This window comes from Beta vulgaris, chromosome 2 (assembly GCF_026745355.1).
Source record: "Beta vulgaris subsp. vulgaris cultivar EL10 chromosome 2, EL10.2, whole genome shotgun sequence".
Classification (NCBI taxonomy): Eukaryota; Viridiplantae; Streptophyta; class Magnoliopsida; order Caryophyllales; family Amaranthaceae; genus Beta; species Beta vulgaris.
The window spans coordinates 28,214,208-28,286,296 of record NC_079203.1 but is presented as its reverse complement, the minus strand read 5'-3'; the positions used below and the strand labels follow the sequence as shown (position 1 = coordinate 28,286,296).

Here is a 72,089-nt window from a genome sequence, read left to right as displayed (position 1 = left end):
CCAGCTCCAATTCATTTAACGTTGAAAGAACAGTCACTATAGATATGCAAAAAGATAAGAGCATTTCAGAGAAAATTGTGACCGTCAACACGGTAAATCAGCAGGGGGAATGGTTCAGTGAATTGGTAGCGTACAAGCTGACAGGGACACTCCCAAATAACCCCTTCGCCGCAAAGAAACTGAGACGACAAGCCAACTGGTACATCATATATCGGGATGAGCTGTACAAAAAGTCATTCAGTCTGCCTTTACTAAAATGCGCAACGGCATGGGAGTCGAAGAAAATACTGGAAGAAATACATGAGGGCATATGCGGAAATCATATTGGCGAAAAAGCTCTAGCATTGAAGGCGCTAAGGGCTGGGTTTTATTGGCCAACTATGCTAGCGGATGCTCAGAGTTATGTGAAAGAATGTGATAAATGCCAAAGGTATGCTCCCGTCATCAATAGGCCAGCTAATGATTTACAGCCCATATTGTGTCCCATCCCGTTTGCGCAGTGGGGGATGGATATCCTAGGGCCGTTCACAAAGGCAACTGGAGGGAGGAAATTCTTAATAGTGGGCATAGACTACTTCACAAAGTGGATAGAAGCGGAGCCGACAACTCAAATTAAAGCCCACCAAGTCAAGAGGTTCATTTGGCAGAATATAATGACAAGGAAACACAAGCACAAACAATAAACCCTAGTTTTGATAATGACAAAGAAACAAAGGAACAAACTAAGTAGTGAACTAATGAATTATTTAAGTGTATGGTGTCTAAGGTATCAATGCAAGGAACTGGGAGAATACAAAGTCAATGAAGAAGTCAAGAGAGGATTTCAAAGGCTAAGTAAAGAAGTTTCTATGTTGATACTGGAGCAAGCATTGGATCAAGAATAATAGAAGCTAGGCGTTTTATTTTCTAGTTCCAATGTAAAGGAACAAAGAAAGAATGGTAAGGAACTGTGGCAGAATATTTGAGAATGAAGCGTTTGTTCCTCTGTAAGGAACAAACTCAGTGGCACTTAGTAAATATGTTAAAGGAACTGAACTAATATAAGGAACTAGACTTAGGCGTGTACTTAGTGTAACGTTAAAAGATAATGGAGTAAGTCATGCCTAGATTATAGGAAATTAGTTATTTCTAATTTCAAATGATAAAATCAGTTTTAAAAAGAAAATCTGTTTTGGAAAAGATATTTATTTTTCGGAAAATAAGAAAATAAATATCCGGTTGTTAGAAAGATTTTATTTCAAAGATATTATTTTCTTAAAGATTAGAAATTCAGATTTAAAGATAAAAAGAGTTTATAAAAACTGATTTTCGGATAATGTTGAAGGAACTCCTATTATTTAGGAGTAATGGCTGCATTTTATCCACGTTCATTTATAGTTCATGGGATCATGGGACATGATGTAAAACGTGTTCCTTAGGGGAAGGAACATCATGGGTAAATGGATTAAAACGTGTACTCTAACATTAATCCCACGTTCTTCATGATTACACTATAAATATAGAAGTCTAGATAAGTTCCAAATGTGTCTGACTAAGTAATTAAGTGAGTTTAACTTATTAAGTGTCAGTGCCTTCATTCTCTCATAATAGCCATTTGTTCTTTGCCTTCTTACTCTAATTCCACTAAGCTTATTTCGATCAATTGTATTTTGGTTTTTGGGGTAAGGGAACTTTGAGTGAAGTTCTGTAAGAGAAAGGCTTTGAGTGAAGCTTGTATGTGTGAGAAAACTTCGAGTGAAGTTGAGAGGAACTGCTGTTAAGGGAACAGTGGTTCAGGAACTTGAGTTTAGGAACTCAAGGTAGGGCTCGAGTTAGAATTAGGTTGTAACAGAGTTGTTTGGCCTAATTAGTGAAAGTGTTGAGTTTAAAATCCCTAGTGGTCGAGGTTGTTTCTTCTTGTTGGGCCCAAGAAGTTTTTCCTCGTAAAAATCCCTTGTGTTCCTTTAGCTTGTTTATTCGTTTAAGTTTTAATTTCCGCAAAAATTTACGTTTATTTCTACACCTACAATTCACCCCCCTCTTGTAGTGTTCCTAGGGAAATAACAATTGGTATCAGAGCTAGAACTCACGTAAGATAGGAAACCCTATTGAGGAAAAGATCCAAGGAACAATGAATACCACCGAGAAACTTGAAGAAGGTTATTCCACTCAAAGGCCTCCTATGTTCAATGGGAAGTACTACAACTATTGGAAGAACCGCATGGAGATATTCATCAAGGCTGAAAACTATCAGGTATGGAGAGTCATTGAAGTTGGTGATTTCGAAGTCACAACTACAAATGACAAAAATGAGGTAACTCTTAAACCCCTCTCTGATTATGAAAAATCTGATTTTGAAAAAATGGAAGTAAATGCCATGGCTATTAAACTTTGCATTGTGGACTTGGACCCCATGAACATAATAGGATCATGGGATGCAAATCCGCAAAGCAAATATGGGATTTACTAGAAGTAACCCACGAAGGAACTAATGAAGTTAAAAGATCGAAAATTGATTTACTTATGAATCAATATGAACTGTTCTGCATGAAATCCAAAGAAAGCATCCGAGACATGTTTACTCGTTTTACTAACATTATAAATGAGTTGGCTTCTCTTGGAAAGTTTATTTCATCTGAGGAACAGGTTCGAAAGTTCTTAGGAGTCTTCCTAAGGACAGATGGATGGCTAAAGTCACGGCTCTTCAAGAAACAAAAGACTTCACTAAGTTCAACTTAGAACAGCTGGCAGGGTCACTTATGACTCATGAGCTTCACCTTGATACTGAATATGGTGAAAGCTCCAAATCAAAATCAATTGCTCTCAAAGCAGATGATGAAGATGATTCGGACTCTGAAGAAGAAGAAGCAGCCCTCATGGTTCGAAAATTTCGAAAGATGTACAGGAACATGAAGAATGGAAACTTCAAAGGTAAAACTAAGAAATTTTCTAACAAAGCTGCTTGTCATAAATGTGGAAGTACAGATCACTTCATCAAAGAATGTCCTCTTTGGGAAAACGACAAAACCAAAGAAAGGAACAAGGAACGCTTTGCTGAAAGGAACAAAGAATCAAAAGCACCTTTCTCTAAGGCAAATGTGCGCAAAGCTATGATAGCTGCTTGGGGAGATTCAGAGACGGAAGAGGAAGAGGAACAACCAACTGAAGAAACAGCAAACCTTTGCCTATGGCAAACATCGACGAAAAAGAAGATGAAGAAAAATTGAGGTAAGTCAACATGGACTTGAGTCAGAACTAGATGGTAAAACTAGGACTGAAATATATGATCTTCTTTATGATGCAATTCTTGAATGTAGAGATGAACGTGAAAAACGTGAACAAACGGAACAAGCCTTAAAGGTTTGCAAGGAACACATAGAATGGCTTAAGAAAATGAGAACTGATGTCGAAACTAGATTTTTTGATTTGTTTGATAAAAACTTAAAAATCAAAGAATGTTATGAGAGTTTGAAAAATGAAAATTATCTAATTAATTTAGAGATTTCACACTTGAAGGAATTTGTCCCTGTTCTGAGTTCCTTTGATATAAGATCAACCCCTTTGAAAGGATACAGATCTGAGATTGAAAAAATAAATAAAGAGAAAAATTTTTAAAGGAACAGATCTGTAATCTTAAAAAGGAACTGGTTGTCGCAAGGAACAGAGGCAAAATCATGAAAGTTCCTAAGTGGATTGAGAAACCACAGACCAAAAGGAAGGAAGGTCTTGGTTTTGAAAACTACAAGAAAAGGAACAAGACAAAGAAATATGTTGATCTACCTAGTGATAAGTTCTGTATGTATTGTGGCAAGGTAGGTCATTACATAAATCAATGTCAATAAAATCTGAGATGATTGGGAAAAATGTGACAATAAGTAAGAAAAAATGGGTTGTCAAAACAAATCCTAGTCAAGAACAGGAACCCACGAAAGATGGGGTTCCTTCAACTAACAACTAGTTGATTTTTGCAGGTTGGAGTGAGGGGGAACAACACTTGGTATCTCGATAGTGGTTGTTCCAAGCACATGACAGGAGACAAAACGAAGTTTCTCTCACTCACAACCTATGAAGGTGGCAGTGTAACATTTGGTGATAATAAGAAAGGTAACATTGTTGCTATGGGTAAGGTCGGTAAGTCACCATTACACTCCATTGAAAATGTATTTTTAGTTGAAGGTCTAAAACATAATCTATTAAGCATTTCTCAATTCTGTGACAAAGGAAATACTGTAAAATTTGATAAGAAAAATGCTTAATCATCAACATTAAAACTAAGAAGGTTATGTTGGAAGGAACAAGGAAAGGGAACACATACATTGTGGATCTAGACCTTGTTCCTCAAATCAATTTAACTTGTCTTAGTGTTATTGAAGATGATTCACTTCTATGGCACAAGCGTCTAGGACATGCTAGCTTTTCATTACTTGAGAAACTTAGATCAAAAGACCTTGTTTTAGGATTACCATCCATAAAATTTCATATTGATCAAGTTTGTGATGCATGTGCACGAGGTAAACAAGTAAGATCCTCTTTCAAATCTAAAACGATTGTAAGTACCACTAAACCATTAGAGTTAATTCATATGGACTTATGTGGACCCATGAGAATTCAAAGCAGAAGTGGAAAGAGGTATGTACTTGTGATTGTAGATGACTACTCTAGGTACACTTGGGTTATTTTTCTCTCTAGTAAAGATGAAACTTATGATGAGTTCCTTGTCTTTGCTAAAAGAGTTCAAAACCTAAGTGGACATAAAATAATGCACATTAGATCAGATCATGGCAAGGAATTCGAAAATTATAAATTTGATGACCTAAGCAGAGATAATGGCCTAGATCATAATTTTTCTGCCCCTAGAACACCACAACAAAATGGTGTTGTAGAAAGGAAAAATAGAACTTTGGAGGAAATGTCTAGAACCATGTTAATTGCTAGTGAACTTCCAAGGAACTTTTGGGCTGAAGCTGTTAATACTGCTTGTCACATAATTAATCGTGCCATGATGAGACCTATCATTAATAAAACTCCTTATGAACTTTACTTTGGAAAGAAACCAAACATCACCTATTTAGAACATTTGGATGCAAATGTTATGTGCATAATAATGGAAAAGATAATCTTGGAAAATTTGATGCAAGGAGTGATGAAGCAACATTTTTAGGATACTCCTCACATAGTAAAGCTTATAGAGTATATAACAAGAGAACTATGTGTGTTGAAGAAAGTATTCATGTAATCTTTGATGAATCTGACAAACATAATCCAAGCATACAGGTTGATGACTATGAGATAGGGTTAGCGCAACCTAGTTCAAGGAACACAGATTCACAAGAAGAAGAAGAAGTGAAAGAGGAAAGGAACGAGGAATTCGAAAATAATGAGATCAATGATATTCCTGTTCCTCAAGGAGGAGAAGATCTCCTGTTCCTCTAAATGAGGAACTGAGTCCACCGAGGCTAACAGAGGAACAACTGAGCAGAGTTCCTCATCCACTCAAGGAACTCATGAGGAACAACATGTTCCATAAGAGAGTTTCAACCAAAACCTTGGAGATTACAAAAGTCACATCCTGTGGAACTCATAATCAGACATATCCAAAGGTACGCAAACTAGATCTCAGTTAAGGAACTTTTGTGCATTTCATGCGTTCCTATCAATGATGGAACCAAGAAATCATGAAGAAGCCTTAACTGACTCTGATTGGATTATTGCAATGCAAGCTGAATTAAATGAGTTTGAAAGAAACAAGGTATGGCATCTAGTTCCTTCATCTAAACAACAAAAAGTAATTGGCTTAAAATGGGTGTTTAGAAACAAACTAGATGAATATGGAACCATTGTAAGAAACAAAGCTAGACTTGTAGTAAAAGGTTATAACCAACAAGAAGGAATTGATTATGAAGAAACCTTTGCTCCTGTAGCTAGATTAGAAGCCATTAGAATCTTAATTGCATTTGCTGCTTACATGGGATTTAAATTATATCAAATGGATGTTAAGTGTGCATTTTTAAATGGCTATCTAAACGAAGATGTATATGTTGAACAACCCCCTGGTTTCGAAAATAACAATCTCCCAAATCATGTCTACAAGCTTGATAAAGCTCTTTATGGGTTAAAACAAGCACCTAGATCATGGTATGAGAGATTATCTAAGTTCCTTTTAGAAAATAACTTTAAAAGAGGAAAGGTTGATAAAACCTTGTTCCTAAAATCTAAAGGAACTGATATTTTGCTTGTTCAAATATATGTTGATGACATCATATTCGGAGCTACTAATGAAACATTGTGCAAAGAATTCTCAAATCTCATGAGCAATGAATTTGAAATGAGTATGATGGGAGAGTTAAATTTCTTTCTTGGACTACAAATCAAACAAACTGAAAAAGGTATAATTGTTCACCAACAAAAATACATAAAGGAACTATTAAAGAAATATGGCCTCGAAAATTCAAAGATAAATCACACTCCTATGGGAACTTCAACTAGATTAGATGAAGACTCCATAGGAACAAGTGTTGATCAAACAAAATTGAGGAATGATTGGTTCACTTTTATCTAACTGCTAGTCGTCCAGACATAGCTTTCAGTGTTGGTTTGTGTGCTAGATTTCAAGCAAATCCAAAGGAGTCTCACCTCACTGCTGTGAAGAGAATTCTTAGATACCTTAAAGGAACAGATGATCTTGGACTCTACTATCCAAGAAGTGATACATTCGAACTAAAAGGATATGCAGATGCAGATTATGCTGGAGATCTTGTTAAAGGAAAAGCACCTCAGGTATGGCACAATTCCTTGGTCATAGTTTAGTTTCTTGGAGTACCAAGAAACAAAACACAGTTGCTTTATCCACTGCTGAAGCAGAATATGTAGCTGCTGCTGCATGTTGCTCTCAAATGCTTTGGATAAAACAACAACTTAGTGACTATGGAATAAACTTTGAATGTGTTCCTATTTATTGTGACAATACAAGTGCTATAAGTATATCTAAAGATCCAGTGCATCATTCTAGAGTAAAGCATATACATATTAGACATCACTTTTTAAGAGAAAATGTCGAAAAAGGTTTGATCAAACTTGAGTTTTGTCAAACTGATTATCAGATTGCTGATATCCTAACTAAGCCTTTGCAAAGAGATAGATATGAAAAATTAAGGCTTGAGTTAGGCTTAATAAAAATTAAGTGATTGTTCCTATGTCAATTCCCCCATGTTTGAATCAATTTGAGTGACTTTGTGTGCTAAAAATAATTGTGTTTAATTGCCTAAGACCATTGCAAATTGGAATGTTGCAAAACATAACCATGAAGTCAAAGAAACTAAACAACTCACAAATGTCACATAATACTCCCCTTACTGTTCCTAAGGTCAAGAAACATGCATAGTATGAAGGATATTGATGTGTAGCATTAGTTGTTCCTATAGCACAAGTTCCTTAGCATTTATTTTCTTTCAAAAATTAAAATTCATAAAAATCCGAAAAATCCGATAAAATCCAAAAAAATTAAGGGGAACCAGTTTAATCAAATCTTGGTTCTTTTTATCTTTTCGTTTTCTTTCTTTTATTTTTATTTTTCTTTTTTCTTTCCCGCGTGTCATAATTACTATTACATGCAAAATTCTCTTCTCAATTCATCTAAGAAACCGTGTTCCTCTCAAACGCTTCATCTTCACCAAATCCGAAACCTCATCACACCCTTTGATACTCCATAAAAACCTCCAAACCTTCATAAATCATGGCAAAAACTTCAAGAAACTCACCTTTTCCAACACCAAAAACAACCGACACTTCAAAAATGGAAATTTCTTCATCTCCAACTAAAACCCTTGAAACCGACATAATTCAAGAAAACCCCATAGAGGAACAGCAATTAGAATCTCCTAGAAGGAGCATGAGAAGAAAATTGATTGGGGAAGATGATGAAGAAGAAACCCCGGAACAATCTCAGGGGGAAGAAGAAGAAACTGCACCTGTTCCTTCCAAAGGAACTGTTTCTTCGTCTTCCAAGAAAAGGGTCGAACGAAGTGAATCTAGGTATGTCTTGGGTTTTGCGTCGATTTAGAATGGGCAAATAAAATTGAATTTCTAGAATTAACCCATTCTAAAGGAACAAGGCATGGAATTCTTGTTTGAATTCGCCTTTAATAATGCTCTTGTTCCTCTAGCTATGGACGAGTTTTGTGCAAATTTTGTTAATACTAATGGAACTTGCACAACTGAAGTTAGAGGCAAGAAAATAAGGTTTAATCAAGCAACTTTAAGCAAAGTATGGGAAGTTCCTTGCAAAGGAACTGATTTGTATTTTAAAAGGAAAGGAACTGTTTCCTTTCCGAATTTTCCTCAAGACAAAATCTTAGAATATTTTGGAGGAACAGCTGGCCAAAACAAATTAACCATAACCTACTCTCTCCCCTTCACAAAGTATTGTTTAACTTGGTTTGGAGAGCACTCATTCCTCGAACTGAAAAGAGGAATGAAGTGGGTCTCTTGGATATGTGTTACATGTTTTGCTTGACCACCACATACAAATCAATTCCCTTCCCTCTTCATTCAACATTTAACTCACTGTATTGAGAAACATTGTGTATTGGTACGGTGCCTTATAACTTCTTTACTTCATCATTTGAAGTAAGACTTTCGGGTTGGACCACCATAGGATCAAAAAGGGAACATCTTGAATGAGAAGACCCTAAATGGACTTGGCTTGTCTGTCCAAGAAGGTGTTCTCATTCAAGGAAAATGGTTCCAGTTCCTCAGGAAAAAGAAAACTGCCCAACTGATTAGAAGAGGAAATGATGTAATTTGGATAACCCTGTTCCTAACCGAGGAACAAAACCTAAGAGGCGCAAACACATTGCCACTAAGCCTAAACCCTCTGTTCCTTTGAGAGTGAGAAAGAGCACTCGTCGAAAAATTGCTCCTGTTCCTGTTCCTTCCAAGAGGACTCTCCTTTAGTCCTTTCGGATAATGAGGAACAGGTACCCTTCACTCTCAAGGAACCACTACCTCCACCATCTCCCAAACTCTCTGTTCCTTCACAAAAATACCCTCCATTTCACCTTCGTCCTTCTCTGTTCCTTCAGTTTTGAGCAGTTGAAGGATGAAATAAAAGGACCAAATCCTTTTGCTTCCACCTCCACAACTCTTCCACCCACACCACCATTTCTTCCTCCCATTTATCACCCTTCACCTTCTGTTTCCATTCCTGGAACAGATGAGCCTTCCACTCAAACCTCCCCAGTTCCTTCACAACATCCCCCATCTGCCTCTAGTTCCAAGGAAGGAACAGGAAAATCCGGATGACACTACCTGGGTTAATGAAGTCTGCCTTCCTGCACAACATATGATAAAATTTTACAATCATCTTCATTGGACTTTGGATGCCAAAACTGATACTATGATAAGTCTTATGGAAATTGAGTGATATTGTGGTTGCGCAGCAAAAGAAGATGGACCTATGGCTCGTACTTGGAGGAGCTGAAGGAACAGGTTGAACTACATCATGGGGTGGTGATGAAAAAGTTGGAGGATGTGGTTGAAGAAGAAGTTGTAGAGGAACACCATTCCCCTTCCCTTTCTTAGTTTCTTTATTGTTGTTTTGTTGTTCCTGTTTCTTTCATCAAGGAACACAACTTTTGTTTCTTCTTTTTCTTTTCTTTCTTTGTTTGTTATGGAACAAGTGCTATATAATCAATGACTTTTGCTATATTGTCTATGTTTCTAAATGCTTTGCATAATTTCTTCCTTGGAATGGCTAGTATTATGTGATTGATGTTTGAGCAAGTTTACTCTTTGATTTTCTAACTTAACCACTAATGGTGCTTGCATATTGGTCTTAAGGTGTTAAATCAATTCATCAATTCATGCAGAGTCTATTCTTTTTGAGGATGACAAAGGGGGAAAAGGATTTAAGGAACAAACTGTACATTAAAAAATAAATTGAAAAAATTAAAAAATTAAAAAATTAAGGTAAATGAAAAATCAAAAATAGGTTAAGGTAAATGAAAAATCAAAAACTTCAGTTACTCATATAATTGTGTTTTATTTTTCATTTTCTTCTTTAGTTTTTATTTTCATTCACTTATATTATTTGTTATTTTCCTTAGTTTGTACCTTTGTTGTCATCATCAAAAAGGGGGAAATTGTTGAACCCTAGTTTTGATAATGACAAAGAAACAAAGGAACAAACTAAGTAGTGAACTAATGAATTATTTAAGTGTATGGTGTCTAAGGTATCAATGCAAGGAACTGGGAGAATACAAGTCAATGAAGAAGTCAAGAGAGGATTTCAAAGGCTAAGTAAAGAAGTTTCTATGTTGATACTGGAGCAAGCATTGGATCAAGAATAATAGAAGCTAGGCGTTTTATTTTCTAGTTCCAATGTAAAGGAACAAAGAAAGAATGGTAAGGAACTGTGGCAGAATATTTGAGAATGAAGCGTTTGTTCCCTGTAAGGAACAAACTCAGTGGCACTTAGTAAATATGTTAAAGGAACTGAACTAATATAAGGAACTAGACTTAGGCGTGTACTTAGTGTAACGGTTAAAAGATAATGGAGTAAGTCATGCCTAGATTATAGGAAATTAGTTATTTCTAATTTCAAATGATAAAATCAGTTTTAAAAAGAAAATCTGTTTTGGAAAAGATATTATTTTTCGGAAAATAAGAAAATAAATATCCGGTTGTTAGAAAGATTTTATTTCAAAGATATTATTTTCTTAAAGATTAGAAATTCAGATTTAAAGATAAAAAGAGTTTATAAAAACTGATTTTCGGATAATGTTGAAGGAACTCCTATTATTTAGGAGTAATGGCTGCATTTTATCCACGTTCATTTATAGTTCATGGGATCATGGGACATGATGTAAAACGTGTTCCTTAGGGGAAGGAACATCATGGGTAAATGGATTAAAACGTGTACTCTAACATTAATCCCACGTTCTTCATGATTAAAACTATAAATATAGAAGTCTAGATAAGTTCCAAATTGTGTCTGACTAAGTAATTAAGTGAGTTTAACTTATTAAGTGTCAGTGCCTTCATTCTCTCATAATAGCCATTTGTTCTTTGCCTTCTTACTCTAATTCCACTAAGCTAAGCTTATTTCGATCAATTGTATTTTGGTTTTTGGGGTAAGGGAACTTTGAGTGAATTCTGTAAGAGAAAGGCTTTGAGTGAAGCTTGTATGTGTGAGAAAACTTCGAGTGAAGTTGAGAGGAACTGCTGTTAAGGAACAGTGGTTCAGGAACTTGAGTTTAGGAACTCAAGGTAGGGCTCGAGTTAGAATTAGGTTGTAACAGAGTTGTTTGGCCTAATTAGTGAAAGTGTTGAGTTTAAAATCCCTAGTGGTCGAGGTTGTTTCTTCTTGTTGGGCCCAAGAAGTTTTTCCTCGTAAAAATCCCTTGTGTTCCTTTTGCTTGTTTATTCGTTTAAGTTTTAATTTCCGCAAAAAGTTACGTTTATTTCTACACCTACAATTCACCCCCCCTCTTGTAGTGTTCCTAGGGAAATAACAAAGCTTTCCTGGCAGAATATAAGGTCAAGTTCGCATATTCAGCTGTGTGTCACCCCCAAAGCAACGGCCAAGCAGAGGCCGCGAACAAGCAAATTCTGAACGCCCTCAAAAAGAAGCTGGATGAGTTCAAAGGAAAATCGGCAGATATGGTGCCAGCCGTTCTTTGGTCAAACAGAACAACAGAAAAAGAGGCGACAAGAGAAAATCCTTTTAAACTGGCTTTTGGAGCAGAAGCAGTGTTGCCGGTCGAGGTGGGTCTGTCCTCGTACCGAGTGAAGTATCAGAATCTGGACGCAAACGAGCAAGCTCTCAGGGAAAGTCTGGATTTCTTGCCAGAGATAAGGCTCATGGCAGAATTGAAGGCGGCTGCTTACAAAGACAGAATCAGTAAAGCCTACAACAAGAAAGTCTGGGAAAGGCCACTGGATGTCAATGATCTCGTCCTCAGAAGAACTGCTGCCACAGGGAAAGCACATGCTGAAGGGAAGCTAACTGCAAACTGGGAAGGCCCGTATGTCATCACTCAGAAGATAGGCTCCGGTTCTTTTATCCTTAAAGATATGGACGAGAAAGAGCTTAAGAATTGCTGGAATACTGATGTTCTCAAAAAATATTATGTGTAGGCAATGATTGTAATGGGCCAAGAGCCTTTGATTGAATTACATAAATAATATGACCTATGCTAGCGTTCTGATAAATTCTTTTGTCTACTATTGAACCATACTTTTGTTAACGTCCGTATATATATGTAAAAAAAAAGGGGGTATTCGCGTTATCCTGACAGGTTAAGTGCATTAACGGTCATATGACAGACCTAGCACATAAATCAAAAGTCATATAACAGGCTAAGTGCATTAACGGTCATATTACAGACCTAGCACATAGATCAAAAGCCATATAACAGGCTAAGTGCGTTAATGGTCATATGACAGACCTAACACATAGATCAAAAGCCATATAACAGGCTAAGTGCATTAACGGTCATATGACAGACCTAGCACATAGATCAAAAGCCATATAACAGGTTAAGTGCGTTAACGATCATATGACAAACCTAGCACATAAATCAAAAGCCATATAACAGGCTAAGTGCATTAACGGTCATATGACAGACCTAGCACATAAATCAAAAGCCATATAACAGGCTAAGTATATTAACGGTCATATGACAGACCTTGCACATAAATTGAAGACATATAGTTGGTTGAGTATGTGCCTCATAACGGACATCATAAACGCGAATAAAAGGGAAGAATAAAAGCAGAAAATACGATAAATCGTACAAGCATACAAACGATAGCAAGGCACATAATCAAAAATGAACAAAGAGTACTTTCCATAGAATAAAAGCTACTGGCTTGGCGGCCAACTACAAAAAAATATATCGTGGCGGCCAATGTGAAAAAGGCTTTTAGTCAAGATAAAAAGTACTTAACAAAAATTAAATGTAACAAATGTCAAAGAACGCCAACAAAGGGCAAATTACAATGTCATAAATCCAAAAAGTTTTTACAAGACAAGATGTAATAAATTAAAGGCTTTTTGAAGAACATGAGGAGCTAATAGATGGCCGCCAAAAGCTTCAAGAAGGGGGGGGCTTCAGAATCGCGAGGGTCGACGTCGGCAATGGCGTCCTCGTCCGCAAAGTTCGGATCCCCCTCAAAGGGTGAAAGATGCTGACCGGCAGCATGAGCGTGTTCAATCACGTTCCAGTCGAAACCAGGAACGGTTTTGCAGACACATCTCATGGCAGCTGCCCAGCCACCATCGTACCTTTTGTGGAGCTACGCAACGTAGTCGTCAGAGCCTTTGAACTCAGCGACCGCCTTCGCGGCGCCCTGCGCTTCAGCAGCGGAAGCGTCCAAGACCGCATTTCCTTCTCAGAATTGGCAGTTTCCACCGCCTTGGTTAAGGCCTTGACGTTCTCCTCCGCTTCCTCCAGCAAGGCCGCCCTATCCCTTAGAGTCAGCACCTCATCCTCTAAGGGCGCCACCTTGCCCTCTGCCTCCTTCAGAAGCCCCTGGCAAGTCTCCAGGGAAGCCTTGTAGGTGTCCATCAGCCTCTGGTACTCCAAATATTGCTCTATCAGCTCGATAGCAGCATTGTTGGCCTACAAAAGCAAACAAGAGGCGTCAGTAAAAAAACAAGAGACGTCAACAAAAAAAAAAATGGGGGAAAAGAAAAGAAAGATATAGTTAAGCCATACCACTAGTTGGTCATGCGCCAACCTCGCAGCTGGAGTCTTCAAGGAGCCAGAGGGACGGTCCAGGGGCAATTGCATACCCTTTAGAATACGATAGGCAAGGATGCCATCGTTTTCAGGGATGTCAGAGTACAGCGACTCGTCCTCCCGGACGTCCCAGTTGGGCTGATAAACCTTGCCAGGAGTGACGACCTGGGGAGCAAAAGCAGCGGCCACCGCGTCACTTAGCGACACCTCTTTCTTCTCGATCCACTCCCGAAATCGATAAAAGATGTCAGGAGAGAGATTCGAAAGGAAGCTGGGAGTAGCGATCAGCTCCCTCAGCTTCTCTCGAAGAGAAGAGGTAGACCGGGAAAGCAAAGAAGTGCCGCCAGTATTACCAAGGCCGGCATCAAGGCCATCTTCTCCCTGAACGCCCTCAGAGACGTTTGGGTCCAGATCCTCCACCTGCACCACCTCATTAGCAACATAGGTGCCAGGCTCTTCAACTGCTTGCCTTTTGTTGGCGGCAGAGTCGTTAATAGTTTGCTCTCTGGTGCGCCTTCTGTTTATGGCACCTATGTTGACGGTCCGAGTAGCAGAGGACCGCAAGGGAGCAGCAGGGGATGGAGGGGCATTAGAAGTAGCCGCAACAATTGGGACGCGAACGCTGGTAGATGCGCCGCGACCCCTCCTCCGAATGTTCTGGGGGCCATGACGGTTCCCTCCTCTGCGGCCGTTGGTGGAGCTGTGCATGGTTAAATATTCGTTGGAAGGAGGAGCAGGCAAATGTGTTAACGGCCTGTGTTTGCTGTCAACACCGAGAGCGTCAAGGTCAAGGTGATCAAGGCCTGCAAAGCGAATGAACCAAGAGGATTAAAAAAAAAAAAAACAAAGAAGAAAAGAGGAGAATACATATATATTAAGCAAATAACACAGTCGTCAGACGGACCAATCCGACAACACCACTTACCATTTTCATAAGCTGGGGATAGAAGGAGAGCCGACAAAGGCCTATCTCCCAAGATGTACTTCGTGTGGGGAAGCCAGGTTGAAGGCTCTTTAGACCTAATAACTTTCCCGTCATCATAGGTGGTGTCATAGTTAGCTGATGCAAAATAATCATATGCCGCTAACTCTTCCTTAGTTAGCGGCTTCAGAGGCAGAAGCTCCATATGAGGGGCAGGCTGAGTAAAATGATGGCGTACAAGGAAGTCATCGGGCACCCGTACCCAGAAGAAGGCATCTTGCCAGCCCTTCAAACTGGTCATTTTGGGCTGGACCGTCATCTTCTTGTCGGCCGTCATGATGGACCACCATCCAGCCAAACGGGAAGACCTGTTCTTCTTCAGCCAATGAAGATGGCGAAACAAATTCAGAGTCTGGGGGAAGTCGAGAAACCGTACCACCCAGATGTACGCGATGATGTTGCGGATGGCCAAAGGAGTCAGCTGAGCCAAGCAGACGTTAAACGCCTTTAAAATATCCACCAGAAAAGAGTCCAGGGGGAAGCGAAGGCCAAACTTGAAGTGGTGAGTGTAGACAGCCACATGGCCAGGAGGACAGTCAGTAATGACGGACCCTTCGGACGGCACGACCAACCTATAGGGAACCGGCATGTGAAACAAATCCCGGGCTACTCGGGGATAATGTAATTCTAAGGCATCCCGGCGCCACGGCTCGTCTATCTCTACTGAGAGAGGGCCGTTACAATCATCCTAAGGGAGCCAAAGAGCGCCCGTCCCAGGCCCCGTCTCACTTTCTTCTTCAGTCCGAGAATTTTCTTCAACCATTGGGGCTTTTGAAGCCGCCACCCCAGTCCGACGCTGGTAAACGACCTTAGTATTGTCCTCTTGGGCCATAGCAGGTGAATCACTGTCGTCACCTAAATCAATAATAGGGGGGTTAGGAGTTGCACACTCCTGCAAACGGTCGTAAAAGTCGGACGACACTCTGACCCCCGCATCCGCCAAACTATCCAACCAAGCATGTTCCCTAAGAGGAAGAACATCAAGACCAGGGACGGCATCTGCTGGCGGATGCCTACGGGTACGCCTATCCAAAATTTGGTGCCTAAGTTCCCTAAGCGTCTGCTTATCGCCGCTCTGGCTAGCGGTCAAATACCTTAGAGTCAAATTTTGCTCCTCAGGAGTAGATGGGTCGTTAAGAAACTTAGACCTTAATTCTCTCTCTCTATCAATTGTGGGAGGTATGTCCGCTAATAGCCTAGTTCTCCCAACAGGGCAAATGTCAGGCTCAGAGGTTTGGTAAACAGAAGGAGAAGAGGGATCACTTTCGGTTAAAAAAGCTTCACCATAAGCATTTTGGCTATCAGCTAGGTCCGACATGACGACGAAAACGCGAAAAAAGACTTAAGAAAATCAGGAGAGAAATTGTAGAGTTACCTGGAAATGTAAGGTCGCCGGAAAAAGCGAGGAAACAAAGTGCGGAACTTGCCGAAAAAGACAGGTAAAACTCCGAAAACAACAAAGCCAACACCAAAAGCTGAAACCTTGAACCGGAAAACCGCCGGAAAGTTACGAAAACCAGAACAAGGAAAAACCCAGAAAATGCAGGTCGAGAAAAGACGAAATCCTCAGTACCACCGGAACCGGAAGAAGGAAACTAAGAAAATGGTGAACTTTTTAGTAACAATGGGGAACTAAAAAACGAGCTCTGGAGCAATGCAAGTATCGGCTATGGAGGTTTTTAATTTGTCAGAAAGCAAAGAGCAAGGAAAAAGGAAGTTCTTTGAAATGAGATAAAAAATTCAGAAAAGAAACCGCCTTTTACCTTTATACCAAAACGGATGGCCACGATCGCACGGACTCTCCAACTCCCTCTGAGATAAGCGCCAAGTGTCAAGACTACACTAAAACCTAACAAAGCATTTGGGCGGGATTTTCGGAAAAGGTAATCATTAACTTTTCGAAATTCTTCAACTCCCTACGACGACACGTGGCACTTAATAAACCTACTCCATTAAAAAACGAAAAGTTGAAATAAAAATAAAAAATCATCACAAAAACACCTACGTCCATCTGACAACATCTTTAGCGGTCGCGACCTCAAAAAATGCTGGGGGGCTAGTTGTATGGGTATAACCCAAGTCTACTAGCGGCCATATGGAGCAAGGCCGTGAACAAGATAATGGACGCGAATATCATACCACCATCAGAAAGACCTTCCAAGTCAGTTTGTCCCTAGAGGCCGACAGTGTTGGCGGACGCCTAACAAGACAAAAGAAAAGGAATCTTCCCACCTGTCAAGTGCGTCACAGCCCTACACGTGTCGAAGGATTATACGCCCTGTCAGAGGAATAGTACTTCTATAAATACCCCAATGGTACTATTCTGCAGGTACATTCTCCCTCATACTGAAAATAGCTTATCTCTCTCTCTCTAGATTCTCTCTCTATAATCTTAGTGGGACCAATTACTGACTTGAGCGTCGGAGGGGGTTTCCTCAAAACCACCCCGAGGGTAGTTTACGTTTGTATCTTGTGCAGTTTCCAGCACGGACGTGACCACTCTACATTTAGCGGACTCAAGCGATGACGCTAACCGTTTCCAACCGAAACACTTATAAAAAAAAGGGTTCGAATTTTTTGCTAGAACTTCTTCTTTAATGGAGGAATACAAGCAGAAAGGTGTTAAAAGAATAAGGGTCAGAGATGAAGAGCCAAAGTACCATATGATGGAAAGAATACGATTTTGTTGTAAGAAGGGGGTGATTGAAACAAACTTAGTGATCAAATGTTACAGGATATAAAAGTGTATGTTGATGCACGCATGAAAGATGGTAGAATGAAGATATGCACTTGTACCTATATCACAATCATGATCTTTAATCCGTCGTGTAGCAGATTTATGGTTCTTTATAGGTTTATTGATGAGGCAAGTTTCAAGAAAATGGTCAGCAATGACGTCGCGGGTATACGTTTATCAAAGAACTTCAATGCGATGTTGGTCGAAAACGAAGGGCATGAGAACCTAAATTACAATCGGAGGGACTTGCGGAATGCAATGAACATCCATCGTCGTAAATCTAGAATTGAAGGAGATGCAGCTGCTCTTGAGAAATACTTCGAGAAGATGAGTAAAATGAGTAAATTTAAATACAACATCGAGAAGGATGACGAAGGGAGACTGATGAAAGCATTTTGGTCTGATGCAAGGAGCAGGGCTGCATGTAAAGAATTTGGAGATATAATCACCTTCAACATGATCTTTTTGTGCAATAGGTAAGTACATGTAGTTCATAAATAATCTAGTATCATAAATTATAACTTAGTATATGTTAACACCTGTCATATATATAGTCTATATTTAAGAATATGTAGCTGAACAATAATTTAGTATCACATACGATAAACTTGGTATCTATTTTCACACCTGCTACATGATATGTTGTATATGTCAGTTGATAAGAGTATTATTCATTTTTATCTCACTTTGTTGAAAAGGTATCGAATGTCATTTGCTCCTTTTCTTGGCGTAAACCATCACGGGAAATCAATCGTGTTCGCAGTAGCATTAATCTCACATGAAGATGTCGAGACATTTATGTGGGTTTTTTAAGCAATGACTATCATGTATGAGTAAATCCCCAAGGGGTTTCCTCACTAATCAATGCAAGGCCATTAGAAAGGCTATTGCTAATTTATTTCCAGACATCCCTCACATATTATGTTTGTGGCCTATACTTCAAAATGCTTGGAAGAGCTTAGGATCTTCTCGAAAAAACTTCAAAGATATAGAAAAGTGCATGCTTACTGTTGTCCATGATTCTCTATCTACAACCGAGTTTGATGAAGCATGGAGGGCGATAGTTGAAAATTTTAAACTCGAAATCATACTTGGATGAAGGATGCATTTGAAATGAGGGAAAGATGGGTCCCTGGTTGTTGGAGAACCACATTTTTGGCTGGCATGTCATCCACACAGAGAAGTGAAGGTATGAATAGATTATTCAAGACTTATATGCCCCGCATATCGGGCTATGTTAATTTATTGAACAATACAAAATGTCAATGAGAGGAAAAGCAGAAGAATAGTGGCGGATACAGGATTTACATATAGGGTGGGCCGAATCAAATGCATTAATCTTATTATTATAAAACCTATTAAATCTTTTTTTTCATCATAATATTAATAAAACCTAACTTATTATGTCCTAAAGGTATATAATTGGGGACTGTGGGGGCATATTATATAGATGAATAAGTAGATATAATAGGAAAGAATGGGATACATTTATGTCGTTATAGTAGTGGGAAAAAGATGTATTATAATTAATAAGAGAAAAAAATGAAGAATCATTTCGAAAATTAAAGTATAAATAGTAGTGTAAGATAGATGAAAAAGAATAGTGTATAGAGTAATATATAATAGATGAAAAGTATATAATTTAAATTTTTATTCAATGTTTTGAAATTTTCAACTAGCCATAAAGACGTAAGAATAAACAAGACTTGCACTATAAGTATCATATATATATAGTGTTATATATATTGATTAAATTTTAATTTAACAATGTTCCCCATTTTCTAATTATAAAAATATTGGTGTTTGAAAATTTTATCATAAGCATATTAAGTGCTAAAAAGTAGATAATGAAAAAAAGTTAGAAATTGAAAATTAAATATGAGAACATGGTAAAAAATTACAAATAGCCTATGTCAAAGGAAAATAATATAAAATAGAAGTACAATATTAATAACACATGCCAAAGGGTGAAAAAAGGAAAGCAAAAAAGCACCAAGTTGACTATGCCGAAGTCGAACTCGCGACCTCAGCGTTAGTAACCTAGCGCTTAGACCATCCATCCATCCACTCCTACCAAAGTTTTTTGTATTAAAGTTGCAAATATTGCTTATCATTATCTTTTATTATGGGGTGGGCCGTGGCCCGGGTAGGCCACCCCCTAGGTCCGCCCCTGCACAAGAAGATAACATTTTAAACTTTCAATATGTGAATGAGCCCCATGTATATGACCGGACCATACAAGTGGAGGAGGTGTTCTATAAGGCATATTCTAATGCCAAATTTGAAGAGGTGAAAGAGGAAGTCATTGGTTTAAAGTACACAAACATTTTCCAAATGGGGGGTGACGAGACTATGACTTTTTACAATGCCGATGAAAAGGTTCCATATCCGATATGGAAATCTAAGTGGAAGCATTATACTCTCTCGATTAGCAAGATAAAAGGTGATTATTCTTGCTCATGTAAGCTATTTGAATTTAAAGGTATTTTGTGTAAACACATAATACGTGTGATGGAGGTGGAAGAAGTTGAAGCCATTCTTGAAAAATATATGTTAGGTCATTGGAGGAAGGATGTTGTTCGATCTTATAAGGATATATATGTGTCATACTACAACCTGGATGATTCATCAATACGTGCGCAAAAAATGAGAGAAATTTCAAAAAGACACAAATACCTTCTTTCTTTGGCAATGCATAGTGAGATGACTTTCTTGATGTACAAGGAAGCGACGGATAGTGTTCATTGCACCTTAGAGGTCGTTATTGTTATAGATAGCAACACTACAAATGAACAAGTCTGGTGGGATCCCTCGGTTCAAAAGGTTTATGGAAGAAGAATAAAGTTGCATCCGAAAAACTGCAACCTAAGGCACCTTGATAGGCTCAAGCTGACAAGTTTGAGATTTATGGGGCGCTGGTGTGAAGAATGTTGTGTGGGTGATTGTGGATCGATTATCCAATTACAATGAAGAATATTTGGTCAATGGAGGGGTTGGGTGAAGCCCATACTAATGAAATTATTCGTCTTCATGGAGACCCTAAGGACATTGTCTCTGATCTGCCGAGATTCTTGGCTTATTTTTGGACTACCTTGCTAGAGGCTTTCGGTTTGAAGTTGAAGTTCAGCTTTTCATGCTGCGACCAATGGTTAGACTGAAACGACTATTCAAACTTTGGTTGATATCCTTTGTGCTTTCGACCGAACGAGAGACTGAGAAGACCAACAGTGTTGGGTCAAGTCACTTAGTTTGATAGAGTTCTCTTATAACAATAGCCATCAAACTAGTATCCAAAATGGCTTCATATGAGGCTCTTTATGGGAGAAAGTGACATAGTCCTACTTGTTGCACTGACATTAGTAATTCATTAATTTTTTGGACATAATTGGTTCAGGATACCATGGAAAGGTTAAAGTGATTAAGGCTTTGATAGAGGTTCATTAAGATTAAATCATATGTGGACTCACATTGGAAGCCTATTTTCTATATGAAGTTACGGACAAGGTTCTTCTAAAAGTGCCTCCTATGAAAGACGTGATGCGATTCGGTCATAGGCAAGATAAGTCCAAGATATGTGGGTCCCTATGAGATTCTTGAGAGAATTAGGGAAGTTATGTATGGATTAGCTTTGTCACATGGGTTGTAGAAGGTTCATGACATTTTTCATGTGTAGTAGTTGCGCAGGTACCGCAACGATCCTTCTCACGTGATTCCAGTTGAGTCAATTTCAGTGGAGCCGAATCCAACATTTGAGGAGTGATCCATTTGTAATCAGTACTTTTAGAACCACGCTTTGAGGAGAACGATGATTACTTTAGTTAAGCTACATTGTAGGAGTCAAAAGTGTTATTTCACTAGGAGCAATAGAAGACAAGGGGTGAATTGTATGTGTAGAAATAAACGTAACTTTTTGCGGAATTTTAAACTTAAACATATAAACAAGCTAAAGGAACACAAGGGACTTTTACGAGGAAAAACTTCTTGGGCCCAACAAGAAGAAACAACTTCGACCACTAAGGATTTTAAACTTAATTCTTTCACTAATTAGGCCAAACAACTTTGTTACAACCTAATTTTTTACTCACGAGCGACACCTTGAGTTCCTTAACTCATGTTCCTGAACCATTGTTTCCTTAACAGTCGTTCCTCTCAACTTCACTTGAAGTTTTCTCACTTTTAATTGATTTACTCAAAGCTTCTCTCTTACAGAACTTCACTCAAAGTCCCCTTACCCCAAAAACTAAAATACAATTGATCGAATAAACTTAGTGGAATTAGAGTAAGAAGACAAAGAACAAATGGATTTTATGAGAGAATGAAGGCACTGACACTTTACTTAGTTAAACTCACTAAATCACTTAGTTAGACACACTTTGGAACTTAATTAGACATTAGTATTTATAGTGGTAATGACTTAGAACGTGGGATTAAAACATGTAGTAGTGGTAAAATCATTATTCCATGATGTTCCTTGCTAGGAGGAACATGTTCCTTAATCATCTCATGATCTCCATGATCACTGTTAAACGTAGGAGTGTTTTTAGTTACTGCTACTTAATTTTAGCAACCACTTTAAGCATTACTCGAAAATCTGATTTAATTAAAAACATATTAATTAATAAAACCGAAATAAAATCCTTTTAATAGAAATATTATCTTTAAATTGATTCCGTAAAAACCGAAAAGTATTTTTATTAGCTTTGGAAAAATAAAATTTTTTCCTCAAAAAGCTTTTTCAGAAAATCAGATTTTTCCTTAAATAAAACGGTTATCTAGATTCTAGGCATAATTTACTCAACTGCCATAAATGTACCGTTGTAATGCTTCATCCTAAGTCTAGTTCATTTTCATTGTTAGTTCCTTTAAATTATAAGTTTAGTGTCAATTCGTCTGTTCCTTTCAAAGGAACAAACGATCATTCTCATTCTAAATTGTCATAGTTCCTTACCATTTTCACTCGTTCCTTTACTGTGGAACTAGAAACAAAAAGCCTCGCTTTAGTCTTCTTGCTCCAATGCTACTCCAGTACCAAATATAGAAACATCTTCGCTTAGTATTCAAAATCCAAACTTGATTTCTTCCTTGACTTAGTATTCTCTTTGTTCATTCCATTGATACCTTGAAATTCACTCACTTAAACAACTTGTTAGTCCAGTACTTAGTTTGCATCTTTGTTCCTTTGTCATCATCAAAACTAGGGTTCAACAAAAAGTATGAGGAAGCAACTTTGGAGACGGAATAGTGTATCAAACTTAAATATCAAGAGTTGTTCGTTTCGGGTATTTTCAATTGTTTTCAAGTTTCGAGGATGAAACATTCTTGAGGTGGGGAGGTGGTTGTAACACCCTGTGTTTTTACTCCTAATTTTTTCGCACTTAATTATCTTAAATTTGTATTTTGGATCATAACTAAATATTTTTTGTTATTAAAAATATTTGTTGGCATTTTTGAAATTTATGTTAGTATAATATATTAGGAAAAAGCTATATGCAGCCCTAAGGGCTGTATATAAGAAGCTAAAAATGGAAATAAGTTGCATTAATTGATCATTTATTACATCGGTTGATGCAAAAATTTTCCATAAATTCATAACTTATTTCCATTTTAAGTTGTGTATTTATGTCTTATATGCAACCCTAAGGGCTACATATAGCATAACCCAATATATTATGATGTCTTATATTTATAGGGGGTTGAATATATATTTAAAGATTCTAATAGTTATACTTTCTCCGTCCCAAAATATAGTTCCCATTTCTATTTTAGGAGTCAAATTTTAAAAACTTTGACCAAATATTCTTACTAATGTATAAAAAAAAAATATATTCATGAGGGATCTTGTTAGATTCGTCTCAATGTGTAAATTCGTAATATCAACTTTTTATATTTTTTACTAACAAGAAATAGAAGAAATTGTAGGTCAAAGATACATCTTGAAGACTGTGCAAAATAAAATGGGAACTATAATTTGGGACGGAGGGAGTATTATTTATTTAAGCGCGAAGAATGTGGTTTTGTTATATATCAACTAGCCTTCATATGCACGCGATGCGTGCGTTAATTTCAAAATTTGTTATTCTATTAGATACTCCATTCATACTTTATTTATGATTAAACTTAAATGTGAAAAATTCAACAGGTAGATGAATTTAGATATATTAATTCGCTAATGTAAAAAAATTAAAAAGGTTGTGAGTGATTGTTAACATTAATTTTTTGTGAATGAATATTGAACAGAAAGAACAAAAATAATGAGTTGGTTTAACTGAATTAAAGAGTATCAAAGGTAGTGAATGTTCAGACTTTTCATGTGCACGTTATGTATGCCATCTTTTTTTATAAGGTATAAATATTTTGTCCATTTAATTTTTGATTGAAGTATTTGATGCATATACCATTTTAAACTTGTTTTAAATGGCAAGTTGGAATGAGAATTTTTAAATGATTTGCTTTTGTAATTTTTTTTCATTCCATTAATTAGATCATTAAGAGTATTTTAGTCCCTTCAAAAGAGGACACCACCTCGTTCGTTGGCTTAGAGCAACTCCAATAGTGAACATTAGGGACTTGCTAGCAAATAAATAAAAAGTTAAGCAATTAGCCCAACCATTGGAGTGAGTAGCTAGAATTTCATTTGCTAGTCAATGTAGCTTAACTAAGCCAATTGGCTTGAGCTAAAATTGTGGGCCCATGTGGGAATTTTGTGAATAATTTCTATACTTTTCTCTAAAAAAAAATTATCTTACTTCAAGTGGGACCTAGTTATATTGGCATACCATTGGAGGAGTTTTGGCTTAAAGTGAAATTTGCTAGAAAAATCTATGTGGCACTCTAAGCCAATTTTCATTTTGCTCTACCATTGGAGTTGCTCTTATATAATAGAGATATAGTAGCCTTTTTTGTACCGTTGCCAGCGTGAATTAAATCATTCACCTAGTATTAAATGCCGCCTGAAAATCAGCATGTTTCCATAATGAAGAGTTTGGAGCTCCTAAAGCTACCGTTTTTGCTAGCTTGTAACCGACAACATTAATTTTATCGGTAACCCCTTAAACCTCCTTGCTTTTCCTTGCAAAATTTGATTATAAATAGAATTTCCAACCTTGTTTCTTCACATATCACACGCCATTTCCAATCAAAGAATGACGGAAATTTCATCTATATTCATCAATCAAAAAACTTTTAAACTTGTTCCTTGTTATTAGCTCATCTCAATCCTCTGTTAATCTTTATTTCTTAGTGTGTTAGGAAGCGAAGTTGAGGACGAACTTCACACACAAGAGGAGCACATGTAGTACTTTGTAGTTATGCACTTCACCCGACGACGATCCAGGTAACTAACTCCTAACCAAAACAGTTAGAATACGCATTAGAATTTCATGGGTTAAAGTGGCCGGTTAAGTAGGTTAGTTCTTGTAGGATTTGAGGTATAATGTGTTGTTTGTTGTTGATTATATTATTGGGTAAAATTATGAGTATTAGCTACTGTTTATTACATGAGTTCACTGTATATAATATTCTGATTGTTATGATCATATATGAAGCTGATGTTTTCTTGAAGGAGATATATGTTTTAGTTACTTTCTTGTCGAATTTGTCATAATTGTAATTTATTTCATTGTTTGAGCAAAATAATTTATATTATGTAAAATCACGAGTATAGTTGATTTTATGAGATGTTAGTACTGCTACTTTAGTCGTTTTGAGTCGTTAACAATGCATGTTATCGTGGAAACAAGAAAGGAAAGTAAAAGAAGTTGAACTGTGGGCTGGTACTGGATGTACAGAGCGCATGCTCTTGCATTAAGCACACACTCTTGTGACAATCTAGCCTGGAGTGCACGCTCAATTTTGGCAGAATGTTCGTTAGTTGTTGTGAGTTGTGCTATGCTGGTATAATATTTTTTTTTCTTTTTTTTTTGACAACGAGAAATCGTACAAACCAAACTATAAGAAAGGAAAACCAAAAATCAAGTAGAAAATAACAACAACAACGGAAGAAGTGGTAAGAATCAGTGTCCGTCACCCGTAATCCATCGTATGTTGTCGGCACCAAAACGCTACTTGTTGAGCTTCTGTAATCTGTGTGCTGCCAACACGGAGTACCTTGCAAGATATGAAAGATTGCCCCGCAGACCTTAGTGCTTCAATAGTCCATTTGATGGTAATATCGTGATAGTCGCGAGATTGAAGGATTTGAAGAAGATGAGTAGATGACGTCATAATTATGATGTTCGAGCAACCTGTCGATTTAGCCCAAGTAACGGCTTTAAGACACGCCGTTGCCATAGCAGCTATGGCCGAAGAACCATAAGAAAAGCACCCATACCCCTGTGATTGATGACCACAGAAGAAACGACCCAGCCTATTCCCGTCGAGAGACTTAGCTTATCCCAATCTGCATGAATTTGTAGCGTTGTCGACCGATCCTCCGAGTTATGATGCCCAAGTTGACCTTGATAAAACCCTGGCGGAGTAGTCGGCTCCGTCATCCGCGGGATTGACTGAATTCGCTCGTCAGTAAAGGTGGCATGTTGATCGTCACTCTTTTGAAGGCTGCGGACTATTGCTTCCGTTGTCAGTCTCACTTGGCGAAACACCTGCTCATTCCGTAATAACCATATCGACCACAGAGTGGCGACAAATTGTGGCAACCGATCCCCATGGTAGTCGTCTGTTTTGTAGAAAAACATAACCCAGTAACGCAGCCAGTCCCGCATAGGTAGCACAGTACCAGTAGGTTGGTCCATCCCAAGGCTGCGTTGCGTCCAAGCCTCAAGCGCTAAGGGGCAGAAACGAAACAGATGACTTGTGTCTTCATCGTCGTGTAGGCATATAGGAAATTCACTAGAATTACCTAGTTGACGGCGGAAAAGATTCCGTTTGGTGGCCAATCCATTGTGCCACAATTTCCATAGAAAAAGTTACCATTTTGGCATGATGCACAATCCCCATAGAACACGAAAGAAATCCCTGTCCAAGGTAGATGTCATGCTACAGATATCAAGTTGCTGTTGGAGTAGAATTGCATACCCCGATTTGGTATTGTAGATGTCGCTTTTACTATACGTCCAAAATTGTTCATCTCGGATTTTGGGAGCAGGAGGTAGTTCAATGCTCTTAATCTGACGAGCCGAATTGGGCTCGAACTGTGCATTAATTTTCTGAACATTCCATGTACCTTGCTCGGCTAGTATCAGATCCGCCACGCGGAGAGTTCGAGCGGTCAAAAGCGGAACCCGGTCCCGAAAAATAGGCTTTGCCCCATTCATCCAGAAATCGCTAGTGACTTGAATGGCGCGACCATCTCCTATTTTCCAATGAGAAAGTTGATTCCGTAAGTTATTCACCAGGACAATTCCTCGCCGGCCCCAAGAAGAGAGAGGAGTGTTGCTTATGGGAGAAGGCCAAGACCTAGCAGAGCTGTTGTAAATTTTCGAGATAAGCAGATTAGGTTGTCGGTGTAACCTCGACGCCTTACGCATTAATAAGGCATTGTTGAACACCCCCACATTGCGTATACCCAAGCCTCCTGCGCCTTTTGGTCGTTGAATCACACTTTGTTTCTTCCAATGTAAACCTTTACCATGGGTGTCTTTCCAGAAGAAAGCCGCAAACAGACTATCCAGTTTATTTGCTATGGTTTGCGGAATTTTGAACACTCCCAGATAATGCATTAAAGCTCCTATAAGAATAGAGTTAATAATGATCACCTTTGACGGCTGCGAAAGGTTGGAGTGGTGCCAGCTCGTAATCCTCGTGGAGGCCTTATCCAATAGATGCGTAAACATTTGCACACGGGAGCCTTGAAAATCAATGGGGACCCCAAGATAGGCTCCTAGTGAAGGCTTTGTATCCACTCCCAAAATAGTTTTGAACTCCTGCTGAGCCTCTTCTGAGACGTTAGGGCTGAATTTGACAAATGATTTTGTAAAACTCAACACTTGTCCTGAGATTGCATAGAACCGCTGTATGACTGTGTTGATAGTTGTGCAGGATTCAGAAGAGGCTTTAAAAAAGAACATAGCATCATCAGCAAAGAACAAGTGAGAGATCTGCGGACCCCCGCGCCCTATCTTGATACCTTGAAATTGGCGAATGTCTGTGGCTAGAGTTGTCATTCGCGACAGAATGTCCATACAGAATAAGAAAAGATAAGGCGATAAAGGATCACCTTGACGGAGGCCGCAAGAAGGAGTAAACGAGTTCGTGACAATCCCATTTATGATCAATTTATACGTGGTAGTAGTGATACATTCCCGAATCATGCTTATCCAGTGGGAGGGGAAACCGTAGGCCTGTAGTATTTGCAATAAAAACACCCAGCTGACCCGATCATAAGCTTTGTTCATATTGAGCTTTAGGGCGGCTAAGTGATTGTTAACTCTCCGTTATTTATTGATGACATGAGTTATTTCATGAGCGACAAGAATATTATCATCCATGTGACGACCAGGGACAAAAGCTGTTTGATAATCAGCAATCAACGATGGAAGGAACGCTTTCATTCAGTTAACCATACATTTGGCTATACACTTGTATAAAACATTACAGAGGCTAATAGGACGAAGATGATTTACCTCAGTTGGCGGAGTTATTTTGGGGATAAGCACCAACATCGTGCGATTCCATTCTTTCAACAAGTGACCAGAGTTAAAAAAGCGTTGCACGACTTCGGTGACATCTTGTCCCACCTTGGACCAATTTATCTTAAAAAATTCAACATTGATTTCATCCGGCCCCGCCGATTTGTTATTTGCAAGAGAGAACATTGCTTGTTGTACCTCCACCGCCGCTAAAGGTCGCATTAGATGGTCTATGTCTGCGTTTGTCAAACGCGGCAAATGAAGGTCGCGCAGCACTAGATCAATTTCTTCGTGATTGGCAGGAAAAGCCCTGTCGGTATCACCTATCGGGTTGAAAAGGTTCGTAAAATGCTGCTTAATCATAGCTTCAATATCTTGATGATTGCTTATCCATTCACCATCCTATCGTTGGAGCATGTGGACTGTTTGGCGCCTCTTGTTAGGCCGAAGCCTATGGAACAATAACTGCGACGGTAAATCTCTACTTTGAATATAGTGATTTCGTTGACGTTGACGCCAGTAATCATACAGCTGAGTCTCCTCACATAAAGAACGATGATGCTGTGTGAAATGCACTCCATCCTGCAATGTAAGTATTTTGCTGGCATAATTCTGGAGAAGGTCAAGCAATTTTTTCCGGTTGATACCCCAAAATAATTTTCTGTCAAGACACAAAGCCTTAAGACGATTCCTAAGCAGCGCCAACCTTCTAGACAAAACATAGGCCGAAGATCCAACAATAGGTAATCCCCAAATGTTGTTCACCATATCTGTGACTTCCTGGAATCGAACGCTCCAAGATTCAATTTGGTACGGCCGCTTCCCCGAAATCTGGGTCGGCTCAGTTTGAAGCAGGATCAGGGCATGGTCAGAAATGGTAATTGGCATGCCTCATACTTACTTGACACTTGTTATTATGCATTTATATTATTCTTAGTTTATCATGTTGTTTAAGAGAGTTGTTATATTTGTATTGGTGGAAATAAACCTTATGAGTTGTGGATATTTGAGGATGTGGAAATATTATCTTCACTAGTGAAAAAAACTGGAAGGGCTGCGTTTTTCAGAAAACGCGACCCTTAAGAGTGAAGGGCTACGATTTTAAAGGAACCGCAACCCTTTAAGTGAAGGGTGGAGGTTAGCCCAATAACCATAGCCCTTTGTTTAGGAAGGGTTGCGGTGAAAGGCTCACCGCAGAGCCAGGGTTGCGTTTAGCCCAAAAACCGCAACCCTTCATTTTCGAAGAGCTGCGGTGAAGGGCTAAATGCAGCCTTCACTTTACTAATATTCCGTGCACACTTTCATCCCTCTCATTCATTCCCTAGAATTTCCCTCGCTCCCTCGAACGAAGCCCAAAACCCCTCCCTCTCACTCACTCGCATAACCCTAACGCATTGCGCTCACTGGAGCACCGGCCCATCACCGAAGCCACGACCATGTAGCGCACCACCTTACTCCACCACCACACAGTGCACCACCTTGCTTAATTCTCTCCTCCATTTATTCGAGTGGGTTTGCGCACCACCAGTTCTCCACCACCCACCACTTGCAACGACATCCACCACCACCACTACCCTTCTTTTATCTTCTCTTCTTTTCTCTTCTCTTCTCTTCTCTTCTCTTATCTTATCTTCTCTTCTATTCTCCACCATTTGAGTGGGTTTAGGGTGTGGAGCTCCTCCACGACTATGCTACGCCACCACCCACAAGCGGCAGCAACGACTACAACCACCACTGCCCTACTAGATCTTTCTTCATTGCTCTTGGGTTTAGTCAATTTTTGCTTAATTAAGTTTGAATTAATCTTATTTTTAAGTTAGTTTTATTTTTCTTAATTTAAGTAAATTATTAATGTGAAAAGTGGGTTTTGTTATTTGTAGGAAGAAGAGACTCAGAAAGGCAAATAATGTTCCAACTATCTCTTCTCTCTTCATTACTCGTCATTGGTGTTAAGAGGTAACTAGTTTAATTTTGTTGCTTTTTTGTTTGATTTGTTGATGAGACAAAGTTGTCATGTGCTTCAAATTTATTAAGTAATGATAATTTATTGGTGTATATATATATTTTTTATAATGTATGTATATTTCTTAATATGAGATTGCATGAAAAAAAATGTAGTTTAGCTAAGAAATCTACATGTTGTTTGAATCATCATCATATGCCTAGATACCCATTTAAGACTTACTCATTATGAGTAAGTCTTGAATAGTCCACGGTTTGGGAATGTTCTTGGACGTTTGATCTCGCTTAGGTAGTGAATGTGTGTCTTCTTTTCAATTCTAAAGAAAGTCTTGGCTTATCTTTTTTTTTTTTTTTACATTGTTCTCTGGGTACATATGTATATAAACAATTATCTTCATTGTGTACTTGAAGAATTGTAGGGAAATGATGCCGAATATTCCATAGAATTGAAAAGTTTGCATATATTTCCTAGTGAGATTATACGTCCAAGGATGGGTTAGGTTGGAGTGATAAGGACTTAAACATGTCACTATCTTAGCTTGCATGTGTTTGTGTGTGATTTAAATATGTGAATTTCTTTCATGTGTATGTCTTTAAATAATGATTGATACTGTTTGGGCCCTAATTATCCTTACTGGGTCCCCACATGCACCTAAGCTTTCTGCTAGCATGGCAAGCCCTAAGTGGGACCCACCGGTCTAAATCCTGTGCCAGCGTGTCAGGGACATTCTTCACACATTTCAACACCTATAAATATGGTGTAGATCCCCATTTATTGAGGTAATAACTTCTAGACAAACGACCTCACAAATCCCAATTAATACACATCAACTGACTTGATCGTCGGAGGGGCGATCCCGGATCCACCCCCAGGGTAGTCTAACTTTTTTCCTGTGCAGGTCTCCCAGCGATCTTCGAGCATCTGGCCATCATCAACCCTAATCTCGATCCATCCCACATAATACAAGTTTTTATCTGAAACAGGTTGGTGCCGTCTGTGGGGAAATCGAACAAAAAGTCATGGCCATCTCTCAGAGAAAATGGAGACGACAAAGGACACCCGTCCCCTCTCATCACTCGAGAGCACCATCCCATGAGGTGGCTGACGAGACAGCGGAAAACCCTTTGCAGGCCGCTGTCCTCTCATCCCGCCAGCAGCACGTCCTCGAAGAGGTTAATCCTCGAGAGGCTACAAGTGCAATCAACCTCGGGGCACCTCGAGCTAGGACAACTCAAACCCCAGTGGGGCCCCCTCGATATCAGCAGACCAGTCCTAATCCGGTCACTCAACAAGATCTTCAGTAGCTAGCCGACCGTCTCAGCGACAACTATGAGCGCGCCCTCCGAACCCTAATATTGAACTTCCAGGCAGGAGGAGAAGGGACCTCGAACAGACCCCCTTTGCCTCCCATGCCTCGACTGGTTATTGATCACAATCGAGCAAGGAACCTCGATCAACCCTAGGTCATTGCCCTCGACCCTCCGAATTCACCGCGAGTATCTCGAAGAGCTACTTAGGTCGCCCCTAGTAAAGGGGACGCGCGACATGTGATCAACGAGCGCAATCTGAGAAACGGCAATCGTGACGCTCGCGAAGTCTTGAACGAAAAATGAGCACAGTCCAAGGGAAGGAATACACCTCCCAGCCCTAACCGGGAACACGGGGAACCTCATGAGCAGAGGGAGCCTCGAAAAGAGAGGGAGCCTCGACATCGTTGGGATCATCGAGAACGAGCGTCTAGTAGCTCTGATTCCAGCCGCGAGTCAGGGGCACAGATGGGCAATCTAGGGTTCGTGACTCCCTTCGGGGAGAATATCATGAGAGCCCTCACCCCCCGAAAGGTCAAGGTTCATCCCATCGACAACTATGATGGAACTACAGACCCCATCAACCATCTGGCAGCATTTAAGGCACAGATGAGTGTTTAGACTAGCAGCGAGGCTGCATGGTGTAAGTTTTTCCCAACCACTTTGAAGGGATTGACCTTAACCAGGTTCACGGAGCTCCCCTCCGGAAGTATATCGAGCTTCGCAGCTCTCGAGATAGCCTTCAAGCAAAACTTCATGGCCGGTAGATGACATAGGAAGACTAGCATTCACCTCATGTCGATTAGACAGCGGAGAGAAGAGGACTTAGCTGACTATATCAAAAGGTTCAATGAGGAATAGTTAAAGGTCTCCGATCTCCAAGACGGTGTTGAGTTCACCTGGCTCATGTCCGGATTGCACCCTTCGAGCAGATTCAAGCTTAAGCTCGCAGAAAGTGAAGCCTCATCATTCTCGGAAGCTATGATCCTTGCCTAGAAGTTTATTCAAGCCTCCGATATCTGCAAAACCTATGAAGGGCCCATTTCCGGAAAAAGAAACCATGAATACACTCCTCGAGTAGATAACCCAAGGGATGTCCCTCGAAAAGAGAAAGACAAGAAGCTCTGATTGGAGGACAACGGGCACCCCCCCGGTATAATCTGAACCGACGAGAGATCTACCTGGACATCAAAGGGAAGTACCCCTTGCCGAAGCCTAATCCTATCCGGACTTCTGTCAACAAACGGGATAAAAGGCTCTGGTGTGAGTTCCATCACGATTGCGGTCATACTACAAGTGACTATCGGGAACTAAAGAGAGCGCTAGACAAACTAGCCGATGAAGGAAAACTGAATCGATATCTGAAGAATCCAAAAGAGAAGAAAGTTGAGCCCCGCCAAAAAAAGCAGACCCGGAGTGACGAGACAACAAGATATGCTAACGTCATCACGTGAGGGTTCGCCTCGGGAGGCTTAACCAGCCGTTCTCGAAAAAAGCCTCTCTATGCCCTGAAGCATGGGAACGAGGTAGCTTCTTCAGCAGTCTGCCCGACTATGACCATCAAGGATAGCCATCGACCCATACAAACCCCGCATGATGACCCTTTGGTCGTCGAAATGAAAATAGCCAATCTGCGGGTGGGTCGAGTCCTGATAGACAGCGGAAGTTTTGCAGACATCATTACTATGGACTACCTGAGGAAGCTGAAGTACCAAGAGAAGGACCTCGCCCCAATCAACCAGACATTGGTGGGATTTGGTGGACAATCTGTTCACCCCCTCGGCTGGGGAGACGGGAGCGGGCCGGAATGTCGTCGTTGGTTACTTAGTGGTCGACACCAACCTCCCTTACAATGTGATCATAGGGCGGCACACACACAATATAGTTAAGGCCGCCATCTCGACATACCAACTGCTCCCGCAGTTTGAGGGGGAAGATAGGAAGGTCGCTCGATTGTTTGGCGACCAAAAGTCAGCCCGAGAATGTTAAGTCAACAGTTTGAAAAACAAGAATGAAGAAGCTACACAAAAAATAAAGTGTGCCGAGCCTGAGGAGCCCCTTCCCGTGATCTTCTTGAGGCTGAAGTGCGTTGGATCTTCTTGAGGCTGAAGTGACGACCAGGGTCATGGCTAAGCTAAGGTACTAGTTCCTAATGAAAAAGACGACGTCGTGGATGCGACAAAAGGACATTAACCTGTACCTCCAATACATGGGGTCAATGAAGGATCTGATGAATGAAGAAGAGTTGGTTGCGACGGCGGATTCTTCATCAAAAGTTGATGAAAACGCCCTATCCTATGCCGGGTTCATAGCGTCAGATGTGCCACCTGACCCTTAAACTAAAAAGGAAGTTCCAACCACTGTCTTGCCAGCTGTAGCGTCAAAGGAGAAGGAACCTGAGGAGGCCCCTGACGTTTAAATTTTAATCGTTCTATATTACGCCCCTTTCACTTGAACTTTAATCAAACTTTGTTTTAGGTCACTCAAGGGAGTGACTGTTTGTATTGTACTTTTGGGTCACCTACGGGGGTGATCATAACTTTTATCGTTTGAACTTTTGGGTCGCCTATGGGAGTGACCATTACTTTGATGCTTTTGAATTTTAACAAAGTTAATCTTATGTCTTCACTTTGTGTCATATGCATGTGTCTCAGTCGTTATTCTGACGTTTCTAGAGGATGGTCAGGCGCTTAGTAAGCCATCTTTGGTCGTTCAAACATAATGTTTGGACTTAGTAAAAGCCGTCTTTGGTCGTTCATACGTAACGTTTGGATTAAATAACTTTAGAATATACATAGGAAATACATAAATACTTACGTGTGTTTGTGAGAAAGATAGATGAAATGTCGTAAGCAGTTGTGGCTTTAAAATGATTGTGCCCCTGTTGTAGCGTCAGTTGGGGTAATAGAGGGCCAAAAGACTTTATATGGTAGTACACTGCAAGTCTGCCTGTTGTCTTGTAAAAATCCTCGCAACGTTATTAAGATGGACAGGAGCGACTTCCCTGAAATTCAACAACACCCAGTGAGAGAACACTATGGTCGCTAGCAACTAGCGACACAGATACAATAGCATTATCGTCTACTTCTTACATAATGAAGGGAAAACAAAACGCATTACTTAGCTTAAAAGAAGTATCGTTTGAGGTGTGTAGCATTCCAGCTACGTGGCACGGAGCTTCCGTCACGTCGTACCAATTGGTAGGCTCCATTGCCTACCACCTTACTAATTTGGTATGGTCCTTCCCATTAAGGCCCTAGCTTACCAGCGTTAGGCTCTTGTGTGTTCTGAAATATTTTTCTTAGGACCCAATCACCTTCGACGAAGGACCTTGCTTGGATGTTTTTGTTGAAACTCCTTGCGATAATTTGCTGCTGAGCCGCCATGCGTACCAATGCTACTGGCAACTCTTCAATGGTGTCTAAGTTGTTCACGAGCTCACCATAGTTCTGTCGTTCCGTCGCTAGACCACATCTTGCAGTCGGGACGTTCTCTTCTGAAGGCAGGACTGCTTCGTACCCATATACTAGTGAGAACGATGTTTGTCCAGTCACGGTGCGCGGTGTCGTGCGATTAGCCCATAAGATGGATGGCAACGCCTCCGCCCGTTTACACTTCTTGGTTGCGAGTCGTTTCTTCAAGGTGTCAATGATCGTCTTATTACTGGACTCAGCCTATCCATTGGCTTGCGGATATCTTGGTGTTGACGTTAACAACGTTATGCTCCATTCGTCATAGAAACGTCTTGTCTCATTGCTAATGAATTGCGACCCATTGTCGCATACTATCTCGGACGGGACACCAAACATGCAAATAATGTTAGTATATATAAAAGAAATCACTTCCTTGTCGCGTACCTGTTGAAAAGAACCTGCTTCAATCAACTTAGAAAAGTAGTCAGTTAGCGCCAGCATAAAGACCTTCTAGCCTGGGGCTGGAGGTAACTTGCCAACTATGTCCATGCCCCATTTCATGAAAGGCCAAGGTGTTAAAGTAGGATGCAAAATCTCACAAGGTTTATGCGTCATACCTGCATGTTGTTGAAAGTTATCGCACTTGGCGACATACCTTATTGCGTCTTTCTTCATTGTGGGCCAATAGTATCCCATGCGTAACACTCTATTGGATAAGCTGCGTCCTCCTGAATGATTTCCACAAGTGCTTCATGCATGTCCTTCAGGACTTGCCCCCAGTGATCCTTTTCCAAACAATGCAGGTAGGGGCCTGCGGCAGATTTTTTGAACAGTACTCCTTGAATGAGTATATACCGCGACGCTTTAAACCGAATTCTGCGCGCCTCTGCCTTATCTGTTGGAAGTACATCGTTAGCAAGAAAATCATAAAGCGGTTTTGTCCAACTGACACTTACCTCCTCGACGCCAGGGTCGCTAGCAGCTGCTAGGTTATCGATGTTACTAACGACCTCATGGTTGTCTTGAAGCCATTCGGCCGTCATCGCGACAGCATCCCCAACATTCCTAGCGACAGCAGGATTCGCTAGATGAACTATAGGGACGGAAGTAAATGAAATGAGCCTTAAAGAAGATCCGAGATTGGCCAATGCATCCGCCTGCGTATTCTGGTCCCTTGGTATCTGCAAAATGTCAAACGAATTAAATACTTTACTTTTACGCTGAGCTATTTCTAAGTACATGGCCATTTTAGAGTCTTTTGCCGCGAATTCGCCCTTGACTTGGCTGACTATCAACAATGAATCGCTGAAGACTTTTAATGCTTTTGCTCCCATGTCTTCTTCTAATGTCATTCATGCTATGAGCGCCTCGTATTCAGCTTTGTTATTCGTCGCTCTAAATTCACAGCAAAAGGCTCGTACTATGTTGCCCCCTTGTGGTGACTTTAGCATAATGCTAAGACCTGTACCACGGAAATTGGAAGACCCATCAACAAATAATATCCAAGATTCATCGTTTACTTGATTAATATTTGCGACTTCATCATCTGCAAGCTTTTCTAACTTTGGGCTAAAGTCTGCCACAAAATCTGTCAAAGCTTATGACTTGATAGCTGTTCTTGGACGAAACTGGATGTCGTACGCACCGAGTGCTCTTGCCCACTTGCTCATGCGTCCTGTTAATTCGGGGTGTCGCAAGACAGACTTGACATGATAGTTAGTCATAATGATTACAATATGTGTTTCAAAATAGTGCCTAAGCTTTTTAACAGCTACGACTATGGCTAAAATGAGTTTCTCCAATGAAGAATACCTGGTCTCCGCATCTAGCAGAGACTTACTGACGTAATAAATTGGTAACTGCTCTGCTTCCCGCGTCAGGACAGCACTGACGGACACGTTGCTTACCGCGAGATAAAGTTGCAACGTCTCTCCGATGCTTGGCTTCGACGGCAACGGCGGCGACGCTAAGTAGCTTTTGAGTTTCTCTAGTGCGTCTTCGTGTTGTTGCTACCAGTCGAAGCCCTTATTCTTCCTTAGGACATCATAAAATAGATGGCATTTTTTAGACGACCGGGATATGAAGCGATTCAGCGCGGCTACACGACCAGTCAACTTTTGCACCTCCTTGACGCTCCGTGGAGATTGAATATTGATAATAGATTTTATTTGATCCGGGATGGCTTCAATTCCTCGTTGTGTAACGACATACCCTAAGAACTTTCCTACAGACACTCCAAATGTGCATTTAGTCGGATTTAATTTCATGCCATACCTTCGCAGGACATCGAAAGCCTCCGACAAATGCTGGATGTGATCGCCAACTTGCTTGGATTTGACGAGCATATCATCTATATATTCTTCCATGGTGTCGTCCAGTTGGTCTTTAAACATTTGGTTGACCAATCGTTGATAGGTGGCACCTACATTTTTCAAACCAAAAGGCATAACCTTTTAGCAATATATACCTTTATCAGTGACAAACGCGGTCTTTTCCATATCGTCCGGATGCATCAATATTTGGTTGGACCCAGAATATGCGTCCATGAACGTTGAAAGCTCGTGGCCTGCCGTCGCGTCGACCATTGCGTCTATATGAGGGAGAGGGAATGGATCCTTGGGACATGCTTTATTCAAGTTTGTGAAGTCGATGTAGACTCTCCACTTCCCGTTCTTTTTACTGACCACCACGACATTGGCTACCCAATCTGGATACTTTACCTCACGGATCTTTTCAGTGTCGATCAGCTTTTGAACCTCGTCATTGATGACTTGATTCCTTTCAGGTGTGAATTTGCGTCTTTTTTGCTTTACGGGCTTGTGACCGGGGGCGAGGTTGAGTTTATGCGTGATGATGTCAGGACTGATTCCTATCATATCCTCATGGGACCAAGCAAAACAATCTTGGTTAGCTTTCAAAAAATCGACCAACTGATCTCGTATTTCTTGCGACAGCGTCGCTCCGATTCGAACGACATGATCGGGGATGGATGGATCGAGCATCACTTCATCCACGTCCTTCTCTCTGGGCGCGTCGGGCGCTGACCCATCCTTTAATTGCTAGATGGACGCCTTTGGGGGCTTGAGCGACAAACTATAACATTCTCTTGCAGATTTCTGCTCGCCCTTTATTTCTTGGACGCCCCACTTAGTTGGAAACTTCAGCGACTGGTGATATGTTGAGGGGACGGCCTTCATCTTGTGTATACATGGAGTGCCGAGAATGATGTTATACGCGGACCGGCAATCCACAACGTTGAATCTGGTCGGCAGGTTGACGCCTTTGGCTAACGTTAGCAATGTGACCGCTCTGATAGTATGTTGGGCCTCTTCACTGAATCCTACCAAAACAATAGTTTTTTTAGTAATATCTTTATCGCACAAACCCATACCTTCGAGGGCGCTTTTGAATATAATGTTGGCTGAACTGCCCCCATCGACTAACACCCACTTCAACAAGCAAATACTGACAGTCAGGGATATGACTAGTCCATCGTGATGTTCTACGTCGCAGACGTCGTCGTCATCAAAGGTTATTGTCATTGCTTCGAGCTTGCGTTCTTCCGCGACCTGCAAGATTTAAAAACGGCGGACGAGGGTGCCCTCTCTTGCTAGCCTTTTGGCTGGAATACGTTAGTCCACATACATCAGACCCAGAAATAACATTGATTCCTTTACGTGCGTGGGCAACGCAGGAGAGTCAGACTGCGCGGTATTCTCCGAAGGACGCTTTACCTTTTTCGCTTAAGAGTCTTAAGTGCCCTTATTAAGCATGAACGCGACTCTCGTCGCAACGCAATGCATTCTTCCGTCTTATGGCCATGGTCATGATGGAACTGACACCACCTTGTTTGATCTTTTTGCGCTTCCTGTCGATCACTCTTCTTTGGCCAACGGACGAGTGCTTTGATTTTGGATAAAGCATTTACGACGCCTCCGACATCGACGGAGAATCCGTAAGAGTCTAGATCTGGGAAGGTCGACGACTCCGTCCTTCCGTCACTATCTGCATTCTCGACAACATCAGTAACATTGTTTACCTGATTTGAGCGACCATATGAGTGGCTTTGCCAATTATTCTTCTTGGGGACGAAAGCCTTCCGGTCAGCAGAAGTCTCTGGTGCACGTTGTGTTGATATGGTGTTGAGGATGGCATCCTTCTCCTCCAGTCTCATCTGTGCTAGTGCTCGCGACTTGACTTCCTCGAACGTCGTGCACGGATACTTTGTCAGACGGTTGTATAGCTTTGATCGCAAGATTAATCCTTTCCTGAAACATTCAATAGCAGTCTTAGTATCAAGTTCTTTAATGCTAATCATTTCTTTATTAAAGAGATTATAATAATCGCGAACAGATTCTTTAGGCCCTTGGACGACGCCATATAGGTCGCTCGTCTGCTTTTCCAAGCTACGACTGCCTTCAAACTTCTCATAGAACTTATTGACTAGGGTGGAAAAATTGCTAATGCTCCCTGGCCTGAGGGATCCGAGCCATTTGAGAACGGGACCGGTGAGCGTGGCTCCAAAAGACTTGCACATGCAAGCCTCTACCAAATGCCAAGGAATTGATGCTTGCCACATCCGTTGCTTGTATTGGGAGACATGCTCGCCTGGATCAGTTGAACCATCATAATTAGCAGCAAGGGTAGGCAGATTGAGCTTCTTGGGAAGCACGACCCTTGCGATCCTTTCGACAAAGGGTGACTCCGACTGGATGCTCCACGATGTCTGGCGTCGGAGCCTCGGGGAGCTGGGACATGAGCTTCCTTAATCACTTATTCTGCTTTTCGATCTGGACCATGCGCTTTGCCATAAGATTCACTTCTCCTTCGCCTTGGTCGTTCTCTTCATTGTTTAAGGGTTCTTCATCCTCGGGCTCTTCGTCATTTTCATGCTCATTATCTGACTCAGAAAGGTTCCCCATGAAAGGGATGTCATTTAGATTAGCACAACGTCGGACCTTCCAAGCTTTGGACAATGCTAACTCTTCCTGTAATTTCTGGATTCTCTCCTGCGATGTCGTGAAGTCGGTAGCTAGCCGCTCATGGCTTGCTTCATTTCGAGCATTTCTGCTCTCATCTGTTCATTGTCTCTGCTTTCTCGAGGTTAGGTGTTTCTCCCATTTGATGGATTTTGATTAGTAGATGGTCTGGTTATGCCCCACAGTGGGCGCCAAATTGTTTATGCTAAAATTTATCACTTACGACGAAATTAAAGCTTGGGACGATTTAACCAGATTTTGTATAAGACAATGCAATAAACGAATGCAGTAGGGATCAAAGGGGATGAACATACGAAAATGGTGACGCGGAAAACCCCAATGAAGATGGGTGAAAACCGCGGGTGGATGGAGATCCACCAATCTACTATAGTTGACTGTTTTCCTTAGCAAGTGACAATCGTTACAGAAATATTTCTCTCTAGCTTACTTCTCAAAATATTGCATAAAAAAAAAAAATTAACTAATCCCCCCTTCTCTCCCTTTTGTATGCCTTCTTTTTTCTTTGGCTTTTTCCAACGAATACATAATAAACTCTCTAATTACTACATTAATTCTCGTCCGTTAATCATGGGAGATCTTTCTCATTTATGCTCCAACGTCATAATCCTTGCTTCTCTACGGCTGATTTTACGCCTCATTATGCTCCTTCCTTATTTAGCAAAACCGTTACTGCTTAATGCTAAGCTCCAGTCTTGCGTTCTCTGTTGCGTCTTCAAGTCATAGTCACTACGTCACCATGTCAGATGTCATCGCGTCATCATGCCGTCGCGTCAATGTCATCCTGTGAAAAAATTCAGCCATAACAGTTTGCCCCCAATTGTTGAATCGGGGTAACACAAAATCCATGAGATAATTGTTAAAAGAAATCAATAAATCAAATGAAATTCCTTCTAAGTTACCAAGATATCAAAAATCACATGAAGAATCTCGCTTTTGTCAATTATAGAAAAAATTCTCCAAAGAAACACAAGGAAGGAAGGAAAATCCATTTAGGCGGTTATATCGGGTAGCCTAATGGTCTCAAAACATAAAAGGTAGTTTTCTTTTTAAATAGTTGTTTTAATTCTAACCGTTGGCACAATGTCATGATTGCTCTTGATGACATAAATAACTTGGGCGGTTAAGGATTCTAACTTTTATTCCAACTTCATCAAATCTTTTTCTCTCCTTAAGTAAGATAGTTTCCATAACTCTCCTTATTCTCTCCGGCGGAAAACCGATCAGGTAGTTTTCTTTTTAAATACCAGGTAATTTTCATACTTTTCCGCTCATCAATTCCTTTAATTCGTGGTGCTTTTCTTCCTTACTTGCACTTATGGCTCCTAGTAGACGTAGTATTAGAACGTTCGTAAAGAACCAAGAAAAATCGAGAGGGAAAGAGATAGTCGTAGAACAGAGGGTGGAGAATGAAGATGAACTGTCAACAATGTCAGAAGAGGACATGTTAAGGTTTTTAGATTTAGGGAATTTGCCCGAAAGTACTGTCATTAGGAGTGCTGAGTCTGACGAACCACCAGAGTCATGTCCCACCAAATGGGTGGTGCTCTACGAGTACCCTTTCAAAATAGGCCTGAGACTTCCCTTCACCCCCCTAGCAAGGGACCTGATGCAAATTTACCAGATCAGCCCTGGGCAAATTATGCCCCAAGTTTGGCGGATTCTGAGAGTCACCGACAGGGTGACGGCGTCATGGGAAGAAGCCTTCACCCTCCACGACCTACTATTGCACTACGAAATTAGGGTCAAGGCAAAAAATAGAATAACCCTACATGCAAAGGCGAGGTTAGAACCTCTGGTCGGGGGAATCCAGTCGAATGACAGAGGTTGGAAAAACAGATTTGTATTTGTGAAGAGGTCGTCACGTCGTTAACACTACTCTTACATCGTTTCTACTGCATGTCTTAATCCTAAACTACTGTCGCATCACGACGAGTCTCAGAGTCTTTGCGACAAATTTTTGAAAGTACCAGAAGAAGACAGGCAGTTCAGAAGAATTCTTTTTGCTTCTCAAGACAGCTGTTCATCTATGGCATCTGGTTAGTCTATCTATTCTGTTTTTATTTTCGGGTAGGACTTTACCATGAAGAGTTTCACATTACTGACTCAAACACTACTGGACAGGTTCATCACAATCGCGCACTAGGGGGAGTCTGGACGGCCAAGCATTAGCTGTGATGCTGCGCAAAATGGGAAGGGCCATACATCTCAAGAAGCTAACGCTTGTAAGCTAGGGCCTAAATGGGAAGGGCCATACCAAATTAGTAAGGTAGTAGGCAATGGAGGCTACCAACTGGTCCGACGTGACGGAAGCTTCGTGCCACGTAGTCGAACGCCACACATCTCAGACGATATTTTTTCTAAATAGAGTAATTCGTTTTATTTTCTCCATATTGTGAAAAAAGTAAACGATACTATCATTATGTCTGTGTCGCTAACTGTAAGCGACCTTAGTGTTCTCTTACTGTGTTTTGATTGTCTTTCAGGAAAATCATTCCTATTTGTTCCAATAACGTTGCGATGGTCTTTACGACGCGACAAGGAGACTTACACTTTATTACACAGTAAAACAAGAGGTGACGATTGTCACTATTCAAAGTCTTTCCAATTTTTCCTGCTCCAGCAAAACGTTACGACAGAGGCATTGCCGTTCAAAGTCACAATTGTCTGCGACGTTCCATCTATTTTTCTGACAGTCGCATGTAAGTGTTTATACGTTTCTCATATGTATTCTAAGTTGTTAAGTCCAAACGATTCGTCTGAATGACCAATGATGGTTGAATAAGCGCTTGACTATGCCCTAGAAATGTCAGAATAACGACAGAAACACATGCATGTTGCACAAGCAAAAAACATAAGATAAATTTGCTAAAAAAAACACAGTTGTCAAGGTTATGGCCACCCCCATGGGTGACCCGAAAGCATAGTTGTTAAAGTTATGGTCACCCCCATAGGTGACCCAAAAGTATAGAAGAAAGAGTCACTCCCTTGAGTGACCCAGAGCAAAGTTTGATAAAATTCTAAAAGAACAAATGTAAAGAGGCATAAGAGAAAGCAACTAAAAGTCTAAGCGTCCAAGCTCTTGTCAGTCTTCTATTCTGGCGACGTGACAGGCGACGGTATGACAGCGAGGGTTCCATTCTCGGTCTCTGGGTCGGGCGGCACGTCCGACGCAATAAACCCAGCACAAGATGGAGCGTTCTCATCCGTCTTCGGAGGGGAATCCGCCGTCGCAGCTAAGTCATCCTCATCCATCAAGTCTTTCATTGATCCCATAAACTTGAGGTATAAGTCTATGTTCTTTTGTGGCGTCCACGACGCCGTATTCTTCATTAGCAACTGATACATGAGCTTGGCCCTGACCCTAGTGGTCACCTCAGCCTCAAGAAGGTGCAGCTCAATCTTCTGTGCGTCAGCGCTTGCTTGGAGAGCTTCGATCTCTCGACGCGATGATTCTTCCAACTCAGTTGCCTTCTTCCTAATATCCTCCAACTCTTCTCCATTTTTCTTTAAAGTTTCCCCCATGTGTTCTATGGTTTTCTTGTAAGATTCCAATTCAGTGTCTTTGGACTTCACGTCCGATTCGGCTTTATCAACCCTTTGCTTCATGGTCAGGTGAATCTTTAGCAACGACGAAATCTCCCTCTTCGCCATAAAGAGATGTTGGGATGACTGTATGAGGAAAGGAGAGTTCATGTCAGTTAGCAGTCATAAAATATTGGCGTAATCTCGCAAAGTCTTAAATTAAATTGAGCAACTATACCTGGAATAAGAGCTCTAACCCATCCGACATCATGCGGGGAAGAGTGTGTTCCTTAATCCTTTCCACGGCACTAGGAAAAAGAAATCTGTCAGCCTCTGGCCATATGGACCTCTCCAACGACATAAATTCGTTTGGGACGGTCACAGGGTATGATGGCCCACCCTTGTCAGGAGGGGTCAGGAAGCCAGTCCTGCGCGTCTTAGACGCAACATCTTGTTCGTCGTCCAAATGGACGACGCATGTGGTGTCCTTCTTCGTTCGACGTAGCTGACGCAGAAACAATATCAATAGAAGATTCCCTCTTGCATTTACGCAGCATTTTAGCTAAGGCTTGATTGTCCATATTTCCCCTAGGATGCGATTGTGATGAACCTGTCAATAAATGTTTTAAGACAATAGAAAATTTTTGACGTCGTTAGAACCTAAGACAGAAAGAAAAAACAAATTACCAGATGCCATTGATGAACAGCTGTCTTGGTTAGCGAATAGGATTCGTCTAAACTGTCTGTCTTCCTCTGATACTTCTAGAAACTTGTCGCAGAGACTTTGAGATTCGTCACGATGCGTCAGTAACTTTGGATTCAGACCTGTAGAAGAAACGATGTAAGAGTAGTGTTAATGACACGACACAAAAGAAAAAATGATTGAAACTAAACGAACCTTCAGTGTTCCAGCCGCCAATCAGGGATTTTCCAGCTTCCCCTAGAGATGACTTCTTCACAAAAACATATATGTTCTTTCATCCTCTATCCTTTGATTGGATTCCCCCAACCAAAGGCTCTAGTCTCGCTTTTGCATGTAGGGCTATCCTATTTTTAGCTTTAACCCTAATTTCATAGTGGAGCAAGAGGTCGTGAAGAGTAAAGGCTTCATCCCACGACGCCGTCACTCTGTCAACGACACTCAGAATTTGCCAGAATTGGGGCATTATCTGCCCAGAGCTGATCTGGTAGATCTGCATTAAGTCTCTGGCTAGGGGGTGAAAGGGAGTCTCAGGCCTATTTTAAAAGGATATTCGTACAATACCACCCAGGTGGTGGGGCATGTCTCTGGCGATTCGTCTGACTCTGCATTTCTAATGACCGTGCTGTCGGGCGAATTTCCTAATTTTAGAAACCTTATCATGTCTTCCTCTGACATGGTCAATTCTTCGTCCTCATTTTCGCTTCTTTGTTCTACAACTTTCTCCTTACCTCTCGATTTTTCTTGGTTTTTACAAACGTCCTAATGCTACGCCTACTATGTGCCATGGATGCAATTGAGGAAGAAAGGAAAAGTGCGAATTAAAGAAACTAATGGAAGGAAAATAGAAGTTTACCTGGTACTAGAAATCAGTATCCCGGCGGAGAGAATTATGGAAGTTATGGAAAATATCTTGCTTTAGAGAGAGAAAGATTTGGTGGGTTGAAGTTTTCAACCGCCCACGACATTTATATCTCCAAAGGCAATCATCATTTTTGGGCCAACGGTAGAGATTAACGGCTCTTTAAAAAAAAAACTACCTTTTTTGAGACCTTTGGGCTGCCTTATTGATCCTCTTTCTTTTTTGCTATGTATTTCCGCAGGATATTTTCTATACCTGTCGTGCAAGATTTTTTCTATACTTTTTGGCTAAAGTATTGTTATGGCTGAGTTTTTGCAGGATGACATGATGACATGAAGACTGTGACATAAAGACGCGACGGAGAGATGCAAGGGTAAAGTTAGTCGAAGTACAAGTAATGGACTGTCTGAAAATGGAAGGAGTTCCGCAAGGTATTAAATTAGCCGTGAGATCCGTCGATGAAGAGTAAATTATACAAAGGAGGAAAAGAGATTGCAACGTTGGAGTATAATTAGGAAGATCTCCTATAATCAAGCTACCGTTACCATTGTAATAGATTGAGAATTTACTAATGTATTCGTTGAAAAAAAAAAGCCGAAGGAAAAAAAGGCATACAAAAGAGAAAGAAACATCATTAGATAGGAGGAGGGAACACTTTTTGTATTAAGAGAAAAAGAACAACATAATCTGTAACGATTGTCACTAGCTTATAGCGACAGTCAACGATGGTATATTGGTGGATCTACATCCACCCGCGGTTTTACCCATCTTCATTGGGGTTTTTCGCGTCACCATCTTTGTGTGTTCATCCCCTTTGAGCCCCATTGCATCCATTCTTTGCATCGTCTTACGCATAATATGGTTGAATCGTCCCAATATTTAATTCCATCGTAAGAGACGAATTTTAGCATAAACAAGTATCTTGATTACATTGAAGATATTTTGCTTGATTCTTTGATTTTTTAACAATTGTCTCATGGTTTTTGTGTTACCCCAATTCGACAATTGGGGGCAAATTGTTATGGTTGATTTTTGCAGGATGACATTGACAAAATGACATAGTGACTTTGACACTAAGACGCTACAGGTGGACGCGAGGACCAAGTCACCTAAAACCCGTAACTGATTATCCAAAAAGGAAGGAGTTCAGCGCGGCATTTATTCAGCCAAGATAGTCGTTGATAGAAATAAATTACGTAAAGAAGGAAAGAAGATTTTGTCATGGGATCTTGGATAGGAAGATCTCCTATAATCAAGTGACCGTTACCATTGTAATTATCTAGGAATTCAATAGTGCATTTAATTAGAAAAGCCAAAGTAGAAAGATACAAAAAAGAACATAGAAAAGCAAAAGAGGGACCATTAGAAAAGACGACTGGACATTTTTTGTACTAAGAGCAAAAGAAAGCATAAGTTGTAACGATTATTGCTAATCTGTAACGACAGTCAACTTTAGTAGATTAGTGGATTCATATCCACCCGCGGTTTTTACCCACCTTCATTGGGGTTTTCCGCGTCACCATTTTTGTGTGTTCATCACTTTGATCCCCATTGCATTCATTCCTTGCATTATCGTACTCATAATCTGGTTAAATCGTCCCAAACGTTAATTTTGTCGTGAGAGACAAATTTTAACATAAACAATAATGAAAAAATTCAAAAGTAACAAACTTACGTCGATCCAAGAAGAATGAAGCTGCTCGACCTCCTCTTCTTCAGAGAGCTCTCGAATCACCCTGAGGTCCAGCTTCGATATGAACCGCTTGACCACATAATCGAAAAGGGCGGCCTTCTCAAGGGTGGTCTTCTTCGTGAAGTCCCGGGTGTCGAGCTCAGGCTTTGATGTCTTCCTCTTCTTGGGAATAGGATAGTCCTCTACTCGAGTAGGGGATACGTCCCCTGTCTCCGACACCGCGACAGACTTCCCCTTAGATCTAGGGGTGTCTCCCTTCGCGCTAGGGATGTCCTCTGTGGCCACGTCCCTCCTTTCGTCTGTCCCTCGAGGGGTGACTATAACAGACTTGGTTGGAGGGTGGACCTTCAGCTTCTTCGAGGGGTCCAGAGAGAGAGAGAGGAGTCAAAAACAATAAAGTGGATAAAACACAATCACAAAAAAGACGAATGTTACCTTTGGGGCTCAAGGGACCTTTGTGTCACCCTTCGACACCTTCATCTTGAGCTGCTCTTGAACCCTCTGGTTGGCGGTCAGTCGTTTCTGCATCTCATCGCTGAGTTCTTGACGAGCTATGACTACAAGGTAACACAAAACAGTTAGAATTATTTTAAAGGATATGGATGGTGGTCGAATGCCTCAAGCATACAAAGTCCCTACCCTTGGGATAGGCTAGGCTCAGCCCCATCGCTGACAAGAAATGCTCATTGCTCATGTCATCCGCAGCAAGATTCCAGTGCTGGGGAACTTGCTTCCGGTCACCCTTTTCGATGACGGTGACACACTAGCAGTATATGGCTACCCGAGCCTCGTCCTCTGACATTCGAGGCACTAATATGTTCAGCCACATGTTAGGGCCCTCGAGTAGGGGAACTACTGAGAAATCCCACTGTTCGGCTCGATACACGTACATGAACTCAGTATGGAAGAACTGTTGATTCGAGGGTATAACGCCAACGATTTTGTAGGGGTGACAACTTGGAAGCTCCACCAGCCTTCTTCATTTGAGGTGGTGGATATGATGACAAGCTTCACCATATTCCTTCAAGGACTAAAGAGGGATTTACGCCCATCATCTTACAATTGGCCAAGAAGCCAAGCATCGAGCCCACACTGTTGGGCAGAAGCTCACATAATGCCAGACCATAGGAGGAGAGCACCTCGACTATGAAAGGGTCCAGTGGAAACCTCAGCCCTAGCTCGAGATGCGCCTTATACAGCGCAATACAACTCGTCGTGGGAGTACAGACCGTCTCAGTAGGCTCTGGTATGTAAAGGGCATATGGGTGTTTGATAAATAAAGAGCTCTCGAGGAACCGAAGATTCCCCAATAAGAAGTCCAGGAAAGGCCCTCGAAGATGGAAAAGAGATATCCCCCGAGGAAGATTCACCGCCTCCTCATCTCTGTCGCCCGTACTCGCGGTAAGAGAGTTACCCTCACTATTTCCCTCTATCACTCGAACGACCTGGCTATCGAGAAGATCATCTAAGTAACTCCTAACGGCCCAAGGTCGAGCAATGGTAATAGAGTAGGGGGGTTATTTAACTCCTCCTCCCCATCTGAAACTATAGACGCACCGTCACTCGAGTACGGTAGAGCGTCGAAGATCTGAGTGGGATCCGGACACTCAAAGGTCGCGGACACCACGGGAACCCCTCCTATCAAAATCCCATCGAACAAGGGTTCTAACAAGGGAGGTGGGGTCCCCGAGCTAGATGAGGTGCCCCCAATGTCCTTCAGTAGGGGGCTCCATCCAGAACGGTCCATTAGAAAGCTAAGCAAAGAAACAAATGGAAAAGATCGTACCTTAATTAGAGAAGTGCTCTCGAGATCCTTCTCCGACTCGAAGTAGAACAATCAACCTTCATGGCTCTCGAGGTCGTGCAAAGAAGAAGGCAAAGTCTCAAGAGAATCAGAGCATGTAATGAGACAAAATAAAGTACTTGCCTTTGTTTATATAGATTGCCTGAATAGGACGGTTAATATCCCGACGGGCTTAGAAACCCCTCAGAGCACCAAAAGTTGGGCTTCTTAAAAGGCCCAATGGCACCAGCTCCTTGGACCAATCTCCACAATCTCCCCAAGAGCATGACTGAAGTCCAGCTGAATCTAGTGTTGGAGTACAGCTGCTCTACCTTGGGAACCTCTCCACGCCGAAGCCCTGAACTCCCTGGGAGACCCGCGCTCGGACAGAGACCAAAGATCTACGTTTAGGCACTCCACCCAGATCGAGTGGGGAATATCTCGGCCAACACCGTCGTCGATATCGACACCCGTCAGGAGCTACGGTGTCATACTTCTCGAGTTACCTAGGGCTCATTGGCCCCTTGGTAACTGTGAGCAAGGACTCGTCACTTCCTCGAGATACCTGGGGCTCATTGGCCCCCTGGTAACCTCGAGCGAGGACTTGTCATACCTCTCGAGGTACCTAGGGCTCATTGGCCCCTGGGTAACCACGAGCGAGGTCTCTGCACATGCTCGAGTTATCTAAGGCTCATTGGCCCTTGGGTAACCTCGAGCAAGGACTCGTCACTTCCTCGAGATACCTGGGGCTCATATTCCCCTGGATAACCTCGAGCGAGGTCTCTGCACTCCCTCGAGTTACCTGAGGCTCATGGGCCCTTGAGTAACCTCGAGCGAGGGCTCGTCACTTCCTCGAGATACCTGGGGCTCATTAACCTCGAGCGAGGTCTCTGCCCTCCCTCGAGTTATCTAGGTCTCCTTGGCCCTTGGGTAGCCTCGAGCGAGGGCTCGTCACTTCCTCGAGATACCTGGGGCTCATTAGCCCCTAGGTAACCTCGAGCAAGGTCTCTACACTCCCTCGAGATACCTGGGGCTCATTGGCCCCTGGGTAACCTCGAGGGAGGTCTCTGCACTCCCTCGAGATACCTGGGGCTCATTGGCCCCTTGGTAACCTCAGGCGAGGTCTCTACACTCCCTGGAGATATCTGGGGCTCATTGGCCCCTGGGTAACCTCGAGCGAGGTCTCTGCGCTCCCTCGCGTTATCTGAGGCTCATTGGCCTTGGGTCAGCTCGAGCGAAGTCCCCTCGCTTCCTCAGGCTACTTAGGGCTCATTGACCTTGGAAGACCTCAAATAAAGACCCCCACTCCCTCGAGATAAGCCGAGGACTAACCCCGGAGGGTGCTCTGGTAATTTCCGCAAAACACGCGGCACCAGCAGTGGCTTCTTCCACATGTTCCTCGTGGGGATAATGTTTGGGCCCCAATTATCCTTAATGGGCCCCCACATGCACCAAAGCTTTCTGCCAGCATGGTAAGCCCTCAGTAGGACCCACGGGTCTTAAATCTTGTGCTAGTGTGGCAGGGACATTCTTCACACATTCCAACACCTATAAATATGGAGCAGATCCCCATTTATTGAGGTAATAACTTCTAGACAAATAACCTCACAAATCCAAATTAATACACATCAACTGACTTGATCATCGGAGGGGCGATCCCGGATCCACCCCCCGGGGTAGTCTAACTTTTGTCATGTGCTGGTATCCTAACAATCTTCGAGCATCTGGCTATCATCAACCCTAATTTCGATCCATCCCGCATAATACAAGTTTTTACCCGAAACAGATACGTTATAATTATTGGTTGTGTTTAATTATTAGAGGTCTTCTTGAATGAGATGGATCGTACTTGGATGTATGGTAGTCGCGACTCGATTAAATTTGTGAATGGGGTCTCAAAATTTTGTAAATCTGCATTACAATATCAAGCTTCATCTAGAGCAGCAGACTTTTAGTGTCCTTATGTCAATTGTGGAAATGTGAGCAAAGTTAGTAGTATACATTTGCTTAGGAAGCATGTCTTTCGCCGTGGGTTTAGGCCTCAATACCATGTATGGGTTGGGCATGGTGAGGAGGGGAAGTATATAGGAAGCTTTAGAATAATGAACGATGTATGTGAAGAAAATAAGGATTTAGAGCTTGTTGATGAGGTAGGGGATGAGAATTGGAATGATGAGTATGCGAATGATGAAAGTAGACGAGATGATACATGAGCTTAAAGATCAGTCGTGTAAACGACCTCGTATTTTTGAGTCAATGTCTGAGGCTGCTGAAAAGCCTTTGTATCCAGGTTGTCCAAAGTACACCAAACTTACTGCCATAATAACACTCTTCAACATAAAGTCGAAAGCTGGTTGGACGGACTCTAGTTTCACATCATTGTTGGAAGTTTTAGCTGACATGCTCCTTGATGGAAATGATCTGCCATTGTTGTACTATTATGCTAGGAAACTCATGTGTCCTTTCGGTTTAGAGTACGAGCAGATACATGTTTCTCCTAACAATTGTGTGCTTTATCGTAATGAGTTTGAGCATTTACATGAGTGTCCACGTTGTGGATTGTCGAGGTACAAGCGTTAAGGAGCTGGGGTAGTGAACGACCACCCGCTAAGGTTTTGTGTTATCTACCCATAATACATAGACTTAAGCGCATGTTCTCAATTATAGGAGATGCGAAGAATTTGAGGTGGCATGCAGATCGTATGAAGAAAGACGATTTGCTGAAGCATCCAGCTGATTCGCCTGAGTGGAAAAATATCAACGGGGGGCATAAGGTATTTGGTAATGAGGATAGAAATCTCATGCTTGGATTATGTACGGATGGCATGAACACTTTTGGCAATCTTAGTTCTCAGCATATTATATAACTCGCCTCCTTGGTTGTGCATGAAACACAAGTACATTATGTTGTTGCTTCTTATATTGGGGCTGAAACAACCTCGAAATGACATAGATGTATACCTTCAACCGCTTCTTCAAGATTTACATAAGATATGAAACGAATGAGTGTTGGTATTTGATGCTAATGCTAATGAGATGTTCACTCTACGTGCCATGCTTTTATGTATTATGGATGATTATCCAGCTTATGTGAACTTATCTGGGTAGAAGACTAGAGGAAAACAAATGTGCCCGATATATGTAGATGAGATGAAGTATACACACATTAAGGGCTGCAAATATGTGTATATGTGCACACAAAGGCTCCTTAGACGCAACCATCCCTATCGATTCAAGAAGAACGCATTCAATGGGACGGTTGAAGAGGAAGTTGCTCGTAGACCATTAAATGGTACTAAAGTTTATAATCAGGTTAAGAGCATTGAAACAATCTTTGGTAAACTTGCGAGTGAGGTTGATGGACCTACATGATTATAGAAAAGGGAGTCAATTTTTTTGAAACTCTCATATTGGAAAGATCTACAGGTCAGACATTGTTTGGATGTCATGCACATAGAGAAAAATCTTTGTGAAGCTATTCTTCTGACACTTATGAATATTCTGGACAATAGATGTTAAGGTGTTACGACTTTACTTGGAAAAACACGGGCTTCCACCAGAGTTGTGGACTCAGTAAACGGACGGAAGGAAGAGGACATTAGTGGAGGAAAGGGTTGATCAGGAAACTCGAAAAAGAAAATAAAAGGTGGAGGATTCGGAGACTAATTATTTGCCACCGGCTTGCTACACGATGTCTAGAGAAGACAAACGGATTTTTTGCAAGTCGTTGTATGGAATTAAGGCTCCAACTGGCTACTCATCTAATATGAAGCGATTTGTTACCTTAAATGGTGAGTTGAAGTTATTGAGTATGAAATCTCACGATTGTCATGTCATGATGACAGTGCTTTTACCAATTGTAATTTGTGGGATACTTCCAAAGCATGTGAGGCAAACAATTATAAAGGTTTGTTCATTTTTCCATAAAATATGCAGCAAAGTCCTAGAATCGTCGACCCTAGATTCCTTACATGGCAGAGTAGTTGAAACTCTATGCAAATTTGATATGTTCTCCCTCCTCTCTCCCCCCCCCCCCGTGCACCTTCTTTGACATTATAGTCCATCTCATTGGGCCATTTAGTTCGAGAAATTAAGTTGTGTGTCCAGTGTTTTGAGGTAGTTTTATCCTTTTGAGCGATATATGGCTACTTTGAAGGATAAAGTTCGAAATCCTGCACAACTAGAAGGTAGTATAATTCAAGGGATTGTGGGTGAAGAAGCCAGTAATTTTGTGGCTGAGTATTTTGCTAGTGTTGATCCTATTTGTCTTACAACATCTCGACACGAGGGAAGACTTGAGGGCAGGGGTATAATTGGTTCTAAATTGATCTCACCTTCTGTAAAGAAGCGTACACAAGCTTACTTATTTGTGTTGCATCGCCTATCAGCTTTCCATCCTTATTTAGATGAACATACAAAGGAATTACGTATTAGAAACCTTGGAAAAGGAATAAGGACATTGATGCAAATGCATAACAAGACGTCATTGATTGGTTTCATAAACGAGCTGTGAATGATTTGGATGAAAGTGTTTATGAAACATTCAAGTGGTTAGCATTTGGGCCTCATGAGGTTGTACGCTCTTATTTATGAGGGTTATGATATTAATGGGTATACGTTTTGGACTGAACGTGAAGATCTGAAGTCGACATCGCAACAAAATAGTGGTGTTTCACTTGTGGCGTCATCTACACAATACACAAACTCGAAGGATAAGTCGCATGTACTTGCTAACAACAATTATTATGGGTGAATTGAAGAAATATGGGAGTTGGACTACTGTACTTTTCATATTTGCCTCTCGTGTTATAAGTGGGTTGACAATAATCGATGTTGCGTAAAAAAAGATGATCTTTGCGGATTCACTTTTGTGGACTTTGGTCGTCTACGTGAAACTCAGAAGCCATTTGTACTTGCATCACGAGTTAAGCAAGTATTTTATGTAACTGATCCTGTTAATAATAAGTGGTCAATTGTAGTACCTGGCAAAAGGAGTATCTTCAGCGTTGGTGATGTTGTTAATGAGGAAGAATATGATGCATTTAAAGACATCCCAACTTTTACCTATCCTGAAAATAGAGTGGAAGATGATGTGAATATGTCGGAGAACTATATGTGTGTAGATCACACAGAAAGTATACATGTTATTGAAGATCCTAAGAAATGACGGGAGGTCAATATGATGATTTTTTGGCTTTTTTTTGTTGTTGGTAGAATTTTGGGAACGTAAATATCATTTTACGCCTATATTGGCCATTTCACATCCAATTCTTAGATTTTGAGTCATTTAACCCCAATTTATTTTTTAATATGACTATATAAGGTATAATATAAGTAGTGTGTAGTTTTTTAACGTTGGTTGAATTTCGGGAACGTAATCATTAGGCCTATTTGGCCATTTCGCGTCCAATCATTAGATTTTTAGTCATTTCATCACAATTTCTTTTTTATTGTGGTTATATAATGTATGATATAATGTTTGCATTCACGAGCATTTCTGTCTTATCCTTATGTGGATTGGCTTGAAGGAAAAAGAGGCAACCGATGAGTTCACTCCTAAAGCACGCATCGATGCATTGCACGAAACTTTAGGAAAGGACCACAGTAGACACGTGAGGGGTGTAGGACGTGGCCGCCTCAGTTTTAGAAAGGTATATGGTGATCAATACACTACAGCGACAAAATCAAGTGTCAGTAGTATGAATTCGGCGGCTTTAGATGTAGAGTATATCAAGGCCACAATTCTGGAGGGGGCTTAGGGAGGAGATGACACATAACTTAAACGTCATATTCGAGCAAATGGGTTTAACGAATTTTGCATTGAAGAAGGGTATTGTTATTATTCCACAGCCGCCCGGTGATCCACGAGCATCCAATGATCAAATGATACCTTTAACTGATCCACCTCCAGTACCCGAGTTGAAGGTAATCACTTAATCCCTTTGCTTTATTAAACAAATGTTGTTCTTAAATGCATGGAATTCTTACTATAATAATGTTGTTACATAGACTAACTTATATAAATGGATTTTTTTTCAAGGAGGAGACCGCAAGCGAACTATTAGCTCGACGAGATGGTTTTGATTATTTCATTCTGGTAGCCTATGGTCGTTCACAACCCCTTAGTGATCGAGTACGATTGCATAACTAGTTAGAGGACGATAATCACTATATGTTCACCCTCAATGAAATTATGTCTGGTTTTGAAGAATTACCTCTTCTGCTACCGAAGCCAGAAGTTGATATACATTTAATGAGCCGTGAAGTTGGCAGTTATGTTCTTTGGCCGTGTGCATTGGTGCAGTTTTCAGATGAGGTACAATGATTAACATACATATATATGCGTTTTTTATTTTCTATTTTCTATGATAGTTAGTAATATCTTTACTTTTAACTAATTACTAGGTTTTGGGGAAGACCGGTTCACATGACAGGAAGGCAAAGAAGGCATGTTCACCTGATAAGAAGGCAAGTTTACGTGATGAAGCTGAACGAAATGTGTTGAAGGCAAATGTTTCATGTGCACTTATTCTCGAGACAGAGGTGTTGCGAGGCCTTACTATTCCATGCTTTTAGTTACACGAGTGCGCTAGTGATTAAGCAATGATAGTTTAATAAAGGTTCCTTTGGGGCGCAACAATTCCACTACTATGAGGAGTCATCGACATTCATTTCTAAGGTCGATATCAAAGAAATCTTATGTGGGTAGAGTTGAATGTTTCCATGATATGAAATTTCATGAGGTAATACATAATAAATATATATCTTTAATTAGTTTTCAATTTAACTTCCATAATAAGTAAGGTTACTTTTAATCAATATGGTTTCTCAAGATATTATACAATGAATTGATTGGAACATCAAGTGAGTCAATAATGTTTGGTTGTTTATGTCCAAACATACTACGAGATGACAATTTCTTAAAGAACAAAGTCGGAGTGAAAGACTACATCTATATGAGTTTCAAAGCATCATCTCGTTTAGGAGTTCATCAGATCATCCTTGTCCCGTATATTCAAAAGTATATTTTTATACTCGCTTTACTTCTATTATTCGATTATTAAGTTCACATATTAATTGTTCTATGATTAACTATATTTCTTTGTCGTTGTAGCTTTCATTGGACACTGATTGTGATATGTTTGTCAAGTAACTATGTTTACCACTTTGATTCTCTGCGTCAACAACCACCACGATCCTTACTAATCAAATCATTATTAAATAGGTAGCCTAACCGAAACTAAGTATATGCGTACTTATTATTAATGATGCATTGATGTACTGTGATGAAGCAAAATAGTGGACGAAGACTTCGAGTACCAAAAGCTCCTATTTGGATATCGGTCGAGGTAATATGAATAATTTGCTTGTCCTTATATAGACACATTTTTCACTGCTTACGTATACACATCTCACATGAATGTTGTTGGATGCATGTTTTGGTGAATTTTAGTGTCCGCAACAAGATAATGGAGTTGCATGTGGCTATAACGTGTTGAGGTACATATTCGATATCATCAACCATTGCACTAATATCGATAATCTTAAAAAGTTATGTAACTTATTAGTATATGTTAATTTAGATTAGATCGATGGATAATAGTTAATTGCTTTAGAAACCAAAGTAGCATATATTCGCAAAAAAGGTCATTTTAGGCCTATTTTCACCTTTTGGCGTCCAATTATTATATTTTGAGTCATTTAACTACAAATTCTTTTTGAATATGACAATATAAGGTATAATATAACTGGTGTAGATTTTTAGGCTCGCATTTGTTGTTAGTTGAATTTCGGGAACGAGAAGGTCAATTTAGGCATATTCTCGCCTTTTCGCGTCCAATTATGAGATTTTGAGTCATTTGACTCCAAATTCTTTTTAAATATTATAATATAAGGTATAATATAACTACTAAGTAGCTTTTTACGCTTGCATTTGATATTTGTTGAAATTGGGGAACGATAAGGTCTTTATAGGCCGCTATTCGCCTTTTTGCGTCCAATTATTATATTTTGAGTCATTTAAGTCCAAATTGTTTTTCAATATCACAATATAAGGTATAATATAACTAGTGTATGTGTATATTTTTAGGCTTGCATTTGTTGTTGGTTGAAGTTCGGGAACTAAAAGGTCATTATAGGCCTATTTTCGCCTTTTCAAGTCCAATTCTTAGATTTTGAGTCATTCAACTCCAAATAATTTTTGAATATGACAGTATAAGGTATAATATAAATAGTTGGTAGAGTTTTAGGCTCGCATTTGTTGGTGGTTGAATTTCGGGAACGAAAATGTCATTATACGGCGCTTTTTGCTATTTCGCGTCAAATTATTAGATTTTTAGTCATTTAACTCCAATTTATTTTTGAATATGATAATATAAGGTATAATATAAATAGTGTGTAGATTTTTAGGCTGGCATTTGTTATTGGTTGAATTCGGGAACGATAAGGTCATTATAGGTCGATTTTCGCCTTTTTGCGTCCAACTATTAGACATTGACTCATCTAACTCCAAATTATTTTTCAATATGAAAATATAAGGTATAATATAACTAATGTGTATGTTTTTAGGCTTGCATTTATTGTTGGTTGAATTTCTAGAACTAAAAGGTCATTTTAGGGCTATTTTCGCCTTTTCGCGTCCAATTTCAAATTTTGAGTCATTTAACTCCAAATTTTTTCAGAATATGACAATATAAGGTATAATATAACTATTGGGTAGATTTAAAGGCTTGCATTTGTTGTTGGTTGAATTTCGGGAACGAAAAGGTCATTCTATGTCGATTGTCGCGTTTTCGCGTCGAATTATTAGCTTTTTATTTATTTAACTCCAAATTATTTTTAAATATGAAAATATAAGGTATAATATAACTAGTGTGTAAATTTTTAGCCTTGCATTTGTTGTTGGTTGAATTTCGAGAACAAAAAGGTCATTTTCGCCTTTTCGCGTCCAATTATTATATTTTACGTCATTTCACTCCAAATTTATTTTTGAATATGACAATATAAGGTACAAAATAACTCGTGTGTAGATTTTTAGGCTTGTATTTGTTATTGGTTGAATTACGAGGACGATAAGGTCATTATAGGCTGGTTTTCGCCTTTTGCGTGCAATTATTAGATTTTGAGTCATTTAACTCCGAATATTTTTTGAATATGACAATATAAGGTATAATATATAACTAGTGGGTAGATTTTAAGGCTTGCATTTGTTGTTGGTTGAATTCCGGAAACGAAAAGGTCGTTATATGCCGGTTTCACATTTTCGTGTCCAATTATTAGATTTTCAGTCATTTAACAGCAAATTATTTTTGAATATGACAATAAAAGGTATAATATAACTATTGTGTAGATTTTTAGCCTTGCATTTTTTGTTGGTTGAATTTCAGAAACAAAAAGGTCATTTTAGGCATACATTCGCCTTTTCGCGTCCAATTATTAGATTTTGAATCATTTCACTCTAAATTCATTTTGAATATGACAATATAAGGCATAAGATAGTTAGTGTGCATATTTTTAGGATTGCATTCGCTATTGATTAAATTTCGGGGACGATAAGGTCATTATAGGTCGGTTTTCGCCTTCATGCGTCCAATTATTAGATTTTGAGTCATTTAACTCCAAATTATTTTTTAATATGACGGTATAAGGTATAATATAAAAAATGGGAAGAATTGTAGGCTTGCATTTGTTGTTGGTTGAATTTCGGGAATGAAAATGTAATTATGGCTCGCTTTTCGACATTTCGCGTCAAATTATTTCATTTTGAGTCATTTAACTCCAAATTATTTTTGAATATGACAAATATAGACAGTGTGTAGATTTTTAGGCTTGGATTTGTTATTGGTTGAATTTCAGGAACGAAAAGGTCATTATAGGCCTGTTTTCGCATCGACTTATGAGAGATTGAGTTATTTAACTCCAAAATATTTTTGAAAATGGCAGTATAAGGTATAATATAACTAGTGGGTAGATTTTAGGGCATGCCTTTGTTTTTGTTTGAATTTCGGGAATGAAAAAGTCATTATAGGCCGGTTTTCGCATTTTCGTGTCAAATTATTAGATTTTTGAGTCATTAAACACCTTATTATTTTTTGAATATGACAGTATAAGGCAAAATTTAACTAGTGGGTAGATTTGTAGGCTTGCATTGGTTGTTAGTTGAATTTCGGGAACGAAAATGTCATTATAGCCCGCTTTTCGCCATTTCGGTCAAACTATTAGACTTTTAGGCTTACGTTTGTTATTGGTTGAATTTCCGGAACGATAAGGTAATTTAGGCCGATTTTCGCCTTTTTGCGTGGAATTATTAGAATTTGAGTCATTTAACTCCAAAGTATTTTTCAATTTGAAAATATAAGGTATAATATAACAAGTGTGTATATTTTTAGACTTGCATTTTTTGTTGATTGAATTTCGGGAACAAATAGGGCATTTAGGCCTATTTTCGCCTTTTTCGCGTCCAATTAATTGGTTTTGAGTCATTTTATTCCAAATTATTTTTTATTATGACAATATAAGGTATCAAATAACTAGTGTGTAGATTTTTAGGCTAGCATTTGTTATTGGTTGAATTACGATGACAATAAGGTCATTATAGGCCCGTTTTCGCCTTTTTGCGTCCAATTATTAGGTTTCGAGTCATTTAACTCCAAATTATTTTTGAATACGACAATGTAAGGTATAATATAAACTAGTGGATAGATTTTAAGCCTTGCATTTGTTGTTGGTTGAATCTGTAAACGAAAAAGTCATTATAGGCCGATTTCGTATTTTCGCGTCCAATTATTAGATTTTGAGTCATTTTACTCCAAATTATTTTTCAATATGACAATATAAGATATAATATAACTAGTGTGTTAATTTTACTCTTGCGTTTGTTATTCGTTGAATTTCGGGAACGATAAGGTCATTATACGCCGGTTTTCGCCGTTTTGCATCCAATTATTAGACTTTGAGTCATCTAACTCCAAATTATTTTTCAATATGAAAATATAAGGTATAATATAACTAGTGTCTATGTTTTTAGACTTGCATTTGTTGTTGGTTTAATTTCGGGAACTCAAAGGTCATTTTAGGGCTATTTTCGCCTTTTCCCGTCCAATTTTAGATTTTGAGTCATTTAACTCCAAATTGTTTTTGAATATGACAGTATAAGGTATAATATAACTATTGGGTTGATTTAAAGGCTTGCATTTATTGTTGGTTGAATTTCGGGAATCAAAAGGTCATTATATGCCGATTCTCGCGTTTTCGCGTCGAATTATTAGATTTTGAGTTATTTAACTCCAAATTATTTTTTAATAGGAAAATATAAGGTATAATATAACTAGTGTATAGATTTTTAGGCTTGCATTTGTTGTTGGTTGAATTTCGAGAACGAAAAGGTGATTTTCGTTTTTTCGCGTCCAATTATATTTGAAGTTATTTCACTCCAAATTTCTTTTTGAATATGAAAAAATAAGGTATAAAACAACCCGTGTGTAGATTTTTAGGCTTGTATTTTGTTATTGGTTGAATTACGAGGACGATAAGGTCATTATAGGCCGGTTTTCGTCTTTTTGCGTCCAATTATTAGATTTTGAGTCATTTAACTCCAAATTATTTTTGAATATGACAATGTAAGGTATAATATAACTAGTGGGTAGATTTTAAGGCTTGCGTTTGTTGTTGGTTGAATTACGGAAACGAAAAGGTCGTTATATGCCGGTTTCACATTTTCGTGTCCAATTATTAGATTTTCAGTCATTTAACAGCAAATTATTTTTGAATATGACAATAAAAGGTATAATATAACTATTGTGTAGATTTTTAGCCTTGCATTTTTTGTTGGTTGAATTTCAGAAACAAAAAGGTCATTTTAGGCATACATTCGCCTTTTCGCGTCCAATTATTAGATTTTGAATCATTTCACTCTAAATTCATTTTGAATATGACAATATAAGGCATAAGATAGTTAGTGTGCATATTTTTAGGATTGCATTCGCTATTGATTAAATTTCGGGGACGATAAGGTCATTATAGGTCGGTTTTCGCCTTCATGCGTCCAATTATTAGATTTTGAGTCATTTAACTCCAAATTATTTTTTAATATGACGGTATAAGGTATAATATAAAAAATGGGAAGAATTGTAGGCTTGCATTTGTTGTTGGTTGAATTTCGGGAATGAAAATGTAATTATGGCTCGCTTTTCGACATTTCGCGTCAAATTATTTCATTTTGAGTCATTTAACTCCAAATTATTTTTGAATATGACAAATATAGACAGTGTGTAGATTTTTAGGCTTGGATTTGTTATTGGTTGAATTTCAGGAACGAAAAGGTCATTATAGGCCTGTTTTCGCGTCGACTTATGAGAGATTGAGTTATTTAACTCCAAAATATTTTTGAAAATGGCAGTATAAGGTATAATATAACTAGTGGGTAGATTTTAGGGCATGCCTTTGTTTTTGTTTGAATTTCGGGAATGAAAAAGTCATTATAGGCCGGTTTTCGCATTTTCGTGTCAAATTATTAGATTTTTGAGTCATTAAACACCTTATTATTTTTTGAATATGACAGTATAAGGCAAAATTTAACTAGTGGGTAGATTTGTAGGCTTGCATTGGTTGTTAGTTGAATTTCGGGAACGAAAATGTCATTATAGCCCGCTTTTCGCCATTTCGGTCAAACTATTAGACTTTTAGGCTTACGTTTGTTATTGGTTGAATTTCCGGAACGATAAGGTAATTTAGGCCGATTTTCGCCTTTTTGCGTGGAATTATTAGAATTTGAGTCATTTAACTCCAAAGTATTTTTCAATTTGAAAATATAAGGTATAATATAACAAGTGTGTATATTTTTAGACTTGCATTTTTTGTTGATTGAATTTCGGGAACAAATAGGGCATTTTGGCCTATTTTCGCCTTTTTCGCGTCCAATTAATTGGTTTTGAGTCATTTTATTCCAAATTATTTTTTATTATGACAATATAAGGTATCAAATAACTAGTGTGTAGATTTTTAGGCTAGCATTTGTTATTGGTTGAATTACGATGACAATAAGGTCATTATAGGCCCGTTTTCGCCTTTTTGCGTCCAATTATTAGGTTTCGAGTCATTTAACTCCAAATTATTTTTGAATACGACAATGTAAGGTATAATATAACTAGTGGATAGATTTTAAGCCTTGCATTTGTTGTTGGTTGAATCTGTAAACGAAAAAGTCATTATAGGCCGATTTCGTATTTTCGCGTCCAATTATTAGATTTTGAGTCATTTTACTCCAAATTATTTTTCAATATGACAATATAAGATATAATATAACTAGTGTGTTAATTTTACTCTTGCGTTTGTTATTCGTTGAATTTCGGGAACGATAAGGTCATTATACGCCAGTTTTCGCCGTTTTGCGTCCAATTATTAGACTTTGAGTCATCTAACTCCAAATTATTTTTCAATATGAAAATATAAGGTATAATATAACTAGTGTCTATGTTTTTAGACTTGCATTTGTTGTTGGTTTAATTTCGGGAACTCAAAGGTCATTTTAGGGCTATTTTCGCCTTTTCCCGTCCAATTTTAGATTTTATATTAACTCCAAATTGTTTTTGAATATGACAGTATAAGTATAATATAACTATTGGGTTGATTTAAAGGCTTGCATTTATTGTTGGTTGAATTTCGGGAATCAAAAGGTCATTATATTGCCGATTCTCGCGTTTTCGCGTCGAATTATTAGATTTTGAGTTATTTAACTCCAAATTATTTTTTAATAGGAAAATATAAGGTATAATATAACTAGTGTATAGATTTTTAGGCTTGCATTTGTTGTTGGTTGAATTTCGAGAACGAAAAGGTGATTTTCGTTTTTTCGCGTCCAATTATATTTGAAGTTATTTCACTCCAAATTTCTTTTTGAATATGAAAAAATAAGGTATAAAACAACCCGTGTGTAATTTTTAGGCTTGTATTTTGTTATTGGTTGAATTATGAGGACGATAAGGTCATTATAGGCCGGTTTTCGTTTTTTGCGTCCAATTATTAGATTTTGAGTCATTTAACTCCAAATTATTTTTGAATATGACAATGTAAGGTATAATATAACTAGTGGGTAGATTTTAAGGCTTGCGTTTGTTGTTGGTTGAATTCTGGAAACGAAAAAGTCATTATAGGCCGGTTTCGTATTTTCGCGTCCAATTATTAGATTTTGAGTCATTTAACTCCAAATTATTATTGAATATGACAATATAAGATATAATATAACTAGTGTGTTCATTTTACTCTTGCATTTGTTATTGGTTGAATTTCGGGAAAGATAAGGTCCTTATACGCCGGTTTTCGCCTTTTGCGTCCAACTATTAGACCTTGTGTCATCTAACTCCAAATTATCTTTCAATATGAAAATATAAGGTATAATATAACTAGTGTGTATGTTTTTAGACTTGCATTTGTTGTTGGTTTAATTTCGGGAACTCAAAGGTCATTTTAGGGCTATTTTCGCCTTTTCGCGTCCAATTTTAGATTTTGAGTCATTTAACTCCAAATTGTTTTTGAATATGACTTTATAAGGTATAATATAACTATTGGGTTGATTTAAAGGCCTGCATTTATTGTTGGTTGAATTTCGGGAACCAAAAGGTCATTATATGCTGATTCTCGCGTTTTCGCGTTGAACTATTAGATTTTGAGTTATTTAACTCCAAATTATTTTTGAATATGAAAATATAAGGTATAATATAACTATTGTGTAGAGTTTTAGGCTTGCATTTTTTGTTGCTTGAATTTCGAGAACGAAAAGGTGATTTTCGCCTTTTTGCGTCCAATTATTAAATTTTAAGTTATTTCACTCCAACTTTTTGAATATAAAAAAAATAAGGTATCAAATAACCCGTGTGTAGATTTTTAGGCTTGTATTTGTTATTGGTTGAATTTGATAAGCAAAAAGGTCATTTTAGGCATATATTCGCCTTTTCGCGTCCAATTTTTAGATTTTGAGTTATTTCATTCCAAATTCATTATGAATATGACAATATAAGGCATAACATAGCTAGTGTGCATATTTTTAGGCTTGCATTCGTTTTTGGTTAAATGTCGGGGACGATAAGGTCATTATTGGTCGATTTTCTTCTTTTTGCGTCCAATTATTAGATTTTGACTCATTTAACTCCAAATTATTTTTGAATATAACAGTATAAGGTATAATATAACTAGTGGGAAGATTTGTAGGCTTGCATTTGTTGTTGGTTGAATTTCGGGAACGAAAATGTCATTATAGGCCGCTTTTCGCTATTTCGCGTCAAATTAATTGATTTTGAGTCATTTAACTCAAAATTATTTTTGGATATGACAAATATAAACAGTGTATAGATTTTTAGGCTTGCATTTGTTATTGGTTGAATTTCAGGAACGAAAAGGTCATTATAGGCTTGTTTTCACGTTTTCGCGTTGAATTATTAGAGATTGAGTTATTTAACTCCAAACTATTTTTGAATATGACAGTATAAGATATAAGATAGTGGGTAGATTTTAAGGCTTGCATTTGTTGTTGGTTGAATTTCAGGAACGAATAGGTCATTATAGGCCGGTTTTCGCATTTTCATGTCGAATTATTAGATTTTCAGTCATTAAACACCTTATGTTATTTTTTGATTATGACTGTATTAGGCATAATATAACTAGTGGGTAGATTTGCAGGCTTGCATTGGTTGTTGATTGAATTTCGGGAATGAAAATGTCATTATAGGTCGCTTTTCACCATTTCGGTCAAACTATTAGATTTTTAGGCTTGCATTTGTTATTGGTTGAATTTCGAAAACGATAAGGTAATTGTAGGCTGGTTTTCGCCTTTTTGCGTCGAATTATTTGACTTTGAGTCAGTTAACTCCAAATTATTTTTCAATATGAAAATATAAGGTATAATATAACAAGTGTGTATATTATTATATTTTACGTTATTTAACTCCAAATTTATTTTTGAATATGACAATATGAGGTATAAAATAACTAGTGTGTAGATTTTTACGCATGTATTTGTTATTGGTTGAATTACGAGGACGATAAGGTCATTATAGGCCGGTTTTCGCCTATTTGCGTCCAATTATTAGATTTTAAGTCATATAACTCCAAATTATTTTTAAATATGACAATGTAAGGTATAATATATAACTAGTGGGTAGATTTTAAGACTTGCATTTGTTGTTGGTTGAATTCCGAAAACAAAAAGGTTGTTATAGACCGGTTTCACATTTTCGCGTCCAATTATTAGATTTTGAGTCATTTAACTCCAAATTATTGTTGAATATGACAATATAAGGTATAATATAATTATTGTGTAGATTTTTAGCCTTGCATTTGTTGTTGTTTGAATTTCATAAACGAAAAAGTCATTTTAGGCATATATTCGCCTTTTCGCATCCAATTATTAGATTGTGTCATTTCACTCTAAAGTCATTTTAAATATGAGAATATAAGGCACAAATTAGCTAGTGTGCATATTTTTAGGCTTGCATTCGTTATTGGTTGAATTTCGGGGAGGATAAGGTCATTAGAGTTCTGTTTTCGACTTTTTGCTTCCAATTATTAGATTTTGAGTCATTTAACTCTAAATTATATTTGAATATGACAGTATAAGGTATAATATAACTAGTGGGAAGATTTGTAGGCTTGCATTTGTTGCTGGTTGAATTTCGGGAACGAAAATGTCATTATAGGCCGCTTTTCGCGTCAAATTATTAGATTTTGAGTCATTTAACTCCAAATTATTTTTGAATATGACATATATAAACAATGTGTATATTTTTAGGCTTCGATTTGTTATTGGTTGAATTTCAGGAACGAAAAGGTCATTATAGGCCTCTTTTCGCATTTTCCAGTCGAATTATTATATTTTGAATCATTAAACACCTCATTATTTTTTGAATATGACAGTATATGGCATAATAGAACTACTGGGTAGATTTGTAGGCTTGCATTGGTTGTTGGTTGTTGGTTGTTGGTAGAATTTCGGGAACAAAAATGTCATTATAGGCCGCTTTTCGCCATTTCGGTCAAACTATTAGATTTTTAGGCTTGCATTTGTTATTGGTTGAATTTCGGGGACGATAAGGTAATTATTGGCCGATTTTCGCCTTTTTGCGTCGAATTATTAGACTTTTGAGTCATTTAACTCCAAATTATTTTTCAATATGAAAATATAAGGTATAATATAACAAGTGTGTATATTTTTAGGCTTGCATTTTTTGTTCGTTGAATATCGAGAATGAAAAGGGCATTAAGGCCTATTTTCGCCTTTTTCGCGTCCAATTAATATATTTTGAGTCATTTCACTCCAAATTAATGTTGAATACCACAATATAAGGTATCAAATAACTAGTGTATAGATTTTTAGGTTTGCATTTGTTATTGGAAGAATTACCAGGTCTATAAGGTCATTATAGGCCGGTTTTCGCCTTTTTGCGTCCAATTATTAGATTTTGAGTCATTTAACTCCAAATTTTTTTGAATATGACAATGTAAGGTATAATATAACTAATGGGTAGATTTTAACGCTTGCATTTGTTGTTGGTTGAATTCTGGAAACAAAAAAGTCATTATAGGCCGGTTCCCCATTTTCGCGTCCAATTATTAGATTTTGAGTCATTTAACTCCAAATTATTTTTGAATATGACAATGTAAGGTATAATATAACAAGTGTGTATATTTTTAGGCTTGCATTTTTTTCGTTGAATATCTGGAACGAAAAGGGCATTTAGGCATATTTTCGCCTTTTTCGCATCCAATTAATAGATTTTGAGTCATTTTACTCCAAATTATTTTTGAATATTACAATATAAGGTATCAAATAACTAGTATGTAGATTTTTAGGCTTGCATTTGTTATTGGTTGAATTACGAGGACGATAAGGTCATTATAGGCCGCTTTTCGCATTTTTGCGTCCAGTTATTAGATTTTGGTTCATTTAACTCCAAAATATTTTTGAATATGACGATACAAGGTATAATATAAGTAGTGGTAGATTTTAAGGCTGCATTTGTTGTTGTTTGAATTTCGGGAACGAAAAGGTCGTTTCGCCTTTTCGCGTCCAATTATTATATTTTGCGTCATTTCACTCCAAACTATTTTTGAATATGACAATATAGGTATAAAATAACTCGTGTGTAGATTTTAGGCTTGCATTTGTTATTGGTTGAATTCCGAGGACAATAAGGTCATTATAGGCCGGTTTTCGCCTTTTTGCGTCCAATTATTCAATTTTGAGTCATTTCAGTCGAAATTATTTTTGAATATGACAATATAAGGTATAATATAACTATTGTGTATATTTTTAGCCTTGCATTTGTTGTTGGTTGAATTTCAGAAACGAAAAGGTTATTTTAGGCATATATTTGCCTTTTTGCGTCCAATTATTAGATTTTGAGTCATTTCACTGTAAATTCATTTTGAATATGACAATATAAGGCATAACATAGCTAGTGTGCATATTTTTAGCCTTACATTCGTTATTGGTTGAATTTTAGGGACAATAAGGTCATTGTAGGTCAGTTTTCACCTTTTTGCCTCCAATTATTAGATTTTAAGTCATTTCACTCCAAATTATTTTTGAATATGACAGTATAAGGAAATATAACTAGTGGGAAGATTTGTATTATTAGATTATTAGATTTTAAGTCATTTCACTCCAATCATTAGATTTTAAGTCATTTCACTCCAATTATTAGATTTTAAGTCATTTCACTCCAGATTTTAGGCTTGCATTTATTGTTGGTTCAATTTCGGGAACGAAAAGGTGATTATAGGCCGCTTTTCACCTTTTCGCGTCCAATTATTAGCTTTTTTGTCATTTAACTCCAAATTATTTTTGAATATGAAAATATAATGTACAAAATAACTAGTGTGTAAATTTTTAGGCTTGCATTTGTTATTGGTTGAATTACGAGGACGATAAGGTCATTATAGGTCGGTTTCCGCCTTTTTGGGTCCAATTATTAGATTTTGAGTCGTTTTGCTCCATTTTTTTTTTATTAAGACAATATTAGGTATAAAATAACTAGTGTGTAGATTTTTAGCCTTGTATTTGTTATTGGTTTAATTATGAGGACGATAAGGTCATGATAGGCCGATTTTTTCCTTTTTGCCTCCAATTATTAGATTTTGAGTCATTTAATTCCAAATTTTTTTGAATATGACAATGTAAGGTATAATATAACTAGTGGGTATACTTGTAGGCTTGCAATCGTTATTGGTTGAATTTAGGGGACGATAAGGTCATGATAGGTCGGTTTTCGCCTTTTTGCGTCCAATTATTGATTTTGAGTCATTTAACTCCAAATTATTTTTTAACATGACAGTATAAGTTATATAACTGTGGAAGATTTGTAGGCTTGCATTTGTTGTTGTGAAATTTCGGGCGAATTGTCATTATAGGCCGCTTTTCGCCATTTCGCGTCAAATATTAATTTTGAGTCATTAACTCAAACTATTTTTGAATATGATAGTATAAGGTAAATATACATAGTGGGTAGAGTTTAAGGCTTGTATTAGTTGTTGGTTAAATTTCGGGAACGAAACGGTCATTATAGGCCTATTTTCGTATTTTCGTGACGAATAATTAGATTTTGAGTCATTTAACACCATATTATTTTTTGAATATGACAGTATAAGGTATAATACAACTAGTGGTATATTTGTAGCTTGCATTTGTTGTTGGTTGAAATTCCGGAACGAAAATGTCATTATAGGCGCTTTTCGTCATTTCGCGTCAAACTATTAGATTTGAGTCATTTAACTCCAAATTATTTTGATATGACAAATGTAAGCGGTGTGTAGATTTTTAGTCTTGCATTTGTTATTTGTTGAATTTCAGGAACGAAAAAGGTCATTATAGGCCTGTTTTTGCATTTTCGCGTCGAATTTTTAGAGATTGCGTCATTTAACTCCAAACTATTTTTGAATATGACAGTATAAGGTATAATACAACTAGTGGGTAGATTTTAAGGCTTGCATTAGTTGTTGGTTAAATTTCGGGAACGAAACGGTTATTAATGGCCGATTTTCGTATTTTCGTGTCGAATAATTAGATTTTTAGTCATTTAACACCATATTATTTTTTGAATATGAAGTATAAGGTATAATAAAACTACTGGGTATATTTGTAGGCTTGCATTTGTTGTTGGTTGAAATTCCGGAACGAAAATGTCATTATAGGCCGCTTTTCGTCATTTCGCGTAAGCTACTAGATTTTGAGTCATTTAACTCCAAATTATATTTTGAATACGATTTATAATATAAATACTGAGTATATATTTTTAGGCTTGCATTTGTTATTAGTTGCATTTCGTGAACGATATGGTAATTATAGGCCGATTTTCGCCGTTTTCTGTCGAATTATTAGACTTTAAGTCATTTAACTCCAAATTAATTTTCAATATGAAAATATAAGGTATAATATAAATAGTGTGTATATTTTTAGGCTTGCATTTATTGTTGGTTGAATTTCGAGATCTAAGGTCATTTTTGGGCTATTTTCGCCTTTTCGCGTCAAACTACTAGATTTTGAGTCATTTAACTCCAAATTATTTTTGAATATGACAATAAAAGGTATAATATATTTGTTGATTTTACTCTTGCATATTGTCTTGGTTGAGTTTCAGGAACGAAAAGGTCATTTCAGGCATATATTCGCTTTTTCGCGTCCAATTATTAGATTTTGAGTTATTTCAGTACAAATTATTTTCGAATATGACAATATAAGGTATAATATAAATAGTGTGTAGATTTTTAGGCTTGCATTTTTAATTGGATGAATTTCGGGAACGATATGGTAATTATAGGTCAGTTTTCCCCTTTTCGCGTTGAATTATTATATACTTTAAGTCATTTAACTCCAATATTATTTTTCAATATGAAAATATAAGGTATAATATAACTAGTGTATAAATTTTTAGGCTTGCATTTTGTGTTGGTTGAATTTTGGGAACGAACAGGTCATTTTAGGCATATTTTCGCCTATTTCGCGTCCAATTAATAGATTTTGAGTCATTTCACTCCAAATTATTTTTTAATATGACAATTTGAGGTAGAAAATAACTAGTGTGTAATGTTTTAGGCTTGCATTTGCTATTGGTTGAATTACGAGGACGATAAGGTAATTATAGGCCGGTTTCCGCCGTTTTGCTTCGATTTATTAGACTTTGAGTCATTTAACTCCCAATTATTTTTCAATATGACAATATAAGGTATAATATAACTAGTGCGTAGATTTTTTAGCTAGCGTTTGTTATTGGTGAGTCATTTAACTACAAATTCTTTCGAATATATGAATATAAGGTATAATATAACTGGTTAGAAGATTTTGTAGGCTTGCATTTATTGTTGGTTCAATTTCGGGAACGAAAAGGTGATTATAGGCCGCTTTTCACCTTTTCGTGTCCAATTATTAGATTTTTAGTCATTTAACTCCAAATTATTTTTGAATATGAAAATATAAGGTACAAAATAACTAGTGTGTAAATTATTAGGCTTGTATTTGTTATTGGTTGAATTATGAGGACGATAAGGTCATTATAGGCCGGTTTTCGCCTTTTTGGGTCCAATTATTTGATTTTGAGTTATTTTTTTTTATTAAGACAATATTAGGTATAAAATAACTAGTGTGTAGATTTTTAGCCTTGTATTTGTTATTGGTTTAACTATGATGACGATATGGTCATGATAGGCCGATTTTCGCCTTTTTACCTCCAATTATTAGCTTTTGAGTCATTTATTTCCAAATTTATTTGAATATGACAATGTAAGGTATAATATAACTAGTGGGTAGATTTGTAGGCTTGCAATCGTTATTGGTTGAATTTAGGGGACGATAAGGTCATGATAGGTCGGTTTTCGACTTTTTGCGTCCAATTATTAGATTTTGAGTCATTTAACTCCAAATTATTTTTTAACATGACAGTATAAGGTATAATATAACTAGTGGGAAGATTTGTAGGCTTGCATTTGTTGTTGGTTGAATTTCGGGAACGAATATGTCATTATAGGCCGCTTTTCGCCATTTCGCCATTTCGCGTCAAATAATTAGATTTTGAGTCATTTAACTCCAAACTATTTTTGAATATGATAGTATAAGGTATAATATAGCTAGTTGGTAGATTTTAAGGCTTGTATTAGTTGTTGGTTAAATTTCGGGAACGAAACGGTCATTATAGTCCTAGTTTCGTATTTTCGTGACGAATAATTAGATTTTGAGTCATTTAACACCATATTATTTTTTGAATATGACAGTATAAGGTATAATACAACTAGTGGGTATATATGTATGCTTGTATTTGTTGTTGGTTGAAATTCCGGAACGAAAATGTCATTATAGGCCGCTTTTCGTCATTTCACGTCAAACTATTAGATTTTGAGTCATTTAACTCCAATTTATTTTTGAATATGACAAATGTAAGCGGTGTGTAGATTTTTAGTCTTGCATTTGTTATTGTTTGAATTTCAGGAACGAAAAGGTCATTATAGGCCTATTTTCGCATTTTCGCATCGAATTATTAGAGATTGAGTCATTTAACTCCAAACTATTCTTGAATATGACATTATAAGGTATAATACAACTAGTGGGTAGATTTTAAGCCTTGCATTAGTTGTTGGTTAAATTTCAGGAACGAAACGGTCATTATAGGTCGATTTTCGTATTTTCGTGTCGAATAATTAGATTTTGAGTCATTTAACACCATATTATTTTTTGAATATGACAGTATAAGGTATAAAGTAACTAATGGGTATATTTGTAGGCTTGCATTTGTTGTTGGTTGAAATTCCGGAACGAAAATGTCATTATAGCCCGCTTTTCGTCATTTTGCGTCAAACTATTAGATTTTGAGTCATTTAACTCCAAATTATTTTTGGATATGACAACATAAAGTTATAATATAAATACAGTGTAGATTTTTAGGCTTGCATTTGTTATTGGTTGAATTTCGTGAATGATAAGGTAATTATAGGCCGGTTTTCGCCGTTTAGCGTCGAATTATTAGAGTTTGAGTCATTTAACTCCAAATTATTTTTCAATATGAAAATATAAGGTATAATATAACTAGTGTGTATATTTTTAGGCTTGCATTTATTGTTGGTTGAATTTCGAGACCTAAGGTCATTTTAGGCCTATTTTCGCCTTTTCGCGTCAAACTATTAGATTTTGAGTCATTTAACTCCAAATTATTTTTGAATATGACAATAAAAGGTATAATATAAATAGTATGTTGATTTTACTCTTGCATATTGTCTTGGTTGAGTTTCAGGAACGAAAAGGTCATTTTAGGCATATATTCACTTTTTCGCGTCCAATTATTAGATTTTGAGTTATTTCAGTACAAATTATTTTTGAATATGACAATATAAGGTATAATATAAATAGTGTATAGATTTTTAGGCTTGCATTTTTAATTGGTTGAAATTCGGGAACGATATGGTAATTATAGGTCAGTTTTCGTCTTTTCGCGTCGAATTATTATATACTTTGAGTCATTTAACTCCAAATTATTTTTCAATATGAAAATATAAGGTATAATATAACTAGTGTATATATTTTTAGGCTTGCATTTTGTGTTGGTTGAATTTTGGGAACGAAAAGGTTAGGCATATTTTGGCCTATTTCGCGTCCAATTAATAGATTTTGAGTCATTTCACTCCAAATTATTTTTTAATATGACAATTTGAGGTAGAAAATAACTAGTGTGTAAAGTTTTAGGCTTGCATTTGCTATTGGTTGAATTACGAGTACGATAAGGTAATTATAGGCCGGTTTCCGCCGTTTTGCGTCGAATTATTAGACTTTGAGTCATTTAACTCCAA

General features: G+C 38.6%; 2 protein-coding genes and 1 long non-coding RNA gene across 4 annotated transcripts; all 3 read left to right on the top strand.

The window, feature by feature from the left end:
* The first annotated feature begins 17,428 nt into the window (after window positions 1-17,428).
* Window positions 17,429-18,253, top strand: LOC104883585 (protein FAR1-RELATED SEQUENCE 3-like). Its single transcript, XM_010668127.1, has 2 exons — window positions 17,429-17,916; window positions 18,139-18,253. The coding sequence occupies exons 1-2, from the start codon at window positions 17,429-17,431 to the stop codon at window positions 18,251-18,253; spliced, it is 603 nt and encodes a 200-aa protein (XP_010666429.1).
* A 6,133-nt stretch (window positions 18,254-24,386) lies between these two features.
* Window positions 24,387-45,679, top strand: LOC104883572 (uncharacterized). 2 transcript variants are annotated; one of them, XR_788582.3, is made up of 4 exons: window positions 24,387-24,481; window positions 24,681-24,773; window positions 29,907-29,982; window positions 45,112-45,679. It is a non-coding gene; the product is annotated as an uncharacterized LOC104883572 (long non-coding RNA). The 2 variants fall into 2 exon arrangements; XR_007271190.1 differs by lacking the exon at window positions 24,387-24,481 and having other exon boundaries at window positions 24,494-24,773.
* An 8,630-nt stretch (window positions 45,680-54,309) lies between these two features.
* On the top strand, window positions 54,310-55,132 carry LOC125495182 (uncharacterized). The gene is made up of 2 exons (XM_048639863.2): window positions 54,310-54,585; window positions 54,675-55,132. Exons 1-2 carry the CDS (start codon window positions 54,442-54,444, stop codon window positions 54,843-54,845), a joined length of 315 nt encoding a protein of 104 aa, XP_048495820.1. The 5' UTR covers window positions 54,310-54,441; the 3' UTR covers window positions 54,846-55,132.
* Window positions 55,133-72,089: the final 16,957 nt, after the last annotated feature.

What these genes read in the sequence shown, in the direction of transcription:
- LOC104883585 (XM_010668127.1), top strand. Translation starts at nt 17,429, where the DNA reads ATGTTACAGGATATAAAAGTGTATGTTGATGCACGCATGAAAGATGGT. An exon ending in ATGATCTTTTTGTGCAATAG is followed by an intron (nt 17,917 to 18,138) that starts GTAAGTACATGT and finishes TTTGTTGAAAAG; the next exon opens with GTATCGAATGTCATTTGCTC.
- LOC125495182 (XM_048639863.2), top strand. Translation starts at nt 54,442, where the DNA reads ATGTTCACCCTCAATGAAATTATGTCTGGTTTTGAAGAATTACCTCTT. An exon ending in TGGTGCAGTTTTCAGATGAG is followed by an intron (nt 54,586 to 54,674) that starts GTACAATGATTA and finishes ACTAATTACTAG; the next exon opens with GTTTTGGGGAAGACCGGTTC.